Here is a 65,075-nt window from a genome sequence, read left to right as displayed (position 1 = left end):
TTTAATCTTCAGACGGGGGGGGGGGAGAGAATCTGTCTTGGTCATGCAAGTAAAGCTGTTTGAAAAAAAAGAAAAGAGCAGACCTGCAAGACCACACTTAAGGTGGTCAGCATTAAAATACACCAGTATAAAGAACTAAATATGTAAAATATACAGGTACATCCAGCCTCGCAAGAGCAGCATAACCCACATAGTACAAAAGATTTAAAACAATTTTAACACAATTTAAAAGCAGCAGCAATAGAAAGATACTAAAAATAAAACTGGCAATAAAATCAGTAAAAATAGCAGAAGTACAGTTTTTAAATATGCAATCTTCAAACTACCACTCCCAGCTAAAAGGTTATTTTAACTAAAAAGGTCATTTAGCCCCTGCTAGAAAAATGTTAGTGAGGGGGCAATTCTTAAATAACTAGAAAGGGAGTTCCACCATTGCTGTGTTACCACCAAGAAGGTTCTGTTTCTTTTGCTACCCCCTTGAGCTATGATACAAGCAGCATTTGTAAAAGAGCCCTTTCAGATGGTATTAGGGGGCAGGCTGCACTGTATGGAAGGAGGTAGTATCTTGGGCACTTTGGCCCCAACCCATAAAGGGCTTTATAGGTTATAGCACTTTGAATTGAACCTGAAGACTGACAGCCAGTGCAGTCGCCAGAGCAGCTACCCAATAGAGTCAAACTGCAGATCCCCAGCAACCACAAAGGTCACCACATTCTGCACTAACTGCAGTTTCCAGTCAGTCTTCAAGGGAAGTCCCACAAAGCAAGCATACAGTAATAACTACATTGGTGGTCACCAAGGCATTGACCACTGTGGCCAGGCATAGCTGCAATTGGCTTATCAAAACCTGTCTTGTGAAGTATTGCTCAGTGGATGATTGTGCAATTGAGTCTCTTGCATGCCTTTTGATGGTATTCTCTCATAATAATCAGCTAACCAGTTGACCATGTGTGGGACTGCACAGAAACTACAAAAGATAGTTTGCTTGCCCCTTAACTGTTCTTTGCATGGTCACCGGTGCAGTTGCATAATCTGCTTTCCATCTCTACTACAGGTATCTCCCTTGATCTTTCCATAAGATAACTTCAAAGTTGCTGGGCAATTTGTGAAGATTTCACAATACCCATGTAGTGATAGTTTATCACTAATCTCCCTTCAGAGGCGAGGTGGGCATGATCCAGTTCCCTGCCTTAGAGCTCTAGAATGGTCCCCTGAGTTGCTTTCTGCAGGAAGAGATTCTATAATTTTTGATTGCACAGGCAACCCACTCAAAAAATGCCACAGGTAAGCTGTGTGTGTGTGTATTCTTGAGCAGTGCACTTCTCCCTTAATTGCAAATTCTGTTTTGTTCCCAACTTATATAATGTTAGAATGTTGACAATATTTCTTTGGAACACCCTATTTCAATTTTCTTCCTTTTGGGGATAATGTTATATAGATGGCTTTGAATTTGTTGTAACATAAATATGTGTGTCATAATGTTCCTGAACCTATAGTCAGAAATTAGGTTCTGATTAGCAAGTGTATACCCAGAGGAGTCCCTCTTAGCTTGCTTTCTCTTTCCCCCACTTCCATATGTGATCTCCCCAAATATACAGGGTGATCCAACAGTAGGTGGAATAAATGTTATCATTTACTGTCCATCTACTTTTGGGTCACCCTGTATAATCTTCAAAAGGCTCAGATGCATGGCAAATGGTCCCTGCAAAAGAGATGGCTTTCGACAAGGAAGGTTAATCACATGCCATAGTGGAGAAAACAAACTTCCAGGATTCAATTAAGCCACAGCTTCTTCCCAGTCTTAAGTAGTTGAGTCCTGTAATACATAAAATTTATGTACAGAAATGTCAGAAGGCAGTTTTGGGGTGTGGCTTACAGATACCACAAATCTAGATCCTAGCTGGTTGTCCTTGATGCCCTGGTGCAGCAATTTTTCAACCTTTTTCATCTCACAGCACTGACAAGGTGCTAAAATTGTCAAGACACACCATCAGTTTTCTTTTTTAACAATTGACAAGGCTCACATTGCAAAGGAGCATGCATCTCCCAATGGCCCTACTGATAAATGATCCTACCCTAAACTCCTGTGGCACACCTGTGGGCCATTTGTGGCACACTAGTGTGCCACATCGCACTGGTTGAAAACCGCTGCTCTAGGGGCAGGTGCCCCAAGATAGAGGTCACAACAGAGACCACAGGGTAGGAGTTGCAAGATAAAGTAGGGTAAAATCTCTCATATCTGTTCCAGAGAATTGCTTCCAGAATGTATGTGCAATAGATAAGAATTTTCTCCTGACTTCCAGCCTAAATTTCTAGGATATTCTAATAGCCATCAATAATGGTACTACAATAACATTTAACCCAAGTTAATAGTGTTCTCGGTAGGTTGTCATCTTTGGTTGAAAATATAATGGCACCAGAAGGAAGTAATTTGGGTGGAAGTCTAAGTTCTTTAAGACGTGACACAGTTTGTATTGTGTGTGTTTGCAATAACAAATTGCCTATTAAGGTATATTATATGTATTGTAGATAGCTTAACACTTCTGTCATTGTAAAGTTTGCCTTGTATTTCTTAACTACTGCATATACTATAAAGTGATACTATAAGCATTTTAAAGCATTCTTTCTGTCTTGCTTCTGTGTATGTTATGAAGCAATTCAAAGTGGTTTTAAAAGGAGTGTTCCTTTTAAATCTTAATTTTTCATATTTCTGTTTTTATTGCTGTCATACACAGATGTTGATGGCCTTAAATAGTCTTTGTAAATTCATATACACTCTTACTTAGGAGTAAGCTCCATTAAATTTGGTGGGTCCCACTTCTGAACAGACATGCCTAGGACTGCATGCCAGTCAAATAGTTTATTCTTATTGTAATTTTATAGTTGAGATCATAGCCTGAATACTTAATATTTTCAGATGGTCGCTTAGTGTTGAGATACTAGAGGTATTCTTTATCTCTCACACTAGAAGTATTCTTTATCTCGCATTCTCTTACGTGTTTCACAATTTACAGTAATTATTAACAGTATTTATATATTTTCAATTTATAGTAATGACACAAATACCTAATACAGATTACAACATTTGTGAAACATAACATCCTATTTATAAAATCAAATTATAATTGTGGATACAAAAAAATTCAATAACCATATACATCTGATGTCTTCCCTGGCACATTCAGTCATTCAATGTCATCCAGACTATTTGTTGACTATAGCTGTTCCAATACTGTAAGAATAAGCTTAATAAGCTTAAGAAAACTCGAATTGCGTCTGGGGCTTGGAATTTGAAAGGCTTATAATATCAACAAACGGCTATCACTGTCTGTGTTGTACTTGAATTTGAGATGTGGTCCTTTTCATGTTTCCCTTGTGAATACAGTGGCTTGGTAGAGATGAGTGGGAAGCAGTGGTTTCCCACTACAAAAAAAACATTAGGGCCCAATCCTATCTAGCATAGGAGCAATGGCTCCAAATAGCCACCACTGCATCCTTTGCTGGATGTGAGCAGGCTGGTAGTCTCCTGGGGGGGGGGGAAGGGACATTTGTTCCCTTACCCCTGAGTAAAGCCCCAGCCTACTCAATGGGGCTTCTCGAGTCTGTGCCAGCTAAATCGCTAAATCGCTGGCACAGACTTGAGAAGCCCCATGTTGAATTTTCGAGCCTGACATGGGGGTTAGGGAGACCAGTCCCTCCCCTCTTTCAACTCTCCCCCTGCCCAGGAACTCCTTCCTCCACTCTCCACAAGACCCCGTGCCACTTGTCACTTACCTCCTCAACCCCAGTAGACAGGGGTTGTTCTGTAGCATTGACAGAACAGCACAGTCCTCCATGCCAGCGCTGCTTCCTTCCAGGGTGCCTTATGGTACATTTGTGACGCCCACCTCCAGCTCTGGAACTATTAGCTGTTGCTGGTAGCTTTGGATTGAGCTATTGGAGAGCCAAGGCTTTGTGCTACCTCCTGTGTTTTCTTTCATTCATGTTAAGAGATCCACAGCTTCTGTTTTTGGTTTGAGCTAAACAACAGTTTCTTGTTTACTTAGGAACTTGGGGAGAAGTGTGGCTTATGTGAACCGCTGAGGTAACCAACCAGTATATGAAACCACAGGCTGACCCTAGGTTATTTTACCTGATTGTGATTTGAGTAAACACATATTTTCTAAATACATATGAAAAAGTGATTTAGTTCAAACCAAAAGTGGAAGCTTTAAATCTCTTGTACATGAGATTATGAGGTCATGAGCCTATAATTCCCTTAGGTTCTCATTTATTTTTCAAAGCCATCTAATTGGACCACTGTCTATTGTTATTGACACACATTCTTTGATAGTGGAGTTCACACAGGAGCTTCTCTGAGAGGAAGCTTACATTGCCTGGAGCACTGTATCTCTCAGCTTTTAGTACATGCTCTTTGCTGTAATTTTTAAAAAATAAAGTACGTAGATTCATTACTGCTCTGTCTTATATAGCAAAATATAGGCATACCCCATTTTCTTACAATAATTATTGTGCTCTTATTGTTTTTTGCTTTAGTTAATATAGGATCATAGAACTTCAGGGGAACCTGAGTAACATCTTTTAGTACAACACCTCTGTCCTAGGAAAGAATCGGACATGCACTAACCCACAGTGTCTTAGTTAGAAACATCATACTGATTAAAACATGCCATGACCCAGGAACAGGGTTCAATAAACCATCATACTGCTTTCTCAGTGAATGGCACAGTATAGAAAAATGTTTAGACAAGCTTAAATGGGGACTACTACAATTTAGAACCCTTGCAGAAAGGGGCCATTCACTCCACTCAGTGCATCTTGAATGGTCAGAGCTGGAGTACTCCTGTTTGTATGTTATATTGAGGTATTTTTTAAAAACTTATGTCAGCTCATTAGCAAAATTAGTCTTGGATAATGTGCTATTCCCAAGAACATTAATTGTTCACTGTTCTAATTTTTCTAATATTATTGTACTGTACTCCAAAGTACATAGCAACTACCTTATAAGTGTTTTGCTCAAATTATGACCAGCTTAAATGTCTTGACAGTGTTTTGGGAGCTCTGTGTTTGTGTAATTCTCCCTGTGCAACTCTTTTCCCCCCCTGTAACCACTGGGGCTCCATAATGCACCTGGGTCACAACAAGGAATATTCAGTGTAGTTCTTGAGACCGTCTGTGTCCAAGTTCTGTTGGACTTGGTACTAGAGAACTGTATGTTTCCCAGCACTGCTTGTACTCGGGCCTCTCATGGCAGTGCATTCTGTTGCCACTGCCCTGCTGCCAGGTAAGTCTGGGAGAAGGGAAAGGGTAGTAGGGAAGTTTAGGAAGAATAGGGTGGTAGTGAGGTATAAGGCAAATAGAGTTCAGATCTTGAAGGATCTGGGCTCACCTCAAATGATACTTTTTAAACTGCAGGAGTTTATATAGTTTCCCTGCATTTGCAGGGTATACTGTCCTACTACTGCCACGGAAACAGCAGATAGCAGCAGCAAATCCTACATTTACTGTTGCTTTGCGCAAGCCCTCCAAACAACTTCCTCTGTTCACCTACTTGTTAGCGCTTACCCTCCAAGCTGCTTCATTTTTGTGCCTGCTTGGTAGCGCTAACAAGCAGATGCAAAGAGGAAACTGTTTAGAGGACTGCAAACAAAACAAAAACATGATATGAGCACAATGGGGGGATTTTTGAAACCGCAGAAGCAGAGTCCGCAGATACAGGGGGCGACTGTATTTTGATTCACCCCCCCCCCACACCAAATGTTGTAACTATCACTATCCTCCTATAGAACATTTCACATAAGAATTCAGTTTTATGACATTCTCCATATTGTGCTAAACTACACTTGGACACCCATAGGAGCAGTTGCAAGGTAATTTAACTACTGTATTTCTAGCCAGAGTTCACCATGTCAATAACGATTAAGTTGAATTGTTAATTGGAAGCAATGAACAATAAGGATTATAAAAGGCTTACTCACTTACTGTCATTTGTACCAGCATGAGTTCTCAATGAACTGGATCAGAATCATCTGGATGTCAAACAATTACAACAATTGCTCTACGCCAACTGGAATACATTGTTTTTCAAAAAGGACAAATTTGTTCTTGGACATGACAGTTGTATTGTATGGTTAGCTGACCTTTTGGGCCTCTTGGCTTCCTCCAGAGTACAGAAATGTGATTGGCTGGTAATTTTTCATTTCAGCTTTTATGGTTTTTGAGTGGGACTGGGAAAAAGTCAAACCTCTGACTTCGAGGAATCAAACATTCAGTTAAGGACTGGGAAGAGGCCTAGCTAGCTTTTAAACATACCTACCCATTCCAAGATTAATGAGCTTTTTAAATGTTTCATACATTGCATTTTTGTACTGTCTTTATACAAGTAGGGAAAGCAAACTACAAAACTAGGTATTTCTGTACATTAACAAACAAGCCCTTATTCCAGTTGTCAGTTTTGGGATAACTGTCCACTCAGATACATAGATCTTAACATGTTGAATTTTTCTTTCCAAATTGCATTTAATTTTTAAAAATAAGGTTTGAGAATTCTAACTCTAGAGAAGGGGGCAGGATTGGCTCATGCTGTTCCCTATCCCCCTTCCCAGGCCTGATTTCCCCCCCCCCCAATATTGGTCGATCACTGGCGCAGGTCTGAGTTGACCAATTGTGGTTGCTGGAGCAAATGTCCCCTTACCTCCAGCAGCCAAATCTGGAGTGCTAGTGTTGCTGAATCACTGCACAGGAATTTAGTTATATTTGGGCTGAAAGTCTCCAATATCTGTACAATTTTCTGCTATCGTACAGATGGATAGGAAGGCCACATCTGAAGTACTATGCCCAGATCTCGCATCTCAAGAAGAATATAGGGGAAAGGTGCAGAAAAGAGCAACCAAAATGATTAGTGGGTTGGGGTACCTCCCAAGAGGATAGGCTACAATGATTGGGGCTCTTCAGTCTAGAAAGAAGGTACCTGAGAGGGAACATGATTGCGACACATAAAATTATGCATGGGGTGGATAAAAGGAAGTTCTTTCTTCCCCCAGAATCCGCTGAAACAGTATTTCTCAAACTGTGGGTCGGGACCCACTAGGTGGGTTGCGAGCCAATTTCAGTTGGGTCCCCATTCATTTCAATATTTTATTTTTAATATGTTAGACTTGATGCTACCATGGTATGTGACTGCATTTGGGGAAATGTTTCAGATCTGTACTTGTAACAGGCACTTACAGATGTGCTTTTAACAATGACAGTCAGTGGGACTTCTTCCTGGTTAAGTGTGGGTAGGATTGCAGCCTAGGATGGTTAAAAAATATTCCTGCTTGATGATGTCACTTCTGGTCATGACATCACTTTCAGTAGGTCCCAACAGATTCGCATTCTAAAAAGTGGGTCCCAGTGCTATAAGTGTGAGAGCCACTACCCTGAAACAATGTATGGTCCATTGTGGGAGGTCAAAAATGCTGGTCTTAAGGAGGTGGCTTGCCAAGAGAGCTCTGCCTTTTGAAACTTGACATACAGTGTTTGTTTTTCAGAAAGAGACCCTGCAAGTCTATTACAGTTCAGGGAACCCTCTCCCATTACAGAAATGAAAAGGGAGTTTGGAATAGGGTTCATTTAGACTGTTCATCCTAAACACACATACTTGGAAGTAAGTCCCATTGAACTCAGTGGAATTTGTTTCTGAGTAGACATGCACAGGAGTGTGTAGAGTATGTGTGTGTTTCTTCATTGAAAAGCATTCTTTTTAGGGAGAACTGACAGGCATGTGTCATTTGGTTAATTAAAAGCTTCCTGGAATTAATTTTGTAAGAACAAGTGAGAAAATAAACTGCATTTTGTGTTTTCACTGCTTCCATAAACTAAACTCCACCAAGCTCTGTGTGAATCAGGTGACACATAGTACTTTCTGAAACGTGCTTCGTAATGAACAAAACATGAACCAACTGGCCCCCTGCAAGCAGTTCCCAGACTATGTGATCTGATTTTTGGTGGGCTGTGAAACTGACAAGCTGATAGCTTACAAGGAAAACATATTGAGCCCTATGGGAAGCAAAATTGAGCCACGTGTGTGTTTACTCCTGAGTAGGCAGAGGGGCCTCACCGCACATTGAAGGTCAAAGAGGAACACAAGGCCACCAGAATGGTCCTGACCCGATGAATATGGAGCTCAACAAACTCTCTAGAAGGTGCCCTCCATAGTAAAAAGTATAAAAACAGAGACATGAATGGCTAATAAAGTGGGGGGGGGGGAGCTTTTTTGTCTCATAAAGCTCGGTAGATCCCGAAAGAGTATCATTTTAAAAAGTCAAAGCGTTAAAAAGTTTGTGAACCGCTGCTGCCTTCTGTATAGTGTGGTTGTTTTTTCCCATTTTTTACAAATGAATGCACAAGTCGGACAGAACAGAGCTCTGAAAAGCTTGGCTGTCAATACTACAGTTGCGCTCCACACACAGCAGAATGAAGTAGTAGAAGTCCCGGGGCAGTAGAATACACTTTACCAAGAGAATTACAGTGAAGGACACCAGAATGTTTCCTAGTTCGCTCCCTATATGTACATCGGAAAGTGGGGGTTCTAGGCCAGCCATTTCCTTGTAGTATTGATTTTCTTCTGCCACAATTCACAGCAAATTCTTCTGTTTCCTACCATATTTCATTATCTAGCATCAATATAACAGGATTTCTCAAAACGATTTAAATTATACACATTTGTGGTAGTATTGAATCTTGTTTTCTGTGTTTTCTCCCTTTTAACAAAATTTGTATTTCAAACCCTCATTTGAAGAACCACAAACTGTTGCATTAAGATTAGCATTTTTGTTGTTCAGCTTCCTGTGAACTGGAAAGGGGAACATTTTTTGTGGCTGTCGTGAATGCTCCATCCTGTTGAATAGAATGGTTTAGTGGTTCTTGAGTTGGACACCCCCATCCCTATGAAGTGCTTCATTTACAACAGTAATCCCTACAGGGTGGACTGTAAGACTGGCCCATTTTGTTGTTTATTTATTACAATATTTATATATCACCTTCCTCAATCAACTCAAGGCATCAGAGAGCCAGGAAGATATAGTGGTTTGGGAGCTGAACCAAGACTTGGAAGATCCAGGTTCAAATCTCTGCTCAGCTACAAATTTTCCTGGGTGACCTTGGGTCAGTCACTATGGCCCAAATCCTGCCCAAGTTTCCAGCACTGGCATAGCTGTGCCAATGGGACGTGTGCTGCATCCTGCAGTTGGGTTGCACTCATGGAGGCCTCCGCAAAGTAAGGGAATGTTTCTTCGCTTACCTCAGAGCTGCATTGCCCTTATGTCAGTGCTGGAAAGTGGGTTAGCATTGCGCCCTATATCTCTCAGCCTAACCGATCTCACAGGGTTGTTGTGAGGGCCAAAGGAGGGGAGAAACCATGTACAAACTCTTTTGAGGGAAGGGTGGAATAAAAAGCTCCTTTGCTGAGATCCTTTGAGGGAAGGGTGGAATAAAAAGATATAAACTAGCAGACAAGTTAAAGTAGTAAACTCTGAAACAAACGTTGCCTACTTTTGATACTTTAACATGGGGATGAATTTTCATACATTTTTATATAAAAATGTATAAACACTAAGAAGTAAATATCTTCCGAACTCTTGTTTTTAAATTAGAAAAGAAATATGACACAAAGCAATCAAATATATGCTTTGAAAATTGGCATCATGACTGGTCCAAGACCTCTTGATACTTAAAACAGCATGCTAAATGCTGTCCTATCCCCTACTCCAGTGATGTGCTGGTCTCTGCTTCCTGCACTGTCCAATATTCTAGCTCAGAATTCTCCTCCCTCTCCCATTTACTCTTCCTCTCTGTCTCCCTTTTGCTTTTCCAATCCAGGGAGTGGAAGAAATTGGAGGAGCAATGGAGCAACTAGAAAGAAGAGAGATGGTTGCTCCCCACCAATCTGATACCTGATGCGACCACTTCAGTTGGCCTCAAGGATGGGCCGGCTCTGACTAGCATGCAGTAGTATAGATTACCAAGCTGCTACTAATAAAATGTGAATGGCTCAACATTCTTGCTACCAGGCCTGTTTTTGGTCTTCCTCAGTGAGTCAAACATCAAGGGAAGTGTTAATCTTGTTTCTCCACAGCATGGGATTGGAATTTTCATATGTACTTTATTATAAGCTGTCCTTGAGCAAAACAATAGCCTTTGCATTGTAATGACTGATCATCAGATAGGGCAGGGCTCATACTCTGAATCAACCCAAGATTCTGATTTACCCAGCAGTTCACCAAAGTATTTCTGAAAGTTCCATCTCCTCCAGTTCTTCTCATCACTGACATGGATGGACTGGTGTTAGGTATTGCAAATTAGGCTGCATGAAATGGCATGCCAGCCTATAGGTGAGTAAAATGCAAGTTGACAATGGGAGGGCACCAGGATGCAGGATGTACCTGTTGTCTTGTGTGCTCCCTGGGGCATTTGGTGGGCCACTGTGAGATACAGGAATCTGGACTAGATGGGCCTATGGCCTGATCCAGTGGGGCTTTTCTTATGTTCTTAAGGGTGCAATCCTAACCCCTTATGTCAGTGCTTTTCAGCACTGACATAAGGGCAATGCCGCTCTGAGGTAAGGGAACAAACATTCCCTGACTTTGCGGAGGCCTCTGTGAGTGACACCCAACTGCAGGATGCAGCACACGTCCCATTGGCGTGCAGCACACGTCCATTGGCTATGACGGTGCTGGAAAGCTCTGACATAAGGGGTTAGGATTGCGTCCTAAGTTGCTCAATTTATCTTAAAGTTTACATGTTATTCAACTGCAGGGCAAATGTCTCATTTCTTAATATTTACCCTAATTTATTTTAAAAAACAACCACCACTTTTCAAAGGCAATGGAATAACTGATCTGTTTCCCACATTCACCAGAGGTATTTTCTAGAGAGAGAAACTGCTGAGCACTCATCACCTTATCACCTGCAGTTCTGTGGAAGCTCTTCCTTCCTTTTTCCTCCAGAGCTGCAAAATTAGCTTAGGAAAGCAAAAACGAGAACTGTGAATTCCTGTTATTTCAAACTGCCCCTTGTGGCAGGGCATTTCCTTATCACTTGGCAACCAGAATTCACACCCTGAGCAATCAGTTCTCAGAACCGAGGAAGAGTTTGACACAGTCTGTAACAAAAAGGACTCCACTTCTGGTGGCGTGGAGGAAAGTAGTCACACACAGACCATGCTGCTTCCTTCGGTCCTATGTTTTCTTTTGGTTCTACGTGGTGCTTCTTCATTAGTGGGTAAGTCTTAATGAGCTCTCTGCTAAGAACGGGGATGCTACTATGACATTGCTTTGAATTATTGTCCCTTTTTAGGAAAGTTCATATTTTGAAAGAGATACTTTATGGTGGTGATTATCAGGTGTGAACTGGGAGTTGAATTAACAATCCATCTATTCTTTTCCACTGCTTTGTGTTGTTTGCTTCCCAGGTGCGGTTTTACCTGTCCATTGCAATATCCATCTATTTACCTGAATTCACATGTGCAATTTGGAAACAGCCAGAAATTATTCATTGTTGTTTGACAATGCAAAATGCTTGAAATGCCTATCCATGTTGTACAATAATACTCAGATGCAAACCCAAAATTATAACAGTTCAATGTTATCAAATTGTATGCAGTTCTGTTAGGACAGATACCCAGAATTTTGAGTATCAAAAGAAAAACATTCTCTTATATCTACGTCTCTATGACACTGAGCAGTTACTGTTTGCAGTATGGGGTCCCAAGTATATCACTAAATCTTCTGGAACTTCAGAAATCCAAGTCTTGCATACACAGCACTGACACAATAAAGTACATTCAGCTTGTTTGCACTTTCCCCCTTCTATTCCACATAGAAAACAATAGGCTAAATGTCAAGAGGAAATACCCCAAAGTGCTATATTTTTGATTGGTTCAACTACTTTTAATTGCATGTAGGAATATGCATTTGTAGTTTTTTTTAATTTGTGTGTGTGTGAAAATCAAAGAAATGTATTGCTTATTGCAACGCGGTTTGCATAAATAAGTAAATGGTCCCCTGTCCCAAAAGGGTTCACTGTCTAAAAAGATGCAGCAGAAGCACCAGCAACCCCCCACTAGAAAATGCAGTGTTCTGGGGAAAATTTGGACAGCTGATTTTCTGTATAAATGTAAGAAATCACCACTTTTAATGGTGTCTCTTTTAAAGGTAGGAGGGAGCTAATGTTCACCTTTAGGACTCTTCTGCTCTACTCTTCCCTTCCTGTGTCGTCGTGCTGGTGTTGACTGTAGATTTTGAGCTCTTTTGTGACAGGAAAAGGACCTCTCATTCTGTGTAAAGCACCGCACAAATAGAAGTGTCATAGAAATTATACAAATGCTGCCAAACTGAACTAAACACTCATGATTATTTACCTTCTTCCAATGGAATGGACACTGCTAGATTTTATTTCAGATTGTTTTCCAGCAAGAGCCTGGCTTGCTAAGAACACATTAATGCAATTGGGGAAGGGTTTAAATTGCTTCAAAAGTGTCAAGTCTTTCCCCCCCCCCCCCCTTGTATTATATATGCATACAAGTATTTAGGAAAATTTGCAAGCATTGCACATATTGGTTTACAGAGACCTGGCTGAATTGTTGGTACAACAATGCAGTAAAATACTTTATCACTACTGGTGATAATTGTACATTTCCTTGCATTGTTCATAAGTAAAGCTTACTGGCAAACATCAAGAATTTGTGTCTCTAGAACTCATCAGCTTTATGTTGCTTCCTAATGGGTTGGAAGCCAAGAAGGACAAGAGGAGGAAACCATAGCATGGATGAAATAAGTCTAGGTCAGCTTTTTCATTGATACAGAAGGATAGCCATTTCCAGGTTATCCTTTTGCAAGAGAGCTACCATTGCATTTCAACAAGAACTTTAAACTGCACAAAACTTTTTTTTAAATTGTGAAAACATATATATGCTGGCTATTCTATTTAAGTACATTATTTTCAAACCCAATGAAAGAAGTCACGGTGGCTCATATCAGTTAAAAACAACCAATAAAACAACGAAAATAACAACTTCAAGAAATAAAAACCAACTAGAGGCAAACACTGCCAAAAAATAGTCAGTAATGGCTTGGTGGAAGCAAAAAGGCCTTCACTTCCCATCAAAATGGAAACAAGGAGGGGCTATCCTTGATCTTAACTGCAGTAAATTTTAGAGGCTGGGGACCACAGCAAAAAAGGCCGCATTACAAGTCACTGCCAAGTGTGTATGTGATGGTGATAGTGCCAACAACAGAGCTATATGAGATGAAATGCTCAGTCTTGTGTGGAAAGAAATGGCCCTTCAAGCATCTAAGCCCCCAAACATTAAAGGCTTTATTAGTCATCACCATCACTTTGACTTGTGCTTGGAAATGTACAGACCAACTGATGGAGATGAAATAGCAGAGGAAGTAGTGTAGCGATGGGGCAGCACAGTAAGTACTGCAGGTGCCGTGATATCCTGTGTAAGGGGTCCCTCCCTCTCACCATCTGAGTCATTCCAGTGAAATGCAACACACTGGAGATCACAAATATTGCGGTGCCTGGATTGTTTACTGCTCCACCACCCTGAAGCTATGCTACTGAGCAGGGATGTGACAAGGTTATGACCTAACTCAAGCCACAGGCTGGTGGCTTCATTCTATTCAATTGTCATTTCTGAATAGTCTTCATAGGCAGCTCCAAGCAGAATGTATTACTATAATCCAACAGAGCATCAGTAGCCATAGCCAAGCCTACCTGAACTAAAAAAAAATGGCACACATGCTGCATCAGCCTAAGCTGCTTTAGCATTCTAGGCTAGGGGTGTCCAAACTTTTTGGCAGGAGGGCCACATCATCTCTCTGACACTGTGTCGGGGGGGGGGGCAGAAAAAAAAGCATTAATTTACATTTCAAATTTGAATAAATTTACATAAATGAATATATTAGAGATGGAACCTATGAATGAATGAAGGTCTATAAAAGGCCTTGTGCAAAGCAAGGCCGGTCTTTCCTTTGCTGCCACTGCTGCATCACAAATGTGAAACAGCAAGTGGTTGAGAGAGCCCTCATCCCACAGCTCACGTGAGAGGTTGAACAGTCACCCCCATGCTGAGAGCACTCTGGAGGGCCAGAGTCTCACTGGAGTCTGGGGACTCCCTGCAGGCCGCATTGGGAGTCTCTGAAGGCCGCAAGTGGTCCCCGGGCACCCCTTTTCTAGGCCAAAGTCATGAGTTGGCTATCTAGGTTCAAAGCTAGTTCCAAGACAACCCCCAAACTGCAAACCTGATATTTCTAGGGTTGTATGATCCAGTCCAGAACAGGTGAATGCTTCAATTCCTAGGTGAGAGATCTCACTGAAAGCAGCACATCTGGATTAAATTTCAGCTAGTCAGTCCCTCATCCAGCCCATTGCAGATTCTAGATGCCAGTTCAAGGCTTCTGCAGGCTGATGATGATGGAAAAGTGAGGTGTAGATGCCATTGTATATACTCGTATAAGTGACAATCAATCCCAAGTCCCCTCCCCCAGCTGTTTCATGTACAGTACATGTTTAAAAGCATGGAAGATGGAATGGAATCTTGAGTGACACCATAGGCCAATGGCCCAGGTGCCAAACAGAAGTCCTCCAGCACCACTTTCTAGGACCTTCCCTTCAAGGAGAACTGGAGCCACCATAAAACACTGTCTCCAAGCCAGTGAGATGGTCCACTGTCTCCAAGCTTGATGAGGTGGTCCACATAAGAACATAAGAACAGCCCCACTGGATCAGGCAATAGGCCCATCTAGTCCAGCTTCCTGTATCTCACAGCGGCCCACCAAATGCCCCAGGGAGCACACCAGATAACAAGAGACCTCATCCTGGTGCCCTCCCTTGCATCTGGCATTCTGACTTAACCCATTCCTAAAATCAGGAGGTTGCGCATACACATCATGGCTTGTACCCCATAATGGATTTTTCCTCCAGAAACTCGTCCAATCCCCTTTTAAAGGCGTCTAGGCTAAACGCCAGCACCACATCCTGTGGCAAGGAGTTCCACAGACCGACCACACGCTGAGTAAATAAATATTTTCTTTTGTCTGTCCTAACCCGCCCAACACTCAATTTTAGTGGATGTCCCCTGGTTCTGGTATTATGTGAGAGTGTAAAGAGCATCTCCCTATCCACTCTGCCCATCCCCTGCATAATTTTGTATGTCTCAATCATGTCCCCCCTCAAGCGTCTCTTTTCTAGGCTGAAGAGGCCCAAACGCCATAGCCTTTCCTCATAAGGAAGGTGCCCCAGCCCCGTAATCATCTTAGTCGCTCTCTTTTGCACCTTTTCCATTTCCACTATGTCTTTTTTGAGATGCGGTGACCAGAACTGGACACAATACTCCAGGTGTGGCCTTACCATCGATTTGTACAACGGCATTATAATACTAGCCGTTTTGTTCTCAATACCCTTCCTAATGATCCCAAGCATAGAATTGGCCTTCTTCACTGCCGCCGCACATTGGGTCGACACTTTCATCGACCTGTCCACCACCACCCCAAGATCTCTCTCCTGATCTGTCACAGACAGCTCAGAACCCATCAGCCTATATGTGAAGTTTTTATTTTTTGCCCCAATGTGCATGACTTTACACTTACTGACATTGAAGCGCATCTGCCATTTTGCTGCCCATTCTGCCAGTCTGGAGAGATCCACACGAAGACCATAGTTGATACTATTGAAAGTTCACTGATCTGCTTGCCCAATTGTCACCAGTCCCTATCATCACAAGCTACAGTGCGTACCAGCATCATGTTTGAATAGTCTCTGCCCTACATAGGCTGTTGAAACACTTTTAAACTGTTTTACAACTCATGCTTCATTCAGGGATACAAATGGTTCTGAATAGGCTCTTTGGTAATTTTTGTACTTTTTAATTTGCAGACACCGGCACATTTTTAATACATAATGAAAACCACAATCTTTGTGTTTTTGTGCAATCTGCAACGTACGTCACTACTGCCAACTGTGATGGTGCCAGTGAGGCGCAAAGATTCAGATGGATTTCCGGTCACCAGTTGATGAGTGTCTCTGAAAAGCTGTGCTGCGGAGTGTCTGCAAAGAAAAACTGGACACCAATTTATCTGTACCCGTGTGACTCTGAAAGTGACCTCCAGAAATGGGAATGCAAAAATGACACACTTTTTGCCATCCAAGGAGAAGAGATGTATTTCAACTATGGCAACAAAAATGAAAAACGTATTATGCTGTTTACAGGATCAGGCCTATGGAGTAGGTGGAGGGTCTATGGAACTAAAGATGATTTGTGCTCCAGGGGCTATGAAGGTACATCGTGCCATCTTTTTATTCTGAGTTAATGTACTTGGCTATTCATTTTTTTAGTTCCATGAACACATGAAGCTCTCTTAGAGCCCAATCCTACCCAATTTTCCAGCACCAACGCAGCTGCAGCGCAGACCCAAAATAAGGAAACAAATGTTCTCTTACCTTGAAGAGGCACCTGTGACTGCACCCTACCACAGGATGTAGCACATGCCACACTGTCATGGCTGCAGCAGTGTTGGAACGTTGGCTATGATTGGGTGCTTAGAGCCCAATCCTGCACTGCCGCAAACGTACTATAAGGAATGTTGGTGAGGCCTAATGCCGGGCCAGTGCCCGTGCTGGCCGGCGCTGGGCTAGCCCCAGGTGGGCGCCCGGCCTCTGCTGCTTGGCAGTCGCACAGACTGCCGAACCATGGTAAGGAAAGTGGGGGCGTGGGGGGAGGTGGGGAGGAGGAGTTCTGGGGAGGAGGGAGGTGGGTGGAGGGTGGGGAGGAGGCATGATGGGGAGGTGGGAGGTGGGGAGAAGGTGGGCGGAAGGCGTGCTGGGGGGAGGGAGGGAGGTGGAGCTGCACCAGATCCTGTCCATGTGGGGCTCAGCGCCCTACATGAACGCCTGTACCTCACCGCTGACCTTTTGGCCGGCAGTGAATTGAGTAGCCCCATTGCAAGGCTGCTTTCCTTACCTGGGAGAAGGGGACGAAAGGGTCAAACCACACAGTATGTTAAGTGCATGTTTAATACACAACTGCTTGCTACTGTTAAGCCAAATATCAGCCTCTTTACCACACTATGATGGAAAGAGGGGGCTTTAACCCTAGTATAATCTAGGTCAACACAGTGTCAACCCAGATTCTGCGTCCTCGTGGCTGGTTGCCGTGGGGGGGGGGGAAACCTGTATTGGCGCCAGTGAAGTCATGATCTCCCTGACCCCACAGATAGCTCAGCAAGGTCAGGAAAATCTCATGGCCACATAGATTGTGCTGCTTCATTTGTACTTGGATGGAGAAACCAGGAAAGAAGGGGAATGAAGAGACTTATTCCCAGGTAAAATCTCAGGGTTGTTTTTTTTCCCCCTCTAACCATTACAGCTTTCTTTGCTTTCTCTCTCTTTCTCTAGCTATGTTTACCTTAAAAGGCAATAGCAATGGGGCACCGTGTGTCTTTCCATTCCAGTATGATGGCAAATGGTATGGTGAGTGTACAATTGTTGGCAGGACAGATGGCCACCTGTGGTGTTCAACCACGCGGAACTATGATACGGATAAGAAATACGGATTTTGTCCACAGAAATGTAAGTTCTGCAACTTAAAACAAGTTTGCCAAATGAAATTCACCAGGTGTCATCTTCCAGTTTAAACTAAGGCTATCCATTAATTAAAACATTTTCATTGTAGTTGTTTGATCATTAACCTTTCACCTGATTCTTTAATCTGTTAAATGTAAATAAATATTCATATTATCAAACGGTCAACACAGGTGCCTTTTCTAATGAAGGAAGTGCAAGAACTTACCATAGGGTTATCCAAAGGCCTCTCAGTGCCTGAGGTGGTACACCAAATGTCACCCTCACCTTACCTGGCATGGTTATCAGTCATTTTCACCACTTTCCCTCCCCACTCCAGATTTGAAAAGGATAAGAATGAGAATATGTGGAGGACAGCAGAATGGTTAGAGTGGCAGGGGATTCTGAAAGTGTGTGTTGCGATGCCTTAGGGCAGTGTTTCTCAAGCAGTAGTATGGATACCACCAGTGGTACTTGCAGGACCCCTGGGCACCTGCCACCTGGCAGTGAGACCAGGAATGCAACACAACAAACAGCGGTAAGAGGCCCCAAAGCATGCTTTTCCATGCTTGAAAAAGCCCTCCCACCCACTCTGAGCCTCTTACTGGTGTTTGTCATGTCGTATCTGGCCTCCCCAACCCGGAGGTGACTTGGTTGGGGAGGCAACCTTTTGGTTGGTTGGCAACCTTCAGTCTCCAAAGACTATGGTATAAGCCTACAGCACCTGGTATTCCCAGGCGGTCTCCCATCCAAATACTAACCAGGCCTGACCCTGCTTAGCTTCTGAGATCAGACAAGATCAAGTACGTGCAGGGTAACAGTTGCTGCAATGATGAAATAACCAGTTCCTTCCAGTGATACTTCAAATAGATGGACCATATGAAGTGGTATGGCGGAGGGCAAACGTCAAGAAACACTGCCTTAGTGTATCACGGCACACTCATAGAGGTGCCGCAGGATGACTCCAATGGTTCATCCTACCTGTTCCCCAAGTAGAGGGATATTGCAAAATCCAAGATGGTGGTGCCTGACTGAGCCAGGAGGAAAAGGCTGTGTAAAAATGTGTTTTTACTGTAAATTGTGTGTTTCCTTTTATGCTCGTTAGTTGCCTTTAGGTTATCCAGTAAAAGGCAGGATGGCAATGAAAAATAAATGAAATAAATAAAAAACAATGTGGGACAGACTAGGCTACATCTTCAGAAAAATCATGCACACTGTACCATTTCCCAGGAAGTTGTACTTTGAATACCCTCTCAGCCACTCACATTTATTTATGTATGATCCCAAGCGAGAGTCCTTCTTATGAAAGTGCTAGTTTTCCATCTGTAATGAGATTTTCTTTTTAACATGGAGACCATTTATTCTGAAGAGTCCCAGAAGGGATTCACCACATGATTTGTTGGGAATGTAAATTACAGGGACATGCAGTGTTGGTTTTTGCTAGTGCTGCACAAACTGCCCCAGAGTCCTGTCACCCAGAAGTGACATCACTTCCGGACAGGGTGACCAAATGTAGTAACCACAAAAGGGGACACAGCACCCCAAAATGTAGGACATTCAAGAAAAATGTAGGACATGACAAAATGAAAGCTAAAAACACTCGTAGATTGATTTCATGTGGTCAATTTAAACACTATTATTACTTATTATTAAATTTAAAACTATATTACCTATAATTTATTAGTCACTAGAAGGCTATGTGCTGCTTGCAGGCAGGGTGACTAGACACAATGAAGGACAGAGTGCCTATAACCATTATATAGAAGAGAGAATTTTGGCAGGTGCAGCTCAACACAGAAGGGTTTAAAAAGCTGCCAAAATTAAACTCTTCTATATAATGGTTATAGGCACTCTGTCTTTCATTGTGTCTGGTCACCCTGCCTGCAGCAGCCTGCTCAAAGGAAATGGAGGACATTTAAGTTATATTTCAGGACACAAGAATAAAAAAGAGGACATGACCTGGAAAAAAAGTATGCCTGGTCGCCCTGCTTCCAGAAGTGATGTCACTTCTGGGTCACCTCCAGATGCTCTGGTCTGGTCACATGCAGAGGTATTCTAAGGGCCACGCATGGTTCTTCTGGAGTTGTTCTGAGGGTTGGAGATGCTACACGGCCACTCCAGCCTTCAGAAAGCCTTCTGAAGCCATTGGAAGGTCTTAGAAAGTTACTTCCAGTTTTTCCTGAAAAAAACAGAAATACCTGTTAATAACATGTCAATAACATAATAACATGTCATTGGCTGTCAGAACAATCAGACTCATAGGTCAGCTTAGAATTAAGTAAATCCACTTTTTGTTCCATAAGACAGTTGTGTTTTCATTTTCTGGTTAATTGGCCATAACGTTTGACAGAATACAGATATTCCAGTGTGGTTTGTTTTATTGCATTCTGCATTAAATTACCTTTCCATTGATATATAACACAATGGTATTATTCATACATACCAAGTTTTTCACAATTTTGGTCACTTGTGTCAAGCTCAGTATGTTGCCCCCCTAAAGCTTGATGCCCGGTGCAACTCCTACCCCCTGCATCCCCTTAGCTACGCCACTGGGTAAATCAGCTTGTAAAAGTGATAGGTAAGGTTCTCCAAGGAGTTGTTTTATGAAACACCCTTTCACAATATTTCCTGTGAGTTTTTTTGCATTTGTGGTGTTTGTTCAGATTTTTCTTACACTACAAATGAAGATAATTTTTAGGGAAACTGTGCGTCAGGAAAGACTTTAAGCTCAGTTCTAATACTGAAAACAAATTTCTGGGCTGATCAAGTAGTCCAAGACACCCTGGATTATAATTCAGTCCACCATTTGGCCCACTGTTTGGCATTTGGCTCTAACTAGTGGACCTCAGACCCTAGAAATAACCTTCCCCTAAAAACAGATCTCACAAGTCCCCAAGAAGTTTGCCCATTTCTGCTCTAAGTCATAAATATTTTTCTATACTGTTATACAAAACAATGTGAATTCAAGTCATGTTATTAACAGAAATTATTTCAATAATTATGATTAATAGGAACCATCATATAGATTTTAATCCTGTACTACTCCTTTGCTTCAAGAGTCACTGCCAATTTGCATTCTTGGGTCTCTGTTCACTTAGAGCCAATATGTTTTAAGCCTGTATTTGTAGAGGGTGGTTTTCATTTCTAACATTTGATTTTGTTTCTATAATATGGTTTTGATTGTCACTACTGAACATTAGAAATGTATCTTGGTTTTCCCTATAGCTACTGTAACAGACCGATGGTGGTATAACGATCCTGTGACTGGCAAACAATACCAGATCAATCAAAATGCTGCTCTATCATGGTACCAAGCAAGTAAAAGTTGCCAACAACAGAATGCTAACTTGTTATACATCACTGAGTTGCATGAGCAAACGTACCTGGCAGGTAAGTTAACAATGTGCGTGAATGTTTCCTAACTCTTGATCTGTATGTATGTTGGCAACCTTCAGTCTCAAAAGACTATGGTATCGCGCTCTGAATGGTGGTTCTGGAACAGCGTCTAGTGTGGCTGAAAAGGCCAATTCGGGAGTGACAATCCCTTCCACACTGGGAGCAAGTGCAGTCTGTCCCTGGTCTGACTCCCTGGCTATGGGCCTTCCTTCTTTGCCTCTTTGCCTCAGTCTGTTGGCCAAGTGTTTCTTCAAACTGGGAAAGGCCATGCTGCACAGCCTGCCTCCAAGCGGGCCGCTCAGAGGCCAGGGTTTCCCACTTGTTGAGGTCCACTCCTAAGGCCTTCAGATCCCTCTTGCAGATGTCCTTGTATTGCAGCTGTGGTCTACCTGTAGGGCGCTTTCCTTGCACAAGTTCTCCATAGAGGAGATCCTTTGGGATCCGGCCATCATCCATTCTCACGACATGACCGAGCCAATGCAGGCGTCTCTGTTTCAGCAGTGCATACATGCTAGGGATTCCAGCACGTTCCAGGACTGTGTTGTTTGGAACTTTGTCCTGCCAGGTGATGCCGAGAATGCATCGGAGGCAGCGCATGTGGAAAGCGTTCAGTTTCCTCTCCTGTTATGAGTGAAGAGTCCATGATTCAATTGGTGGGTGAGGACCCACATGGGTGGATCGTGACCCAATTTCTGGTGACTCCTGCAGAGACTCCAATGAAAATATGGGTGATGGAATGATCAGATAACTAATTGCCTCAAGCCCTGAGGCTATTAAAAACAATCAGCTGCTAATTGCCCTGCAAAGAGCTGGGCTTCTGCAGTTTGCAAAGAGCTGAGCTTCTGCAGTTTGCAAGATTGTGTAAATATAGGGAGGTAAAGGTTAGAGCATCTTTTTTTCTGGCATGTTTATTTCGAAGTCCATCAGTGACAGGTAGTGGGGGCAGATGGGTGCCATCTCACCCTCAAGCCTTGAGCCTCAAGCCTTGAGCCTCAAGCCTTGAGCCTTAAGCCCCTCAAGCCTTGAGGCTATTCATTAGGGCTGTCTCATTTCTAGAAGGGATCAAGTTTTTTGCAAGTAAATAAAACATTGCTTGTAAATAAATAAATGAAAATATTATTACTTTCTAGATCACCTTTCAAAAAAAAAGTTGTAAAACTAGGTGGGTCCCGATATTTTAAAAAGTTGGCCCCAATGCTAAATTGTTTGAGAACAACTGTGTTATTATAGTACAATTTAAATAACATGCTATCTGAAAGTACCTGAGTTGTGCTGTGTATCTCTCAATTGCATTAGTACCTTTCACACATTACATTGACCACAAGGAGAGGAAGTGGGCCATGCATGTCCTCATTCCTGCTTCTGACCTCCACATATTCAGCTTTCACTTGCACAGTAACCACTCCTTTTGTGTGATCAAGAAAAAGCAATGCTTCCAGCTGTGTGGGAAGATGATTGCATCACTGAAAGATGCGAATATAAGCTGAATGTGAATGTGTGGGATTCAGGAGCAGAAGTGGTGTGTGTGATTGCTTGTTCTGAGGGTTGACTCTAGGTTTCTGTGGGTCGACTTACCCCTTCAACATTAGGGCATTTGGAACTGTTTTGTTTAGAGAAGAGAAGAAGAAGAAAAAAAGAGAAGAGACAAGAAAGAAAGTTATAAAACTGAGTACAGTATGGAGAAACCAGACAGAGATATTTTTCTTTCCTCACATAGTATTAGAACTTGGGCTTATCCACAGGCTGGCCCAAGGACTCCTGCTATCGGAGACAGCATGCCAAATGCTACCCCTTCTTACCTGGTGTTGTGCCAACTCTGCCCCTTCCACTCATAAGAACGTAAGATGAACCTTGATGGATCAGGCCAAAAGTCCATCTGGTCCAGCTTCCTGTATCTCACAGTGGCCCACCAGATGTCTCAGGAGCACACAAGACAACAAGATATTTGTATCTGTATTCCCTTGCATCTGGTATTCAGAGATAGTCTACTTCTAGAACCAGGAGGCTGCATTTTTAGGAAAGACCAGAAAGAAAGTTATAAAACTGCAGGAGAAAAGAACGCTGGGTTAGTAAAAATGCAGATTAAACAGTACACTGTAAAAGAAGTGAAATCCTGTGACCCATGTCATGCTCTTAAATTTGGTCTTTCACTTCCCACATAATTTGCTCGTTGCCACACCACGTCACATACCTTCCCCATGCATTTAGTCTTTGTCCCATCAGCACTGCAGAGCAATTGTATGCTCTGCAATGGCTCCCCCTTGCCTGGAGTCGGAAAAGAGCTCTATGGTCCAGGAAGATGAGGGTTAGGGAGTGATCAGCAGCATGTCTGCCTTCACAAGCAGAAATAAATTCGCTCTCCTCACAGTAAGCATCAAGACAGGCAAAGACAGGACTAGAAGTTGACTTCCAAAACTCAGTAGAGTTCTTCTGTCCTCAGTCATTGCATGACAAAGAAAATGTTGGCAGAATTTGCTTCTCTCATCACTACAGTGGTGGGAGTTGTTAATCAGTGAAATTCTCTTTCACTCTGTGTCCCAGACCCACTCATCTCTGCCCACTCATCTCTGTTCCAGGCCCACTCAGGCCCACTCACTCTTTGTCGCAGGCCCCAGGTCACTAGCAGCAGCAGGATACCCCACTATGAGCTAGTGAAATGTTGAAGGGCTAGGAACTATATTCCCCCTTAGGCAGTATTTCTCAAACTGTGGGTCGGGACCCACTATGAGCTAGTGAAATGTTGAAGAGCTAGGAACTATATTCCCCCTTAGGCAGTATTTCTCAAACTGTGGGTCCGGACCCACTAGGTGGGTCGCGAGCCAATTTCAGGTGGGTCCCCATTCATGTCAATATTTTATTTTTAATATATTAGACTTGATGCTACCATGGTATGTGACTGCAGTTGGGGAAATGTTACGGACCTGTACTTTTTACAAGTTACTGTGTATATTATTTTAACAATGATAGTCAATGGGATGTACTCCTGGGTAAGTGTGGGTAGGATTGCAGCCTAGGATTGTTAAAAAATTTCCTGCTTGGTGATGTCACTTCTGGTCATGACATCACTTCTGGTGGGCCCTGACAGATTCTCATTCCAAAAAGTGGGTCCCGATGCCAAATGTGTGAGAACCGCTGCCCTAAGGGATGCATGCTACTACATGGACGCCTTCATTTGCTGTACAGCCGTGTGGCAACATCTTCTGGCATTAGGCTATGACATCATATGTAATTGTGACTTCCAGTTCAGCCAAGCTCCGATATGCATAACTGTGGGAACTAGGGGGGGGGGAATGGAGTAAATCCACTGCCACCCAGAAAGAGCCAGGTACCTGCTGTTGCATAGGGGCAAGTCAGGGCTTGCAGTGAACACTTCCCATTTGCAGTTGCCCTGATGATACTAAGCCCTGATATTAGCCCTAATGGTAGCCTTCCATTTTTGCTGCCTGTGGTGAAGTCTTTGTTTTTTGAGACTGATAACTTGCTGCGTTTTGTATGCTTTTCGAGGGTTAACATCCACTTCCAAAGCTGAATTCTGGTTTGGCCTTAATTGTCTGGACCCTGACAAAGGATGGCAGTGGAATGGTGGCCATCCTTTCAGATACTTAAACTGGGCACCAGGTAAGTACAAATTCACTTTTGTTTTTGCTTTGGTGTTATACTTAGCTCTGTGGCAGAGCACCTACTTTGCATGCAGGAGGTCTCAGATTGAAATCTCCAGGTAGGGCTGGGAAAGAGTCTTGTTTGAAATCCAGGAGAATCGCTGGAATGTGTAGACAAAACTGAGCTAGAAGCAATGGTCTGATTCAGAAGTTGGCTGTATACAGGTGTCTCCCCTATACCCACGGATCTGGTATTCATGGTTATCTGCAGATCCAGGGCCCTATGGCCCCCACATGCACCCATTACAGTACCTTAGTATTTGTGTAGTCATGCTAGAAGCACAGGTGTTTTTTACTTTAACAAAGCAATTTATTTGCTGAACTAAAGAAGGAAGTTCCTGTTAACACTCAGTCTCCTTCTAGCTGGTTGCATACAGTCTCAAGAAACACCCGCACTTCCGGTGCAACTACACAAAAACTAAGATACTGCAGTGGGTGCAGGGGATGGGGATAGCTATTTTCATAGGTTCCCCTGTATCCATTGCCATATCTGCAGCAAGGGCCGGAATGGAATGGATTATATTCATTACACAGTTTTGCTCATATATGTTTGCCATATTATATCTGCAACCTGTTCTTTCCCTACCAACAGTGTAAAAAAATATGTAAAGTTTTCATTTCCTTAATGTGTTTCCTTTCTCCTATTACTCTTGGAGTTTCAGTATTATGTTCTTATGTTCTTATGTTCTTATTCATATCTGTGCAGTGCAGAAATAGGTGTATGAATCAAGCATGTTGTTTCCTTTAAGGCAGACCTACATGACTCGTAGTGGACCGGTTTAAACACATCCTATATGTAATTTGATCTGTCAGGTACTTGATGACCCCATTTTCACTGCTTCAGAAGTAGGAACCGGCCGCTTGATCAACCATAAATGGATCACCATAAGTGGTCAGAGGGCTATGTTTGACTCAGTTGATCACATGTTGTGTAGCCTTGCTTTAAAATTACGGAAATACTTTACAGGTTCACATGTACAGGTGGGACCTCAGTATCCACTGATTTGGCATCCACTGATTTGACTTACCACTGATCCTGGGGTCCACCTTTAAATGCCTTGTATCAAGGGAAAAAAGAGACAAAATCCCATTTCCTACCTTTGCGCTGTTAAACCACTCTGGTTGCAAGCTTCTTGGGGTTGAAGCTTTAATAAAGACTCACTTTTGCGTTTCTTACTCCTTCATTGTTGCCCCAGAATGCGTTAGTATAGACCAGGAGTCTCCAAACTTTTCAACCAGAGGGCTGCATCAAATATCTGGCACGGTGTTGAGGGCCGGAAAAAAGTTTAAATATAAAATGTATATAAATAAATCAGAGATGGAACTTGGATGACTGAATCAATGAATGAATGGGCTCATTCATTCAACCTCTCTTTCCCTTCAGACCAGACGCAACCTTCCAGACGCAACCAGAGCCCAGTTCCAGTCATGTTTGGCCAAGTGGGCCAGAGGCTTTCAGGGGATAAGAGGCTGGCCGTGGGCCGAATAGAGGCTCACCACGGGCTGTATCTGGCCCCCGGGCCGGGGTTTGGAGACCCCTGGTATAGACAGTATACCACATTCAGTCACTAAATAATGGAATCTAATGGAATAATTTCATTCCATTAGATTCCATTATTCATCCCATCTAGTGGCTGAATGTGGAATAGCGACTATACCTTGTTACAAGGCATTTAAAGGTGGGCCCCAGTATCCACCTTTTGTTATTCACTGGGGGTTCCAGAACAGAATTCCAGTAGATACCAAGGTCCCACTGTATTTATTATTTTTGTTTATGCAACTGAATTACTGGCGAGAGGGTGCCTGGTGGGCTACTATGCTTGCCCCTGAAAACAGGCCTCCACAAGCACCTGAAATGCTTCTTGTGCTACCTGCTTCATAGGACCAGCCTTAGCGAACTGGCAGCGTTGGTCATTTCAACAAACTGCTGTAATTACTGAGCTAAAATGGTATAGGAGATACCTCTGACTTTGTCCATTGAGTAGAAAGTCTTCTGCAACAAAGGTTGTCTGTGAATGTGACTGTTCCTCTTGTCTGTACCTGTTCCTTGAAGGAAGTCCTTCTCCAGAGCCCGGAAAAACATGCGGAACTTTAAATCCAGTTAAAGGTGCCAAATGGGACAGCCGGTTATGCAACCAGAAGCTTGGTTATATTTGTAAAAGGGGAAATGCCACTTTGAGTGCCTTCGTTATTCCTAAGGGTAGGTTGGTGAATACAATCATGTGTAATTTAAGAAGTTGTCAGCTGAAGAATGAAAAGAATCTCTCCAAAACAGCTGTTTAATTGCATTTCAGTGACTTTAGGAAACTCTGTGCAAAGGAGTCCTTAAAGCAGGGATCTCTAAACTTTTTGGCCGAAGGGCCACATCAAATGTCTCCCGCAGTGTTGAGAGCCAGAAAAAAAAATTAAATATAAATAAATAAATAAATTAGAGATGGAACTTAGATGAATGAATAAATGAATGAATGGGCTCAAATGTCCAGGATTACTCCACATAACAACACAGCCCAAGAAATAAAGCATATACTTGAATGGACCCCCATTCTCCCACCCTTCAAACACAACTTCAGTTGTGTTTTGTCAGCTGGGCTAGAGGCTCTCAGGGGATCAGAGACTGGCCACGGGCTGGGTAGATGCTTGCCACGGTTCGCATCTGGCCCCCGGTTCGGGGTTTTGAGACACCTGCTTTAAAGTATCTCATTCTGGGAAAGGATAATATCTTCTTTTTAGTATCAGTTTCAGCTTCTGAAAGGAAATAGTCTGATTCCCAGAAATTACTTAAGCAAATTTCAAATCTGCAGTATAGACACCAAGGCTGACAGACAGGAAAGGACCACTATGCTTTCCAAGCAGACTCTCGCAAACATCTCTGCTTCCATGCCAGGGCATCGTTACAATTTCCTTCCATTCCTTCTCAACGTTTTCTGCAAAAATGCCCAGGTGTTTCCTAAAATCGTTTACAGATTGTTTTCATGCATTTTTTGGGTGGTCCAAGATACACATTATTGGAGATGAGCCATGTGTTCAGCAAAGTTCCCTGCTGACGGACCTAGAGTTTGTGCTGCAGGCAGCTATTGTCTACGATAGACGCAATCCTGCAGATAGTAAAATTCCACTAACTTAAAATGAGATATGGCAAGCCTAACTATGTGATGGTGTGGCATGCAACTATCCAATATGTTCTTGACCAATATGTTCTCCAACCAAAACTGTCTTATGATGGTGTCAAACTGTGAGGCTTAAGTGGGCTGTTTTTTAAAATTAGTATTATTATTGCAAAACCCTTTCTCTTTCATTGCATTTCAAATAAATTTGTTACACGTTTTCCAGGTTGTTCCTCTTATATTCCTGCTCTGTCTTTTAAAACTGCCCTGCAAACTTTGTATTGGTTGCCAGCCCACAGGACTGGGCACTTCTGGTCCTGCTAACAGGGTAGGCTCAGTTTATAGTAATTCAACTCGTTCAGTGTCACCATGGTATGCAGTGGCTTGATGGTGGCAGTGACTTTGTGCAACTGGTGCTAAAGGACTCTATCCTGTTTGAGACAAGTAAAATGAGATTGAAGTTAGGCAGAAACAGACAGTTCATAGTTCACCCAGTTTCCTTTCTGGCCTTTAGGATCCTACAATTCTGCTTCTTCCTATCCTCTGCTAAAGTGTTTATTCCATATTACCAATCGAGAGCCACTTATCCATGAGCAATAATGGCTGGGGAAAATTTATTTAATGATGCAGCCTCATGAACAGGGACTAATTGTGTAGGCAATCCCCTCTCCTGTAAAGGTGCTGATTCCAGGTGGAAGACTCACATGATTGCCCTTAATCCCTGTGGTGGGATATTTAAAAGTTACGCACTCCCTTAAGTGATGGAAGGGGGCCATAGTTCAGTGAAAGAGTCCAGCACTCAGAGCCCCTAGATTCAGTCCCTGACATCTTCAAGTGAGGCTGAGAAGCACATTGTATAAAGGGTGTTTCTTATGTTTTAAGGCAACATACCCCAACCATGGAGACTTTTTCATCTACCACTTTTATATTTTGTAAGTAGCATCTGCTTCTGTAGCATAGCTGTGATAAGTGCCATGTTCAGAGTATAGTTTGAAAGCACAAATCATAGTTCTAATGTTGAAAGCAAACCCAGCCTTAGATGCTGCCTGGATGAGAGGCCAACTAGAAACCGCAGATAATGAACTCTTTAAAGCAGTGTTTCTCAAACTGTGGGTCGGGACCCACTAGATGGGTCATGAGCCCATTTCAGGTGGGTCCCCATCCATTTCAATATTTTATTTTTAATATATTAGACTTGATGCTGCCCTGATATGTGATTACATTTGGGGAAATATTACAGAACTATACTTTTAACAAGCTATTATGTATACTCTTTTAACAATGATAGTAAATGGGACGTACTCCTGGGTAAGTGGAGGAGGTCTGGTCTAGAGGGTAAAGCCTCCGTTTGCCTGATGATAACATCTGCAGGTTGCCAGTTCGAGGCCACCGGCACCGTGCGACCTTGAAGCAGCTGACAAGCTGAGCAGAGTTATTCCATCTGCTCTGAGCATGGGAGGATGGAGGCCAGAATGCGATACCATATCAGAAAGAAACATCTGAATGTTGTGGTTCTTGAAAGACAGAACCTTCTTTCAATTGTAAAAATTCCTACAGGGATTTAAATAGCCTGCCTATGTAAACCGCGTTGAATAAAGTCTGAGGAGAAATCTGAGGACCAAGAAAGGCGGTATATAAATACCTGTATTATTATTATTATTATTATTATTATTATTATTATTATTATTATTATTATTATTATTATTATTATTATTATTAAAGTGTGGGTATGATTGCAGCCCAGGATTGCTAAAATTTTCCTGCTTGATGATGTCACTTCCAGTCATGACATCACTTCCAGTGGGTCCTGACAGATTCTCATTCTAAGAAAGTGGGTCCCAGTGGTTAATGTGTGAGAACCACTAAAGGAAAGGCAGTGTTGATGGGGTGAATAATAAAAACAAAGAGCAGCTGCTGAGAGCGTGTTGTGTATGTATGCCTATGAGATTGTATTATCAGTACCGTACAGCATTTAGCGTACCAGTGTAATCATTGTTTTCTTCCCAGTACTGAATGTGCCTATAAAATGTCCTGATGGATGGATATCGTATGCAGGCCAGTGTTATAAAATTCACAGGGAAGCCAACTTGTGGAAGGATGCCTCTGCACTGTGTAGAAAGGAAGGTGGAGATCTGGCAAGTATCCACAATGTTGAAGAGCACAGTTTCATTATGTCTCAACTTGGCTACAGTAAGTATTTGTACCGAGTTTTATTTAGATTGTTTTTGCTATTGGGAGCTTGTTGTTGGCAACCTTCAGTCTGAAAGGTGGTTCTGGAACAGCGTCTAGTGTGGCTGAAAAGGCCAATTCGGGAGTGACAATCCCTTCCACACTGGGAGCAAGTGCAATCTGTCCCTGGTCTGTCTCCCTGGCTATGGGCCTTCCTTCTTTGCCTCTTAGGCTCAGACTGTTGGCCAAGTGTCTCTTCAAACTGGGAAAGGTCATGCTGCACAGCCTGCCTCCAAGCGGGCTGCTCAGAGGCCAGGGTTTCCCACTTGGTGAGGTCCACTCCTAAGGCCTTCAGATCCCTCTTGCAGATGTCCTTGTATCGCAGCTGTGGTCTACCTGTATTGGGAGCAGTATTGGGAGTACCTGTATTGGGTACCTGTATTGGGAGTACCTGTACAATACAGTACCTGTATTGGGAGCAGTATAAGTATGTATTGGGAGCAGTAGCTTATATAAATGATGAATTTGGCAGCTTGATAAATCTACTGTTTCCAGAAGAGTAAGAGCCCAATCCTGTGGTCTGCGCTGGACCACAGGGTTGAAGGGCTGTAAGGCTGCAAGGGTTGCTAAAATTCTGAACAAGGCAAAAAAATTCATGGCATGTGATGCTGCTGGCCAAATTCAGCTTCTTGAAAATGTCAGGCCTAGTTCACAGATGTAGCAGAATGGGATGGTTGGCCTTGAGGTGGCAGTATGGCCATGCCGTTTCAGACTGGAGAGGGGGACGCTGCTTTTAATGCTCTCCCATGTAAATACACTATATAGATAAAAGAAAAAACAAACACTTATCAGGGACAATTGTTCTGTTTCAGCCTATTCCCCACTGTGCTAAGTTTCTACTTGTTTCAATGGCATTTGAAGCTTTGAGGGTTCTGCACCATATGGCTGAATTTGTAGTAGAGTTTACAGCTATGTTGATTTTCAGTTGTCAAAAAGAAATGGAATAAGATATTGCTGGGAGTACAGCTAGGAAATGTGGGAACTGAGTGTTGATGGAATGCAAGACCGGGAGCAATAGAAAAAAAACCCATTAAGAAGCCATATGTATGTCGCAAGCCAAGACTGCAACAACAACTTTGTGCTAGAAGCCAGGCAGTGTATGTTCTGACCGAACACTGAAGTAGTCAGGGGAAGTTCTGTGCATGCATCTTGGCAGCAGCATCTCATTCTTGGTGATCCAGGGCAGTGGAAACACCTGCTGTCTCTTGGCACAGGTTCAACAAATCTTAGCATCAGGGGCTGCTTTTCCAGGCTAGAGGAAGAAACACCGTGAACACACCCAAGCAATTGGAAGGCACACCAAACCTTCTATTCCCTGAATGACCCCTTATTTTCCTGTATGTTGATAGAGAGGGAACAAAGAGGCCAGTATTGAGCTTATGGGAACAGTCTGTGGATGGTGCTCCATTTCTGTCCACTCCTAGATACAGTTTGAAAATGATGACTTGGAAATGCCTCAAATGAATTCACCATGGCTTTCCTCCTCTTCCTTTGCTGCTGCTGAAGTTAAATATCTAGCATATACTATATGCTGTGGTGTAGTGGAAAATTTTTAAGTGCAATCTGCTCGTCATGATACCCCTGTAGTCACATCCTCATAAATAAGCCATTCCTTCAGTCCCTAAGGGCGCAATCCTAAGCCCTTATGTCAGTGTTTTCCAGCACTGGCATAGCTGTGCCAGTGGGGCATGTGCTGCATCCTGCTATTGGGTGTCACTCATGGAGGCCTCCTCAAAGTCAGGGAATGTTTGTTCCCTTACCTCAGAGCTGCGTTGCCCTTATGTCAGCGCTAGAAAGCCCTGGCATAAGGGGTTAGGATTGCACCCTAAGTGACGATCACTTCAGTTCCATCTAGGAAAATTCTGGTTAACCCTCTTTCTGCTTCCCTCCATCATTGTTACTATTTTGTAAATTGGTGCAGTGTAGTGGCTAAGGGGCTTGCTTGTAAATCAGAACTTGCCTGGTTCAAAGCTAGCCTCTGCCTTGAACTCACTAAGGGCCCAATTCTATCCAACTTTCCAGCACCGGTGCAACTGCAATGCAGCCCCAAGCTAAGGCAACAAATGTTCCCATACCTTGAGGAGGCCTCTATGACTGCCGCCCCACACAGGATGCAGCGCATGCCCCATTGGCACAGCTGCACTGGCACTGGAAAATTGGATAGGATTGGGCTCTAAGTAGTCTTAGCAATCCCTCACAGCCTTAATATTCACACAGGAGGATACTAGTACTTACAAGGTGGTAGTTGTTAGGGCATCCAAAGGTTTTCTTCTCCATTGGGCTGTATCCTAACTAATTGGGTTGTCATGACTAAGTCCAGCTGAAATTAACTTTCTTATACATGATTCAGGGCCCAATCCTATCCAATGTTCCAGCGCTGGTGCAGCTTTGCCAATGGGGTGTGCACTGCATCCTTTGGTGGGGAGGCAGTCACAGAGACCTCCTCAAGGTATGGGAACATTTGTTCCTTTAAGTCGGGGCTGCACTGGTGCTGGAAAGTTGGACAGGATTGGGCCCTCAGTAAACTTAGGATACAACTTACAGTGCACAAAACAATGAATTGTGAGCTATGGAATGTATTCCTCTGTATAAAAGAGTTAATCATTTTTGTCTTTGTGTGAGTTAGAACCAACTGATGAACTGTGGATTGGACTGAATGATCTCAAGGTTCAAATGCTATTTGAATGGACTGATGGGTCACAGGTGACATACACCAAATGGGTACCAGGAGAGCCAACTCATGACACCAACATGCAAGAAGACTGTGTTGTAATGAAAGGAAAGGTAAAGTGTGTTTCCATCCAAGTGTGCCTCGTGGAACAGAATATATGCTGCCATGTGGCAATGTGTAGGTAGCATTGAGAAATCAGCAAGGTAGAGAACTGGTCACAGGCCCACGTGCATTGGGGGTCTACTAGGCCAGGCCAGCCTCTAAACCAGTTATTTTCAACTTTTTCCGTCTCATGGCACACTGAGAAGGTGCTAAAATGGTCAAGGCACACCATCAGTTTTTTGATCATTGACAAGGCACACCATGCTGTTGGTGGGGGCTCACATCCCCATTGGCCCTACTAATAAATGATCCTCCCCCAAACTCCTGCGGCACACCTGCATACCATTCGTGGCACACCAGTGTGCCATAGTACAGTGGTGGAGAATGGCTGCTCTAAACTGTCAGCATCAAAGGCAGTGAGAATGCCCAGTGTGCCAAAGGGGCCCATTGGGGAGGTGCCATGGGACCCAGTACAGGACTTCACCCCAGGCCTCCATCAAGCTGGCACCAGCACTGTGGCAGTGATGCACCCCATGCGAATCCAAGCATATTGTATGGGCATTTTCTTGATTGAGGTACTTGCTTAGGATGAAAAAAAAATAGCATTCAAAGAAAGCAGGTCAGATTGGTAAGACAGAATCCAGACCACCAGTTCCAGAGACCAAATGCATGACCACACATCTCCTAGCCTTAACAGGACTATTTTTGTCTTTCCTAATGCAGTTCGGGTATTGGGCAGATCTGCCTTGTGATACACAGTTGGGATACATTTGCAAAAGGAAACCATTAAAAGAGGCTCCAGGGGAAAAGACGACAATTGAGGAAGGCTGCCAGACTGTAAGTAGACGATTGGCAATATGACACTTCCTGGACATTCTTTTACCAGGTTCTCTTTATGCTCCAAAAGCAGTTCTTGCTCTAATTTGATCAATAGCTTATATAAATTAATGGAATAAAAGGGTGCTGTCAGTACCTCCTCAAGTTGTTGACCTTTATGTGATTAGCTGCTGTTGCCAACAGTGTTTGTTGCTAGGCATTCTTGTGGGCACCCTGTAGTTGTAGTATACTGCAAGAACTATAGGACATGATGGGAGTGTTCTCAATGCAAAGATTCTCTGCTTTGTTTAAGGGACCATGAGAGGAAGGAGTAATGTGAAGAATAAGGAGCTGGAACTCTGCCTTCTTCACAGGTTTTTTTTGGGGGGGAGGGGTGGGGTGGCAAGTGGCTTTCCAGCCAAGCTCAGTCATTTCCATCAACCTGCTTGTGCTTATGGAAACCTACTTTGCTACCTACCTTTCGTCCCCATATTATTTAACTCCCTTCTGGTTTAAATGATTTCATTTAGACTTTTAATAAACTATTTACATTTAGATCCTTGATCTGCTTGGTCCACATTCATGGGTGGTTTGTCACCTCTCTTCACCCTGCGGACACTACGATGGGGTTGATTTGTAATAAGAACCCTTGGGGTTCTTTTCATTGCCCCAGATGAAAAGAATTTTCAAGGCCCCAATTGAAAATAAGTAAATCAAAAAGAACATTCTACATATGCGTTGTTCATAACATCAGGTTTGACCTTCATTGAAAAAGATGTCCCTACAGGAATGTGTTACTATGACCCCTACAATTCCAAAGAGACATCTTTGAAAGTGGTGGCTTTCCTATGCTGAGCAAGGAGAGAGTATCTGTCCGCAGTCATCCAGCATCATTCCATATCTATTTACTGCTAGTATCTCTGTTGTGCTGGGGCAGGGAACTGTCTTTTCATCTCTCTTGGGATGTGACCCACTTAGAGAACTTCACTGAAAAGCAGTGGATGGATGAATGAATCAAATATTCCCAATATCCTTTTTTCATTTAAGGATCTATTAGCTTAATTATTATGTGTCCCTTTCATGTCTCCTCCTCTAGCTTTAGCTGTGATTTCCCATATAGTTTTCAAAAGCGTGACCATTGAAATGCTCACTATCTATTATGTACCTGCTTCCTATACTTTTTTTCCCTTCCCCACCTTCCAACAGGGCTGGAAAAGATATGGTTTTTACTGTTACGAGATTGGAAATGACTTTGTATCATTTGCTGAAGCAAATCAAACATGCAAAAAACATGGTGCTAATTTGGTGACTGTCGAAGACAGGTAAGAAATCCCTTGCTTTTTATTTATTTTGCTTATACTAGAACCCAATATGTTTTGCCATAGGCTGATGCAAAGATGCAAGAAGCTCACAAGTCTTCCTTTCTTCAAAGTGCTTCTGCCTAGAGCAGGGGTGTCCAAACCTTTTGGCAGGAGGGCTGCACCATCTCTCTGACACTGTGTCAGGGGCTGGGGGAAAAAACGAATTAATTTACATTTCAAATTTGAATAAATTTACATAATGAATATATTAGAGATGGAACTTACATGAATGAATGAAGGTCTTGCCATAGCTCAAGGCCTATAAAAGGCCTTGCACAAAGCAAGGCCGCCCTTTCCTGGGGGCTCACTGCGGGCTGGATTGGGAGTCCCCAAGGGCCACAAATAGGGTTGGGCACCCCTGGCCTAGAGGATGGATATTGATAGCTTGGTTACCATTAACCTTGGTTAGGGGTGGTGGTTAAAACCTATATTGAAAGGGCATGTGAAATTCATGCCAGGGAAGGGTGCAGCAAGGGAAGCATGTGAAGTGGGCCCAGGGAGTAATCAACATATGGAGTTTGGGGAGTGTCTGTACATTGATTCTGCACTGTTTTAGAATGCACTGTACTTTTCTCCTTCCACTGGTGATTTTAGGGTGTTATAATAGTTTCCTATAAGAAACGAGGAGCACATTTCTTCCCATAAAAATGAATGTGTGGTCCTGGTGGAATCCATTCCCTTTTGTATAGTAGGTAGAGACACGTAATACTACTTTGTTAACAACAGCAACTGCTGCTGCTGCTGCTGCTGCTGCTGCTGCTACTACTACTACTACTACTACTACTACTACTTTGATAATTTTTCATAATTTTTTAACAAAATATTTAACAGCAATGACACAATTAACAGCAGTGATAATTCTTTTATTCTCTTTTCACAGATATGAACAAGCTTACCTGACCAGTCTTATTGGGTTCAGGCCTGAAACACATTTCTGGATTGGCCTCTCTGACACAGAAGAAAAAGGAACATTTAAATGGGTTGGTGGAGAAGCGATGGAATTCACTCACTGGAACTCAGAAATGCCAGGTACACAACCACATGGACCATAAACAGGAGCCATAGTTCAATGGTAGAACATGTATTTGCATGCGTAAGTCAATGCAATAGGTCCCAGATTCAGTCCCTGCCATTTCTACCACAGAGGTGGTTATTGAGTAAAATAACTGAAAATGATAGATAACATTCTCATAATATTCCCAACACATGTTGAGTTCTAAGGAGGTCACATTTCTTTTCTCTTGGATAGGAAAAAAAATTATTTGTTGACAGATTTGTTCTTTCATTAATATTTCCAAAAAAAACCTCATTGCAGGAACAAAGATTTTGGTAGCATCTTTGTTAAGGATGCCCAGAAAACTTTCTATAGTAAATGTGGGAGTTACGTTGATTAACAAAGGTAACCACTTTTTAATGCAGCAGAATGACATATTCCACTCCTAATTGACATGGAACTGTTTGTCTTTTAATATGTAATGAAGGACGGCAGCCAGGCTGTGTTGCCATGAAAACCGGAATTGCAGGTGGCTTATGGGATCTTCTGAAATGCGAGACAAAGGCAAAATTTATTTGCAAACGCTGGGCTCAAGGAGTGACTCCACCACCTAAACCAACCACAACTGTTGCCCCCCAATGCCCTGATGAGTGGAGTTCAAGTGATCAGAGGAACGTATGCTATAAAGTATGATGTTTAATTTCAGAATTTCAGCAACTCATAAAATAGAATGTTTTCGTTTACATATATTGGCATTTGTGATATTAAGTGCTATCAGAAAATGGTATTTTTCTGCCCCATCAGAAAAAGTTGAAAGGGATAACATACCATAGAAACATGTTTTAAAATTCCCTGTTAAACTGAGCAGAGCAAAGCCTCTCTATGTCAATGAAAGCAGGACTGGTGAGAGATTTGAACGGTGTGACCTCAAAATCACAAACCCCACCATTGTAAAAAAAAAATATGGGGTCCATTATGTGTCAATATAGGTCCATGTCTGGGGCAATCCTTGAAAATGGTAATCGTTGATGCTCACTTTTCATCCACTGATGGTTCTCCCCTCACCAGATTGCAAGGAAAAGAAACCTTTAATGTTGCAAAGGGTATAACTAGTGGCAGGATCAGGGCTGGCTTCAAAGACCAGGCACCCATGACCACCTGGGGCCCTACACCATTTTTTGGCCAGTGGCCCGATTTGCTCTCCAGCAGTGCTTTTGCTGCCAGGATGCATCGTATGGTCCAGCCATATTGGCCCCTAGTTGGAGGGGAGGGAAAATAAAATATTCAGGAAGACACTTCTTCTTAATTCCCCTCCCCCAGCAGCCAGTATGGCAGGTACATCAATGCTTCCCAGCAGCAAGACCGCAGCTACAAAGCAAGCCAAATGTGGGAGGATTTATCTCTACATACCACCACTGCCCTGGGCAGACCCTAGGCCTAGGATCCGGAAAAGGGAAAAAGTCAGGGGGCAGGGTTCCTAACTGGGCTGTGTCAGGGCCTAGCATATCATGATGACAACCAGGAGAAGGAGGAAGCTTGACCTACTACCAGGCAGGTCACCACTGGCTGGCTCCAGAACCTTAAATGACAGCTCTGAGCATGCTGTAGCCAAGTTCTGCAGCCAGCCAGTGGGGACCTTCCTGATAGTAGACCTACTATAATATCATGCTTATGTTGTTCTAGTGAGCTTTGTGGCATTCCTTTTCACGTAGTACAATTTCCCACCTTTTTATCTTGCGCTAACGTTATCAACCTCGTTATTAACACAATGTATTGTCATTAGGTCTTCACAAAACCAAATGAGAAGAAATCGTGGGCTGATGCTCAGAGTTTCTGTAGAGCGATTGGAGGTGATTTGGCTTCCATTACTAGTTTAAAAGAATCGCGTGGGCTGCAGAACTATATAACGTGAGTACATGCATCTATCTCTGTGTAACTGCCCTACGCCTTTCCCCTCATCCTAAGAGGGGAGACCTGCATCCAAGAGAGAGTAACAGACCCATTCTAGGAAGGAATTATTCAAATAACCAACGCTTGACGCAACTGAGAAATAGTAGTAGATTTATTGATCACATTCGTGGGGGGGGGGGGGGAGACAACAACAACCAAGGGTGACACACAGCTACAGTTTCTGGATTGCTTATTTCTTCAGCAGTCAGAACTTCACCCCCAGTTTCTTCTCTGCAAGAAGGGTGTATTTCTTCTTTAAACTGAGTCTCTGCGAGGTTTATCCCAACTATTATTAAGACTCCTTGATTGGCGCCAGTTAGGGTAGGCTCTTATCCTTTCTTAGATATTAGACTTTCCTGGCTGTCCTTCACTGGAGTTGTATCACCTCTCATAGCCTTCCTGCCCCCCTCTTTTGGGCTAGTTTTCCCCTTCCCTTGTTGCTCCTGACTTCCTCTCGCCTTTTCTTCTCCTCTCCCCCTTCTCCCAAGCCCCATTCAGTATCTGCTCTCCCTTCTTTTCCCTCTCTCCATCATGTTTTCTTCTCTTCCCCCCTCTTGTCATTTTCTTATCTCCTTTCCCATTTGCTCATCTCTCTTCCCCTTCCCCATTGACCCTGTTCTTTTGAGGACCAAAACACAGGATCAGAACTGAGCCAGGCCAGACCATTTTGGCCACATTTTGCCCTGTTCACCACAGTGGATACTAATATTTGAAAGTTGTTTTTTCCTCTGTAAAATTTCAAGCTTTCTGAGAGGCACTTATTCATGAAAACTGACTTCATACAACAACATACCTTTTAATGAACCTTTGGGTCTACTTATGTCTGTGTGATATCTTAGGAACTACGGATATACTGGTTCGCATTACTGGCTAGGCTTAAATTACCTAAACCCAGACGACGGCTTTGCATGGAGTGATGGTTCTCCAGTGAGTGAATTATATTCCCCCCCCCCCCAATTCTTTCTGCTTTTACTACTGGCATGCCTTGGTGGAGTGGGTGGGGGAGCCAAACTAAAGGATCAAAGCTCTGAAATTCTGCATTGGCATTACCTCATCTTTTGAACTGAATAGAATTGGCTATTGAGTAAGCAAGCAACGTTTCAGCATAAACATAGGAAAGCAAGGTGAATGTGTCTGTGTGACATCCCAAAGCCTCAAGTTTTCATGCTACTCCCTCCCCTTCATGTGCACGGCTTTCCTTTGAAGGTACTATTTTGGATCCTGGTTTCAAACAAGCCAATTTCACAGTGACTTCTGAGCCCAACACAGCCTGACTTTTCCTAACAGAGTTTGAAAGTAAACCAAGATGTAAAACTAGTCTCATAACGTAGTTTCAATCCATCTAACAAAATTGTTGTTTTAAAAAAAGCCATCCCTGTTGCCTACTCCTGTTAAAAATTCTGCCATATCCTGGTCTAGGGGAAGTTGTAATGACTCTAGTGTTTTGGAAGGGCAACCCCATGCACAGTGCATTGATGTGCTGTAATGGAGAGGTGACCAGAGCATGTGTAATGGAAGCAAGAGCCACAATTATCAGGCAGCTTGCACAAAGATGTAAAAAGGCACTCTTGACAGTGTCTGTCACCTGAGAATCAAACAGCAAAGGTAGGACATCCCCAGTCAGAGTAGGCCCATCTACTTATCCCTGTCACCTCTATCATATCTGGATGGCAACCTAAGCTTAACTTTCCCATCACTGTGGGCTATAGCAGTGCCAAAATGGCGGCTGCTGTATACTGAAGGACCAGGGAAGCCATTGGAGGTCTTTACCTTCCCTCAAGTAAAGCCCTAGCCTCCCCAATGAGACTCAATCACTGGCACACACTTGAAAAGCCCCATATTGGCCCCTTCTCCTGCCCTTCCCCTACCCTCCTCTCATCCTGGAATGCCTTCCTCTGCCCGCCCACCACCACCCTCACTCCCCCACACTGTCCAGTGCTCACGTTTTTGCCACCGGTGGCCGGGGCTTCTTCAGTGGTGCTGACAGTTTGGCACATGCCTCCCCACCAGCACAGCTTACTCCGAGGATGCCGTAAGCATGCTTTACGACACATTTGTGACACCTAGAGTCAGTGACACCTAGTGCCAAGGTGTGAGTATACTGCTGTGTACTGGCGCTGGTGATTGGCTCTGAGACTAAATTTATTAGCCTTCATCCAGCCCATTGAGGACAGTGGAATGAATGGATTTGCGCATAACTTTCAAGAGATAAATGTTGGTTGAGCTGATTGAGGTGCTGGTCAAGCTGATAGGCTTTGGTGCAAGATCCACAGCTTGAACCAGCAAGAACACAGGCAAAACAAAGCATGGAAGCCACTCAAGGACAACCTGACCAGCTTAATACTCGTGAGAGTAATTGACCTGTGGCTGTGGCAATGGGATATTAACAGTGCAATCCTATGCATGTTTCACTGTGTTCAGTGGTGCTTACTCCCAGGAAAGTGCATATAGGATTGCAGCCTAAATCTTGGGATTCCCTGATGCCAGCACTAGAAAATGTATCATTTCCTGCCTACTCAGTCCTTGCATGTTGAAAGAATATAAGGACCACATTGGTGGAATTCTTTTTTTGTATAATGTCATTCCTGTGCTTGCAACTGGTTTGGTACTGATCAGTCAGCACAAATGTGATGCTTTCCCTTCCAGAGAAGTAACAACCTTATTTCTGCATTAGTTAGGATATATAAACTGGGGATATGGAGAACCCAATAATTATAATGGAATAGAACACTGTGGAGAGCTAAATCCAAGTTACCGCATGAACTGGAACGATGTACACTGTGATGATTTATACTATTGGATTTGCCAAGTTACCAAAGGTAAAGTTTCTTGTCATGCTAAGCCATAATATAACAAGAAGGTTGCTTGTAAAGTGCATCATAAATCAAATGTACACATTTAAAAGACTTAACTGCACAATTAAATGCATGTCTACTCAGAAATAAGCCCCACTGATGTCAATGGGACTTACTCCCAAGTTAAGTGTGCATAGATTTAGGCTGCAATCCTATACATACCTAGCTGGGAGTAAGTTCATTAAAACAAATTGGACTTACTTTTGAGTAGACGTGCACATCTTTTGTCTGATTAATTCAGATGGCTTTTCAAGTATCAGTCATTTTATCATTTGATTTTATCACTTTATCTTATGATTTTTATTATTTTATCACTTTATCATTTGATTTTGTATCAAATGCTATTATTAAGTACATTTTTGGGTGATAATTTATAATCTTCAAATTAAAACCAGATCACCATAAAGTTTGCAAGGTGTAATTCCTAAATTCCATGTAACTCTTTAAAACAGGGGTGCTCAATAGGTGGATCGCGATCTACCAGTAGATCGTGAAGCAAAATGAGTAGATCGCAGAGTGCCGACCCCCCCCTTCAGGTGCCTCTGGGAGGAAACACTGGGAGTAAGGCCCATTGTACTCAATGGGGCTTACTCCCAGGTAAGTGTGGCTAGGATTGCAGCCTCACAGCATAATCCTAGGCATGTATAGTCAGGAGTAAGTCCTGTTATACTCAGTGGGGCTCATGGTACACCAACATACATTGTACACATAAATGTTATATGTTATGATGGCGCGAACATTGTAAAAAAAACTCTGGTAGATCTCTGGGCCTTGCTGGGTTTCAAAGTAGCTCTCAAGCCAAAAAAGTGTGAGCACCCCTGCTTTAAAATATTGATTCAAATTATGGAAATTTCAGTTGGCGTCTATTGTTAACATTTAACGCATTTATTGGTTTTTAATGGAATCATACATATGTAAGCTACATTTTATATATAAAATAATATAAAAATTTTTTTCCAGGAGTACAGCTCAAACCTGAACCAACAGAACTGCCTCTCCCAAGTAAGTTTGTATCACCTCTTTTGGAAAAACTTTATTGCTGAGATAATTACCTAACTAATTTCCTAACGAACAGAGGACTCCACTTAATTGTCAAGAGCTGCACTGCTGGGATAAGCTTTCCAACTACATCTTATCTTGTCCTGATCACTTGGGTCTGTGTTCATGGCACAGAAGTTAAAACAGGTGCATTAACTGGCAATTTCCATGCTTTTTGCTTCCTGAGTAAATTATTAGCATTTAAACTCTTTTCTTTAGCTAACATTTTTGTTTAAGAATATCTGTCTGCCTGATATCTCTTGCAGAACATCAGTTGACCAGTGATGGATGGCTTGTCAATGGAGACAAACAGTATTATGTCAGCACTGATACCCTTTCTATGGAACAAGCACGGCAATTTTGCAAGAAGAATTTTGGAGACCTAGCAGTCATCGAGGGAAACTCTGAAAGAAGGTTCCTTGCTAAATATGTAAGACATTTATTATCTCTGGCACAAGCAATTCAGAACGTGCATTTTCATAACATATAGCCTTTTGTCCTGGAGTCTCTCCATGTCAACTAATATTACTCCATTAACATCAGTGGGATTCCAGTTGAAGGGTAACTCTGGATGCTGGATGGTGAGGTTCCACAGTTATCATCAGTAGATAGATTGTTGGACTTACCAGGAAAATGGATTTTATTATTATTATTATTATTATTATTATTATTATTATTATTATTATTATTATTATTATTATTATTATTATTATTATTATTATATAATTGCTATGCATGGCACTAAAATAATGAGAAGACTGGGTCCTGTCCCAGTAGATTCAATGACACAATTTATTGTGTTAATCTAAAATGGACCCAAGAATGAAAGGAGAGAAGGGTCAGCTCAAGACCTCCAGTGGCAAACCAAATTAAGAATTCTGAGAACACTTCTCCAGCAATTGCCTGAAAAGAAGAGGAAAATAGAGTGGAAGAGGAAGTGTAGAGGGGTGATTCATTCTGTTCCCCTCTTCCTTTTGAAAGAGGAGCAGGAGGAGGAAGACTGGCAGTGGAGATACCTCCTGCCGGATTTGCTGCCCTAGGTGTGTCAGGCACCCTCACACAGGAGGTGAGGTGAAGTTGGACCTTGATGAAGTTGTCATCCCGAGACCTCCTTCCTCACCAATGTCAGCAGCTGCTCTTGCTGTTCCTAAAACTGTTTTCCAAGAATTTGCTCAGTGGAAGTTAGCCACTCTCTGAGTGTGGTCTTAATCATGAATTGGCACAAACACGGCCTAGAACAGAACAGAACTACACATTGTGCATGTTTCATGGGTAGTTCTTTTTGGGGGTGGATTTTAAGAGTAGGGGAGATGGTAGGTGGCCTTTTCCTTGCTAGCTGATTTTCTGCTCCAAGTCACAGCTGTCCAAGATACTATGGGAAACACATGTTTGGAGCCTAACCAGAAGGAAAAAATTCAGCAGGAAATAATTGATCATATATAGAACAATTAGGACAGATAAAAGAAAATATTTCTTTACTCAGCATGTGGTTGGTCTGTGGAACTCCTTACCACAGGATGTGTTGATGGCATCTGGCCTAGATGCCTTTAAAAGGGCAAATTTCTGGACAAAAAATCCATTACGGGTTACAAGCCATGATGTACATGTGCAACCTCCTGATTTTAGAAATGGGCTATGTCAGAATGCCAGATGCAAGGGAGGGCACCAGGATGCAGGTCTCTTGTTATCTGGTATGCAACCTGGGGCATTTGGTGGGTCACTGTGAGATACAGGAAGCTGGACTAGATGGGCCTATGGCCTGATCCAGTGGGGCTGTTCTTGTGTTCTTATAAGGCTGGAAAAGAAAGTGCTAAGAGGAGCTCAATCATCACATACCCCCACGGCTTTTCATAGGAAAAACAAGCATTGTGTTTTTGTAACAAACATTTACAGTGCTTGTAATGTGTACTTAGTCCATTAGGAAGGCCAACATTTGAGAACTTAAAGAAAGATGCTATTCTAATGAAAAAGATGCTCTACTTTCTGAAACTCAGAATGTTCATCAGTTTATAGAAAACCAAACTCATCCTTTAGCAGGAAAATACTTCAGTTACAGGAGTCAGAAGATTATGAGACTTGAAGGAAAAATTTTGGATTGGCTTACTGTTCAAAAATTTTATTTTAATGGCACATCCCATCTAATTACCGCCATTTCAATATTTTATAAATTAGCAAGATATGGAGAGAAGAAGCAGAACAAGTATATCTGTAGCTAATCTGCTCTGTTTTGGGGGATTTAAAAATAACTTACTGTCTCTTCTGAGGCCATATTTGATAGTTTTTTTTTAGTCTGGGGGAAAAATGATAATAGCAAAGGACACTTGTTCAAAATAGCTTCCTTAAGACATAATTTTCAGATCACAGAAGCATGTAAATACATTTTCATCTTCATGCTTTAGATCTCAAAAGATGACACTTTGAATGCTTACTTCATTGGTTTACAACTGAGCCTTGATAAGGAGGTTAGGTAAGTAAACAGAAAATATTATAGCTTATTATGCGATTGTTGGACCATTATGTAAATACTGTGCGGATATGATTCCCTTCCAACTAGTACAGCACAAAGTTCCAAGTAAAAATCACAGTCTGCATTTTTCCTACAGCACTCTAAACTTAATTTCAAGTTGAATTTGTGTTTCAGTGTGAGATGGAGAATTACGTCATAAACATACCTTCCAAGATTCACTGTGAGAACTCAGTGTTCCAGGGGAAAACGATATGATCACGTGTGTTACACCTTTCACAATCACCTTGAAAAAAAGTGCAGAGCTGCAAGCGAGGTTCAGTTTTGTAATGCACAAGTTTTTCCTAATGACATATTATCTGATATTTTTGCATTAATAGGAGAAATTGTGTTGCAATATATTTTGTGTTTTTATCCCCCCTTCTGTGAAAGCAGGATGTGCACTGTCATTCTAACTTGAAATGTAGAAATATGTCCTGAACCTGCTTACCAAATTGCATAAGGCCCAAATCCTAACCCACTTTCCGGCACTGGCATAGCTGTGCCAATGGGACATGTGCTGCATCTTGCAGTTGGGGGGCACTCATGGAGGCCTCCTCAAGGTAAGGGAGTGTTTGTTTCCTTATCTAGGGGCTGCACTGCCCTTATGTCAGTGCTGGAAGGTGGATTAGGATTGCGCCATAAGTTAGTGATCAAAGGAGGCATCTTCGACACTTGAGCCCACTACTCTCCTCTCTTCCACATTTATTCTTCTCCTCCATTCCCCTATTTCTTTTTGAGTCCAGGGAGTTGGAGGAGCAATTAGCAGCAGAGGCTGTAGCTGGTGTGCAACCAGGGGCAGTGGCATTTTGTGCACTGCCTCGAGTTCCAGAAGGCCTTGTCCGCAACCTTTGCACGTTCTGTAAATGGAAGTCTTGCCCTAATGAGGAGAATAAAAAGGAACATAAACTGTGGCAAAAGAAATGTAAGAAGGTGATACGGGAGGCCAAGAGAGACTATGAGGAACACATGGCCAGCAGGAATAAGGGGAATAATAAAAGCTTCTTCAAATATGTTAGAAGCAGGAAACCTGCCAGAGAAGCGGTTGGCCCTCTGGATGGTGAGGGAGGGAAAGGGGAGATAAAAGGAGACTTAGAGATGGCAGAGAAATTAAATGAGTTCTTTGCATCTGTCTTCATGGCAGAAGACCTCAGGCAGATACCGCTGCCTGAATGGCCGCTCCTGACCAAGGAATTAAGTCAGATAGAGATTAAAAGAGAAGATGTTTCAGACCTCATTGATAAATTAAAGATCAATAAGTCACCGGGCCCTGATGGCATCAACCCTAGAGTTATTAAGGAATTGAAGAATGAAGTTGCTGATCTCTTGACTAAAATATGCAACTTGTCCCTCAAAATGGCCACAGTGCCAGAGGATTGGAAGATAGCAAATGTCACGCTGATCTTTAACAAGGGGAAGAGGGGGGACCCGGGAAACTTTAGGCCAGTCAGCCTAACATCTATACCGGGTAAGATGGTGGAATGCCTCATCAGAGATAGAATCTCAAAACACATAGATGAACAAGCCTTGCTGAGGGAGAATCAGCATGGCTTCTGTTAGGGTAAGTCTTGCCTCACAAACCTTTTAGAATTCTTTGAAAAGGTCAACAGGCATGTGGATGTGGGAGAACCCATGGACATTATATATCTGGACTTTCAGAAGTCGTTTGACACGGTCCCTCACCAAAGGCTACTGAAAAACTCCACAATCAGGGAATTAGAGGACAGGTCCTCTCCTGGATTGAGAACTGGTTGAAGACCAGGAAACAGAGTGGGTGTCAATGGGCAATTTTCACAATAGAGAAAGGTGAAAAGCGGTGTGCCCCAAGGATCTGTCCTGGGACCAGTGCTTTTCAACCTCTTCATAAATGACCTGGAGACAGGGGTGAGCAGCGAGGTGGCAAAGTTTGCAGATGACACCAAACTTTTCTGAGTGGTGAAGACCAGAAGTGATTGTGAGGAGCTCCAGAAGGATCTCTCCAAACTGGCAGAATGGGCAGCAAAATGGCAGATGCGTTTCAATGTAATTGTAAAATCATGCACATTGGGGCAAAAAATCAAAACTTCACATATAGGCTAATGGGTTCTGAGCTGTCTGTGACAGATCAGGAGAGAGATCTTGGGGTGGTGGTGGATAGGTCGATGAAAGTGTCGACCCAATGTGTGGCAGCAGTAAAGAAGGCCAATTCTATGCTTGGGAATTAGAAAAGGTATTGAGAACAAAACACCTAATATTATAATGCCGTTGTACAAATCTATGGTAAGGCCACACCTGGTGTCCAGTTCTGGTCGCTGCATCTCAAAAAGGATATAGTGGAAATGGAAAAGGTGCAAAAGAGGGCAACTAAGATGATTGCTGGGTTGGGGCACCTTCCTTATGAGGAAAGGCTACGGCGTTTGGGCCTCTTCAGCCTAGAAAAGAGGCGCCTGAGGGAGGACATGATTGAGACATACAAAACTATGGGAAAGACATACAAAACCTGGGAAGGATAAAGTGGATAGAGAGATGCTCTTTACACTCTCACATAACACCAGAACCAGGGAACATTCACTAAAATTGAGTGTTGGGAGAGTTAGGACTGACAAAAGAAAATATTTCTTTACTCAGCATGCGGTCAGTCTGTGGAACTCCTTGCCACAGGATGTGGTGATGGCATCTGGCCTGGATGCCTTTAAAAGGGGATTGGACAAGTTTCTGGAGGAAAAATCCATTATGGGTTACAAGCCATGATGTGTATGTGCAACCTCCTGATTTTAGAAATGGGCTATGTCAGATGCAAGGGAGGGCACCAGGATGCAGGTCTCTTGTTATCAGGTGTGCCCTCTGGGGCATTTGGTGGGCTGCTGTGTGATACAGGAAGCTGGACTAGATGGGCCTATGGCCTGATCCAGTGGGGCTGTTCTTATGTTCTTGAACCAGCATGGCTTGTTATATCCTCAAGTCCTCAACGTGATGTCAAGAAATTAGTACAACAGTATGAGAACTGCAACTAGTTTTTGCCACTTTGAATGACTTTAGTCAAGCAGAATAAATAACATATGCAAATACTTTGCCTTTAAGCTGGATGGACGGAACTCCAGTGAGATATGTAGCTTGGGCACCCCATGAACCCAACTTTGCAAACAATGATGAAAACTGTGTGGTAATTTACAGAACATCAGGTGGGTAGGCTTGGCTATTGATTTCTTTTTGGAGTATGCTACAGTAAATACAGGGCCAGCGCATCTATGAGATGTGTCAAGATGGTCGCCTCTGAGATGGTTGCCTCAAGCAGCAGACTGGGGGGGGGGGTGAGCTTTTCTGCCCACCTTCTTGCCTCCACTCCTCCTCCTCCTCCAACTCCCTGGATTGTAAAAGGAAGAGGGGGACAGACAGCAAAAGGAAGTGTGGAGCGAGGAGAGTGCTGAGTTTAGAACATTGGAGAGTGAAAGGAGCAGAGGTTGGCATATCATAAGATAAGGATGGGCAGCATATGATATGCCATGTCAGGAGGTCATGAGCTGGCCCTGAGTAAAAATATATATGTACTACCATGTTTACCACCATTAGGTTGTGAGTATAAATGTGGTAATATGTAACTGATTCGTTCACATCTGTCTCACTGACTAGCGTTTGTTTTTATTGCTGATTGTGGTTTTGTTATGGCATTTTATTGCAAGTCACCTTGATAGCTTGTACAAGTGAAAAGGCAAAGCTTAAATACTATTGCTTAATTACTTACATACAATCAGCATTACCTCCCTTAGAGATGGGGGCAGCACTTTGTTAGGAAAGAGCCAAGGTGTCAGGTATATGATCCTGTGTGTGTGTTTATTTCCAAAACATGTACCTTTCTTGAGAGTTGCAGAAGTCTAAGGCTGCAATCCTAACCATACTTTCCTGAGAGTAAGCCCCATTGAACAAAATAGGGCTTACTTCTGAGTAGACCTGATTAGGATTGTTCTCTAATGCCCAGTTCTATTCAGATTGTTTTACTTCTAAGTAAAAAAGCTTTACTTCTAAGGCTGCAATCCTAACCACACTTTCCTGAGAGTAAGCCCCATTGAACAAAATAGGACTTACCGGTACTTCTGATTAGGATTGTTCTCTAATGCCCAGTTCAATTCAGATTGTTTTACTTCAGTAAAAGCTCTTTTCACACACCAGGCTCTTGTATTGTTTGCCAGCAACAATACAAGTTTGTCAGGTAGAATCCAGTCTATGGAAATCTCCAGGACAAAGAATATGGAAATTGTTCCTGTAGGGTGGATGGTGTTCTTCAGTCCAATGCATGGAAGACCTGTTTTTAACAGATATGTGTGTGATGTATTTTAATGACAAATGATTCTCGTTCAGTCACTTGTACTCTCATGTTCAGGACTCTGGAATGATGTGAACTGTGGTTACCCACATCCTTTCATCTGTGAAAGGCACAACAGTTCAATTAATGCAACTGGTGCTCCTACAACAGCCTCCATCCCAGGAGGATGTCCGGAATCATGGTTTTTGTTTGAAAATAAGGTACAGTGACCACTTCCTTGTTTCAAAGCAGCCCTGGGAAAGTGAAGAGTTCCTTCTTCATTAACCTGCTTATACTGTATTCCACACTGGAGTGCCACATCTTGTTGCCATTAAAGATTTGTTTGGCAGGGACATGGTTAGGGCCTTTTCAATTACACCTGCCTGTATTTTTTTTTCAATTTTTCAGTTAATCTAATTTCTATTTGTTTCAAAACTGTTGCAGTCACCTCAAAGAGTTGGAATGAATTGAGCTAGAGATCTTTAAATATCTTCACTTAAGTACTTGTTTGTATTGCTACTTTGAAATTTAGTATACTTGATTTCAAGTGCGCCTTCGTGTGTGTTTGTTCATTATGGTCTTCAAGAGTTTGGCTGTGGGTATGTCTTGATGAGCTCCTGCTTTTTAAAATTTACCAGTACAGTACTGGGTGGTGCTCCTGGGCACCTCCCTATTCTCACCATATCCATCAGCCTGCCAAAGTTGTGATGTTTGAAAAGGAACTGAAGCTAAATTGAACCCAGTAGAAGCAAAGCACCTAAGCTTCAGCCTTGGATAATGAGCACTCAGCTGGAGCCCCCTCCCTCCCAAAACCCTGTTAGCCCAAGACTAATCTCAGCTAGCATTAAAAACAACCATCCCTATACTGGAAATAGAGTGACCAGGCCAGAGCATTGGTACATGTTTGTGCAATAAAAAGATGATAGTTTAACATCAAACAAATTAACAACCCTATTGAACCATGAATTTAATTTTCTGATAATTCTGATAAAGAAAAGGTTTAATGAGGATTTTAAAAAAACTGAATTTTATGTTGAATTTGGGGTTGCTCTTCCCTCTCCTCATTACATTGTTCTAAAGATTTCCATACCTTTATATCATAGCCACAGCCTGTTCCTTGTCACAATTGCACAACCAGGACTCTTGCTTCATTGCTTGGGTATCAATGCCGTGCCAAGTCAACAACATGAGCGGAATGGGCCAAGACAGTACAGCTTTACAAAGTTTTATCCTAAGGCATAGGACTTCCATTGTGCTATGAGCAAGGTCAGCTCATCCATGAAGCAGATGATTAAATGAGAGTGTTGGAGTGTGTGGAAGGTTCAGAGGGTGCCCTTCATCCTGCATCTGCCACTGCTGCCTCTTTCATGCTTACTGCGGGTGTGACTCGCATTGACCTGCTTCCCGCTTACTAAAAGTGAGCAGGAATTGGGGTCATCTGCTTCCCCACCTTCCTCCTTCACCACATGGAGTCTAAATTTTAGAGAGATCATATCCCTTTACAGTTTAAATGGAATGGAAATGTAGCTACTTGGTCTCATGCTTCAGTGAAAGATTTAAAGGTCCATGTCCTCTGTCCTCATTGCAAATGGCAAACCTAACAGTAGATCGCCTTTACTCTCTCTGTCCATGTACCTGAAAGTACAGTATATCTCTTTTAAAAAATCATCTTCCTCTATTCCTTTTCAGTGCTACAAATTATTTGGGTTTAAAGAGGAAGAGCAAAAGAACTGGCATGAAGCTCGGACAGATTGCCAACGTGCAGGAGGAAACCTGGTTACTATTTCTAACCAAAGGGTTCAAGGTATGACATCTTCATGTAATAATTTTTTAAAAAAGAGACATATGGTACCTTAACGACCTGTTTTAGTATTAGCATTTGTGGGCTAGAGCCCTCTTCATCAGATGTATGATCTTTTCCTGGCAAGTCTGTGTATATCTTCCAGGTACATTGAGATGAGAAAGTGAAAACACATTGTAAAGAGTGGGGTGAAGGGAAGGGCTATGGAATGCAAGGAGTTACAGACTGGACGTTGCTAGTATTACATCAGCAGTGATAGTAGATAATGTATGCTCCCTGGCTATGCTAGAATAATTAATACATGTAAAGAGATAGGAACAGGGGTTTCTCACTAAAGCCTAAATGAGTGGTCTCAGACCTGTGAACAAATGAAACCTCTGTCTTTACTGAAAAATATCACTTTCCCTGTTTCGTGGCTGTATTTTCTGGGACTACTGTGCCATCTATTCACACACACACCTCCTCTAAATAGCCAGGATTTTAAATGGAAGGCACCCTTCAAGCAGAATATCAAATGTCCTCTTGTGGTTTTCTCGTATGGTCAAGTTCTTAATTTGATTTTTATTTCAATTATTATTTTTCAAGTGTGTTCCTTTCTTATCATTCATTGCAACATTTGGTGTTGCCAAGTGATTTGTTTTAGTGAATGCTGCCCCTGACTTTGAAGGTGTCTCCTTTTTCTCCCCCCCTTTTTTTTAGCCTTCCTCACTTACCAGTTAAATGATTTTCCAGTTGATGTGTGGATAGGATTAAATGATATCAATGAGGAGGGGAAGTTCCTCTGGACAGATGGGAGTACTGTCGACTACACAAATTGGGCCAAAGGCTTCCCATCGTACAGCTCAGATAATGTAGGTATTTGGTTGATGCCAAATATATTATTGGAATACTGTTTAGTCCTCCATTCACTTGCTTACCTGGCTGCCAAGTGGGCACACTGTTATCCCCCTCTCAGGTAGTGATTGGCTTGTAGGGAGGAGAAAGTGACTTCCCTCAACCAATCAGTGGGTTTGCTCCCCTTTTGTCAAGCCTATGATTGATCTGAGCTGCTATTTTTCCTCCACTCCCCTTGGCTTGTGAACATTGGCTTGAGAGAGCAAATTGTATTATTTTAATTTTTTTGTATCTGATTTTGTTTTTATCACCATGTTGATGTAAGATGCCTTGAGATCTTCTAAAGTGGAATGGTACAGTATATATCTTTAATAAATAAATATTATATGACTGGAAATCAGTGGGCTGCCTGGCTGGGGAAGTCATCCTGGAGTTGGAGAGAACATCTTAGCTCTGGGAAGTCTTCTGTTTACAGACATGACCTTGAGTGGTTCACTAAGAAGCAGCAGAGTACAGATCTGAAGGTTCCTGGCACTATCTCTGGTGCTTTCTTCCCGAAGATTGTTCTAGTACGGATAAAGAGGAAAATAACTCATACTCTTACAATTTTTGGCTCTTGTTGCTTTCAATTAGGGAGACTGTATTGCAATGAAAAACAAGCCTCTAAATGAAGCTGGGACATGGAGGTATATTTATTGTTCCAGGAAGAAAGGCTACATATGCCGAAGAAATTCAGGTGAGAACTTTTGCCAGTGCATTGACCCATGCTAAAATAAAGTCAAACCTTATGAAAAAAAAATTGGATCACATTTCCATGATTTCCTTTTTTCTCCCCTCTTCTCAAATGGGGCCAGATAGCTCTGTAGGCTTTTTGGCTTACAGAAAATAGACAGAACAGTCATTCTCCCATTTTGTCACAGTGAGTTGAAAGTTTTGAGTTGCCTAAAGTGTAAGTAAGGCATGTCGGTAGCAACTTTCTGCATTCCTGGTTTAATGGTGTGTTGGCAACCTTCAGTCTCGAAAGACTATGGTATCATGCTCTGAAAGGTGGTTCTGGAACAGCGTCTAGTGTGGCTGAAAAGGCCAATTCGGGAGTGACAATCCCTTCCACACTGGGAGCAACTGCAGTCTGTCCCTGACCTGTCTCCCTGGCTATGGGCCTTCCTTCTTTGCCTCTTAGCCTCAGACTGTTTAATGGTATTGTCTGTAATTAGAGAAAAATGCAGAAAATATGGTGGACACATTTTGCTCTGAACTGGGAGTTCAAAGCAGGCACTACCACTTAATCCTAGATCAGCATTCTTAAGGTCTCAGGCAGGAGTTTTTCCAGCTGTGTTCCCTGAGATCTTTTAGCTGTGAATTCCAGAAAATGAATTTGGATCCTTCTGCATTCAAAACATGAACTATGCTGTGCCCCTTCTCTCTATATATTCATATGATAGTCATTATAAGAGTGTTCTGAACTTATCAATGTACTTGATTAGGGACTATGTACATTAGGAACTAATGGAAAAATGCCTGATCCATCCTATGTCAAAATTGCCATTACAGTACTTGCCATTATCTGTCATAGACCCAGTTGTTCATACATCCAGTGCATCTGCATAAAGGTCACAATCCGTGGTGGCCCTTTTCTCCTTTTAGTTTATGAAATGGTCTTGTCTTTTTGTTTGTTTCAAAGTACTGCATTGGATTTAAATTCCACATTGCTTTCACAGATAGCAGATACCCTGTTTTGCCAACAAGCACTCCAGTACCTTTGATCCGTTACAGTAATAGTAGCTTCTTCTTCATTCAAACCAAAATGACATGGAAGGATGCCCAGAAACAGTGTGAACAAGAACAAGCAGATCTTGCCAGCATTTTAGATCCATTCATCCACTCATCTCTCTGGCTTCGGGTGTTAAAGTATAAAAACCCTGTGTGGATTGGCCTCAACAGCAATGTGGTAAGTATACCACATTCATAAATTCATTATAGCTGTTATGAACATAGCTGTTCATAAATTTATGGCTAGGGCTTTATAGTCTTTATCTCAGGTCATTCAAGGAAATGCAATTGACATGACATCCTAGGCCAAATCTTCCATCCAAATGAAGTACAGGTAAAGGAGAATTGTATACTAGCCACCACTCCTCCTTCTGCAACTTGGTTTGAAAAAGAAAATAGGAACAGAGCTGAAGAGGAAGGGTGATAGAGAATGGTGGGCTAGAGTACGCACAGATACTCTCCTACATACTTTCTCTGTTTCTCCATTCCTTTTTGAATCTATGGAGTGGGAGAAGGAGGAACAGCAGAGATGGACAGAGTTGTCTGCTGTCTGTTGCAGCTGCTCCTAACAGCCTCATTGAATAAGCCAACATTGTCGCACACTGAGACCTGGTGTGGCAGCCAACAGAAAAGATGCTTTCTAGACTTGCAGGTCTGTTTCTTAAATTGAATAATTCCACCAGTCTCCCCACCCCCCCCCAATCTGAAATCTGTTTTCATTTCAGTGACATCCCAAGTTGTACTGGGTTTCATACAGATCACACTGCATGATCGAGTACATTTTTTTGTTTCAGCAATGATGAAAGTTTGAAAAGCTGGTTTATCATGTGATAAATATAGACCCATGAATCAGGTTAAGCTTTCGTTGTGGTGAATATAAGTTTATGACAGTGAAAAGAAGATTACGCTTCTGAAGGGTTCGTTCATGCAATCCAACTTTCCTTGCTCATGTGTTTGCTGGGAGGCTTCAGGCTGAGATACGGACATCTTGAAATGCATATGTGAGTGCTTCCCCCCATGCTCAGTTAAACCTAACTCACATCATATATATCTTACCGTTATAAGTGCACCACAAATCGTCCAGTTGTGTCAGAAATTATGAACTGAGTTCTGAATCGGAGACACAGTGGAGTGATCCTCTGGTGTGCCGAACTGGAAAGAGTCATGCTAGTCCATCTCACATAATAAATGAATTGTACCTGAGAGTGTATCAGTCATCATTAGTACACACCTTACTCACAATTTGTTAATTTTTAGACTAATGGCCAATATACATGGATTGATAAGTTCAGAATAAAGTACACAAACTGGGCAGCAGGAGAACCAAAACAAAAATTTGGTTGTGTTTATGTGGACCTGGATGGAACATGGAAGACCGGAACATGTACAGAAAACTATTTTGCACTCTGCAAACGTTCTGATGGTAAGAATTTAAGGGTAATGCTTTTCACTAATTATTCATCCTTCTGATCAGAGTAGCACCCAAGAAGTTGAATCCTCTGGTCCTTATGTGCAAAAACATGGCTTTTGCATTTAACAGGACATTCAAGAAAGCAAAATAATTTTGAAAAGAGAGAAAAGGCCATTACTTTTGACACAATAAGAGTTAGGACCAAACTATGCATGATTTAGGACCTGTATTTACAGTCAGTCTAAATGTGAACGCAATCATGGAGGACCACAAAGTCAATAAGAACCATGATCCAGGGGGTTCCAGAGATATCCGCACTGGAAGAATGGTGGCTTAAAGGTATTGGATTTGGCAGAAATGGATAAACTTAACAATTCTTCTTAAAGACAAGTCAGCAGAAACTTTTACGGAAACCATTCATGGACTTCCTGCACTTTGAGGGTACAATGGGCCAAATAACCTATGGACTCCATGAGTAAGGGCACAGTCTTAACCCCTTATGTCAGTGCTTTCCAGCACTAACATAAGGGCAGTGCAGCTCCAAGGTAAGGGAACAAACATTCCCTTACTTTGAGGAGGCCTCCGTGAGTGCCACCCAACAGCAGAATGCAGCACATGTCCCACTGGCACCACTATGCCGGTGCTGGAAAGCACTGACATAAGGGGTTAGGATAGCACCCTAAGGGATTTAATTTTTCCCCATTTTTTTGTGTTGAAAATGTACTTTTTAATAAGTAGTCGATTGTTTAAGATATGATATCTAATGTTTTGTATGATTTTGTAGTAGAAGAAAGAAATTTAGTTTGAGATCTCTGAACTTGCCCCACAACTTGCAATATCTTTGCTTTTTAATTTTTCTTTTTATTTGTTTTTAATAAAATAATAATTAAAAAAAAGAACCATGATCCAGGGGGAAATGCTTTTTAATTGTCCCCCTTTGTAGATCATTTTTCTTTTCAAAATCATCTCCTAGCTACTGTCCCCACAATAGAGAAAAGACACTTGCATCTTCCTACCATACCTGTTAGATGTAAAAGTAGCTGGGAGATAGTGCTGGGAGATGACTAGATAGCATTGTCAGATTTGTTAAAATCCCTTGTGATAACATGTGTGCATCTAAAAAAAGAAAAAGAAGTGGAAATCTACTTGAATTACATTGCTTTTATTATAACAGTGAAGGCACCTACGGAGCCACCTCAACTTCCAGGGAAGTGCCCAGAATCCGAGGAGAACCCTTGGATCCCTTTCCGTGGCCACTGCTACCACTTTGAGTCTTCATCAAAAAAATCCTGGCCTAGAGCTTCTTTAGCGTGTCGTCAATTAGGCAAGTATCACCATTCCTTCAAAGCAAGGTGCAAAACAGTCATATGTGTACAGCTACAGGGGTTTGCCTTCTTAACTAAGGGTTAAGAAGTTGGCATTTAATAGTAAAATACTGTACATTAAAAAAAAAAATCAATACAATAATCTTAGAAGCAAACAATTCACTTATACATTATATCATAGGTTCCGAAACTGGGGCTCGTGACGTCCCAGTCATCTGGAGCTTCCCCATTAAGGGGTGGGACCACAGCAATGGTAGCAACATGATCAAGATGTTTGTTTGAGGAGGAAAGGGGTTTGTTTAGCTTCCCTGGAGGTTGCTAAGGCTCCCTGGAGGGTCTGAGGAGCCTGCGATCCCCTTCCTGCAGCTTCAAGTTCCTGATTTTAAAAAAAACAACCCACTTCAGGTTTCAGGACGACAACCAGTGAAAAAAAGTGACAAAAAGCCAACCTATACTGTTCTTGGAGCTCCTGTAAGGAAAAGGAAAGGTGGGTGGGGGCTCCTCTTTTCCCCTCCTCCCTAGCCCCTTGGATTGCCCACTTGCCCTGCTACTTACCAATGTAAAGCATGTAGCCCCTTTTCCTCCACGCTACTTCTGTTTGAAACAAACAGCAGAAGCACATGCTTCTTAGCGTACGCTGCTCTCTTACTTCAAACAGAAGCTGTTATGGATGAGGGAGAGAGGCATGGGCTTCCAGTAAGTCAAGGGAGGTGGGGGTGCCTCTCTCCCCACCCCCAGCCATGGGGGAGAGGGTGCCAGGTCAACCATTTACATAGCGGAGCTCTATGTGTAGCCTCTCGCCCTCCTCCGCACCGCTTCCTAGTATACACCGCTCATTTAAAACAGGAGTGGAGGAGGGAGAGAGGCTGCATGCAGACCTCTGGTAAGTAAAGGGAGGTGGGGTGGCAACTCCTCTCTTCCCTAGCCACAGGTACTCAGGCTCCATTGTAGAAAAGAAGCAAGAAGTTAGTAAGCCACATCAACAGTGACCACAGTGATACAGGTGTGCCCCCATATGCATAGGGATCTGTTCCACAGACCACCCCCCCCCCCCCGAGGTACACAAACTAGATACGGGGGACAGCTGTCTCTATGCCCCTACCCCCCAGGCTCCTGTGTGCCCATTAACATGTTTTTGAGACTTCTTCCGGTGAAAATGGACTTGCTTAACTGAATTGCTATAAGCATATAAGCTTATAGCAGTGTTTAGGCTGCCTTCCAGCACCCTGGATGCTTGAAAAAAACTAGATCAAGGTTAACAGGAAGACTTGGTTTACCTTGGTCCAGGGGGGGATCGCGGGGGGGGGGGCCAGGCGGGAGCCCAGGTCTACCCATCCAGCAAACCATGGAGGCCATAAAGTTCAAACCGGAGCCCAGGTTTACCTGCCTGGTTGACCAGGGGTCTGCAGTTGGTAGTGCTCATGGTGTCCCCAAACCCACCTGTACTTTTATATGGGAAAATGTTTAAAGTGAAAAAAGCTGTTTTCCTTTAAACAGCAAACTTCTGTCCTGTATATGGATACCTCATTTTGTACAGATAAGGGGCCCATGGCAACAGCTAGCCCAATTTGCTACTGAAGCAAGATACCGTAATTAGAAAATAAATACTCTAAAAACTGGGAAGGAAATGTGTTTGGTTTCAATCTCACTTAAATTATGTTCATTTTGTTTTCTAATGGATAATTTGCAGAAGCAAATCTGGTCTCAGTAATGGATGCAACTGAGGCAAACTTTCTAACTGAAAATACAGAACAACTTGAGGCTAAGGCACCAAAATTTTGGACAGGAATGTTCAAAAATGCAAAAGGTATATTGTTGTTGTGTTTTTTTTTAAATTTCACTGTTTATGCAATCAATAAATATATTACCTTATGAGTGATACAGTGATGTAAGTTCCTGCCATCTTTGGGCAAGTCCAAAAGATGGAGATTGACAGCACAATCCTATGCATGTCTACTCAGAAGTTACTCTCATTGTGTACAATGGGGCTTACTCCCAAGAAGGTGTGTATAGGATTGCTGCCAGACTCTCATTTATCATCTTGGAGTCTCTACTTTGCCCACATTGAAAAATAAAATCAAGCAATCCAGGTTTTTCAAGAACTTGGGTATTTGCATTCATTCTGGACATTGAACGTAACATAAGCTTAAAATAAAACATTTCAGCTGCTTCATTCTACTGTGTTCTGTGGCTAAACCAGTGGAAAAATTTGCATCTAGGTGTCTCCTGCTGAGCTAATTGGGAAATAAGCTAATTTGGAATTCATTAAAAAAAAAACCCAAGCATCTTAATGCTTGTGTTCTTAATTTAAGGATCTAATAGTCAATCTGTTGCTTTGCTTTGCTGCTCCACTAATTTCATGAGAATTGAGAGCCCACTGCATCTTCCTCACTGACAATCATGTTCATCAAGAACAAGCAGTGTCCTTGGATCAGAGTCAGATGCTAATTGCTTTTATGCTCTTCCTCGTCTGCTAGCAAACAAGAAAGACAAAAAAGTAGAATGAGCCTCAAAGATTTGGAAGAAACAGCTGAACAGATTAGGAAAACACCTGCACCCACTTTTTAGCATCCTGTTCTAAGATCATGCACATGTTTATTTCAATGTATTATGTCCTACGCTTGGAATAAAGTTATCAACGGTGCAGGGTGTGTTTGGCTGTTCAGAGACAAGTTTGGTTCAGCTGAAGGCAGGAGATCTGCTGCATTGAGGCAGACGGATGAAGCACAGATCTCCACCTCTGCAAGTTCACACTCTGAATCACTGCTTAGTCTGGGGATCATGACAGGAACTGCTGGCCTTGCTATCAAATGAGGTGGCTGAAAGAAAGCCGTCAAGGGAGGAGGAACCGGGTGGAGGTGAACCCCCTTCATCTCAAAGTTTGAAGCCGGGGAAATAAGGACACCAACTTCTAAACCCCCTCCCCCGCTGTTGATATTTAGAGAGAATTAGGGCGTAATCCTAACCAACTTTCCAACACTGACTTAGCTGCAATGCAGCCCCCAAGGTAAGGTAACAAGCATGTCCTTACCTTGAGGAGGCCCCCTTGACTGCCTCCCCACTGCAGGATGCAGTGCACACCACATTGGCACAGCTATGTCAGTGCTGGAAAGTTGGTTAGGATTGCACCCTCAATGGGATAGCACGGTGCTAATCCATTTCCCCCCCTTTTGTTGTCTATCTTATGGTATTTTAAATAAAGCCCTCAGGACAGCAACCTGTCCTTTCATAAATTATTCATACATTATTATTTCAATCATAAATTATTAATATTTATTAAATTTATATGCCACTTTTCCAAAAATGCTCAAAGGGGTATGCAACAATAAAACTAATACAATTTTGACCAAAAATTGTGAACTTGCAAGCATATCGGCAGCACAAAGCACTACAATTAAAATAGCAAAACCACCCAGTCAGCTGGCAAAAGCTTGTCTTAAATGAAAAGGTTTTCACAAGCTTGTGAAATCAGTGAAGGAGTAGTGCATGCCTCCAGGGGGAGTTTCACAGTCTAGAAAAGGTGTGTCAAACTCGTTACATATAGCAGGCTGAATAGCATTCATGATGATTGCTGAGGACCAGAAGTCAGTACCGGCGACCCTGGTCCCGGTATTGCCCAGGACCGGGCAGTATAATTGTGTGTCCTGACTGCAGTCTGCCACCCTGCCTCACCGGCAGAGATGCAGCCCCCCCCCCCCACTGGCAGGCTGCCATGCCCTCCCTCCCTTCTGGAGGTCCAGGGAGTCAGCGCACACCCTTCCCAACTCTCTGAATGATTGCTGAGGGCCTTGTAAAGATCTTGGATGGCTGAAAAGCATCACTTCCAGTTTCACAGAGGAAACCGGGAGTGACGTTTTAATGCCCTTAGAAGCTATTCTGAAGGCCGCAAAAGCCTCCCCAACCCTCGAAAGGCCTGAGGGTTCAGGCCTTCAACCCTTCTATGGGCTTGAAAATGTCACCTCCAATTTCTTCTGTGAAACTGGAAGTGATTTTTTTCAGCCCTCCAAGGCCTTTACAAGGCCTTTGGAGGGTCAGGGAGGTAGTACGCTGCTTCCCCAGTCTTCAGAACACCTCTGGGCATTTGCCCTGAGAGGTGTGGGGGGTGCCATGGGGAGTGGAAGCCCCCCCCCGCCTGGCACCCAGGACATTTGTTCCCCTTGCCTCCCTCAGGTATACCACTGCCAGAAGTGGTGTCATAAAGCAGGAAGTGATATCATTAAGCAGGTCATGACCTTTTTTTTTTTAAGGAACTCATTAGCTGCAATGACAGAAAATATGTAAATTTTGATCATATCTTCAATTATTATTATCATTTTTTATCATGCGTGCTGCCCTTTCAGCAACAGCAGCTCAGCAACAGCAGCTCAGCAAGAAAGACAGCTCAACAACAGCTGAGAACAGCTGATGATGGTGCTGGGAGAGCCCAAGGGCTGGATAAAGAGCTTCTGGGGCCCCATCTGGCCTGCAGGCCTTATGTTTGACACCCCAGGCCTAGAATGTGCCATGGAAAGAACTCTGTCTCGGGTCTCTATCAGGTGTACTTCTGATAAAAGGGGAACCTGGAGCAGTGGTCCATGCTCATGGATGGTGAAATATAGAGGTGTACATAGTTGTAGTTCTACATTCATGTTCAGCAAATGTCAGGGAAAACCAATCTGCCTTATAAATTGTGTGTCCTGATATCTTATGTTGACGAGGCACTTTAAACAAGATTTCATATATGACAAGATATAATTACTTATATTGCATCCAAGTTTTCAGGCAATTAGCCATTAACCAGCCCTGACAAACTAGAAATTTGGAGCTGTCCTCCTGGAACTCATTCCTCTCTTTATATTTTCTAATTTAATGTTAGGTGAATGGTTATGGCTGGACAACAGTGTTGTGGATTTTGTCAACTGGAATAAAGGAGAGCCCTCGCCTCAGCCTAATGAAGAGTGTGTGGAAATGTATTCCACATCTGGTACCTGGAATAATGGCTATTGCAATAACTACTTGGGATACATTTGCAAAAAACCAAAAGGCAAGTACAGAGGCATCACTAGGGTTTGCCTCACCTGGTGTGAGAGCTCATTGTGTCACCCACATGAAGGACCTCTTCCAGTTCCAGACCATACAGAATAAATTCCAAGACCAGATCAACAGCCTAAATGCAGTGGCATCACTAGGGTTGGTGTAAACCCCATTAACATTATTTATTTATGTATATTTATTTAACCGTACAGGTCACCCCAGCAATAAATAGTCAACAAAAAACAATTTTAACCAGGTCCACTCAGAAGTAAGTCCTATTTTGTTCAATGGGGCTTACTCTCAGGAAAGTGTGGTTAGGATTGCAGCCTTAATGACACACACACACAACTGAGTAAGAGTTCTAGTATTAGCTCTGATCCATGGAAATGAGAGCTGACTCATACTAGCAACTTATTGCAGTGGTTCTCAAACTGGGGCATTACGACGCCCCAGCAAGAAAGCCCTGGCCTCTGCCCCTTTAAGGGGCGGGAAGGGAGAATTGTATCGCTGTCGAGGGGTGTAGGGGCTTGCCTAGACTCACCACAGCCTGCAGCAGCCTCCCGGGGTTGCAGGGAGCCCTGCAGCAGCCTCCGCAAGGCTCCCCAACATGCAAAGACAGTGCCGATGACAATCGTGACCCACTTCTGATTTGCGATCATGAAACCGGAAGTAGGTCGCAATAGTTTTTTTCACTGCCTCCACATGATGGGGAACCCTGCAGAAGCTGGTGCGGGGCTCCCCACATCCATGGGAGGCTGCTGCAGGCCGTGGCGGTGAATCCAGGCAAGCCTCTGTGCCCTTCAACAGTGACGTGATTCTGGCGATTGCGACGCTGTCTCCCCCCTCCCCCGCAAGAACTTACTGCGGAGCTCAAACTCCCTGCAAATTTCAGAACCACTGCCTTATTGGTTCCCTGCTGTGTCATAATGATGCTCCTCATTATTATGCTCCTCATTGATGAGCCAGTGCTCCTCGTTGGCTCTGAGAACAATCAGTCTCACTGTTTAGTTTTGAGTTAAAGAAATCTACTTTTTGTTACATAAGGCAGTTTTCCTTTTCTGGTTATTTGGTTATAATGTTTGATAGAATACAGATATTTAAACGTGGTTTGTGTGATTGTATTCTGCATTAAATTACCTGTAGAGTAATATATAGCATTATGGTGGTATTCCGAAATACCAAGGTTTTCACAATTTTGGCCATTAGTGGTATCACCCCTTGAGGGTGTCACCCAGTGTGGTCTTCACCCTCCTAGTGATGCCACTGGGCAAATAATGTTTGTTGTTTCATTCTGCAGACTAATCCCTGGGTGATATTCATTTTGTTGTGATACAAACGTTTAATATAATTTTTACAAGGAAGTGCACATCAGAGTATTCAAACACTGCACCCAAACAAAACACTTAAAAGAATTTTTGAATCTGTGAAGGAGTGTGACAATTGGAAAATATGGATGTGTGAGAGCTATGATATAGGCTCTCACACACTTTTTCCTATTGTCCCACTACGATTTCCATGCTTTTCCATTACAGTTTCCATGCTTTTTAGTGCACGAATGAATTTGTCAGAGCCTTAAGTCTCCTCTTTAAACAGAAGGGGGAGCATGTGCAACAATATGTTAATTTCAATTTTATTATCTCAGTCTTACTTTCTTTTTTAATCTCTCATTTCTTCCAGAATGTACAATTAATCTCTTAACAGATTCTAATAATATACAAATTCTATTTTGTGCTTTGATTCCAAGTTCTTTCCAATAGCCCACTATTACATAAGGCAGTGGTTCTCAAACTGGGGCACTGTGATGCCCCAGCCTGAGGGCCCTGGACTCTGCCCCCTTAAGGAAAGGCAGCAGAGGAGCACAGGGCAAGGGAGCAAATGTCCTTAACCCAAGGAGATCTCCAGTAGCCAAAAAACTCCTGTAGGATACAGCATAGCCCATCTCAGCGCCGCTGCCTCACCGCTTGGGGGCTTGGCTAGGATTGGGCTGTTACTCCCAGCTAAGTTTGTATAGGATAGCAGACTTAATTATCTCAAACCTTCTGACTGATAAAATATTTCAGGATTTTATATTATGGAATCAATATAAAATAGTCTGATTTAAAATGTTATATTTAATTAAAATGTGCATGGTGCCAAAATTGTGTTTCTTATTTCAAAATTTACCAAAACTATTCAGACATTAGTTTTATGATATGGTGGATTAGTGTTTTGAAGAATACACTGAGTCAGTTTAGAGGTAATGTGGAACCATGGTTTATTTTTACTATGGTTTGTAAGTCAGAACTGACTCCACAGACAATAATAAATTCTGGTTTGTTACTGTTTGATTTTGATATCCTTGAGTTTTGTCCCCATTTCTTCAGTTAACTGGCCAGTGCAATGCCAAGTGTTTTAGCTCTCCTCAGTCGTCTCGTGTTCTACACTGTTCTCATTGGTCTAGAGATTAAAGTGAGCATGTAAACCAACATTCACGAACACAAGTTAACTGTTTTTTATCCATTTCCCATCCCTGGTTTAATATCAAAAAGTGATTGAAAGACCTTTATTTACAAGCTCTGACTTGAGGATGACATTTTTTAAAAAAATCTGTTTGCAGTTGTTTACAGAGATGAGTGGAGAGATTGCCTGTGTAGATAAAAGAAATGGGAAGTGTGTGAATGAAGCTGTTGCTAGGCAGACAAAAGGGACTGGAGCTGTTCAGAGATACTGCCAGCAAGAGAAGCTTGCACATATCTCTTTCCTTGCCGATCTAGGCTGGTGTCTCTTTGTAGACACCAATCCTGCAAGGGCAGGGCCACTAAGTCATGATTAAGGCAGAATTCTCAGTTTGAACATCATGTGAAACTACAGTCAATGTAGACTAATCAGTGTAAATTAATAATATAGTGGATAACTAACTTCAAACTATGGGTTCAGATTGTAGTTTAATCCTGGTTGATTTGCTCAAAATAAACCATGTTTAGTTGAATGTCCAGATGGTCAAATAAACCATAATAAGGCAAAATAAGCTATGGCTCTTTCTGACACCTGAACTCACCCAATGTTATTACTACAATGTAGTTTAATTGTCAATGTATCAAAGTATCATAAAAAGCACAATGTTTTGAACATGTTCTGATTAAATGTTTTTTCTATTTTTAAAGAGATTGAAATTGTCCCAACCAAGCGTCCTGAAAAGAAAGGTAAGACTTTTCAATACAGATAATTTAAGAAAAAAAAGTCAAATGAGAATTGAAAAATAATCAGTCATGAGTAACCTTTTACAAAGAATGACAAATTCATTTCCAAAATGATACAAACAATTCATTGCATCTTTTCTATTTACTGGTCAAAAACATTGTGATTTGTTCTATTTGCTGGTCAAAATAGAAAACATTCTATTTGCTGTTCAAAAACTTAAATATTATTTAGATCAGCGATACCCAAACTGGTGGGAGCTGCTGTTGTCACCAATCTTCCATAAATGTTACTACTATGTATGTTTATTTTTAACAGAACCAATCATGATGGAGGATTTCCCCAAACCAAGCCATAGCAAAGCTACCGTTTTGGTGGTTGTGGTGGTGATAATCATCGCAGGAGCTGCTTTAGCAAGTTACTATTTCTACAAGAAAAGGGGTCAACGGATGGTGCCCAATGACAGCTTTGAGAACTCTCTCTATTTTAATAGCAGCTCAGCTACTGGAACTAATGATACAAAGGACCTTGTGTCGAACATGGAGCACAATGAATTTGCTTCCATTTAGTCTGATAAAATATGTGATGTCGTATCTGAATAAACATAATGAACTCCTGTAGCTCTCTCTGAAAAATGTATTTTATCCTGTATGATATAGTTGCAATGAGTCCATCTATTTCAGCATTTTTATTGCGTGCTAACTATGCAATAAATTCACGCTGTACTCCAGCAGCTTTGTCATGTTCGAAATAAACCAAGTCCCAGCGATCCAGCTGGAAAACCGCACTATTGGATAAAAGGGGCTAGCTCAGCGGTTTTTAAACTCTCAGGAAGTTTGAAAACCGCTGTAAGTCCTTGCGGAGTCGGGGAAGGCAGCAGCGCGATCCCCAAGATTGCGTCACTCAGGGGACTGCAGGGGCTTCGGTACACTTACCAGAGCCTCCTGCAGCCTCCCAGGGGTGCGGAGTGCCCTGCGCGACTGTCTGCAGGGCTCCCCGAAGCAGCAAAAGTGAAAGTGGAGTGATCGCGCTTCACTTCCGGTTTAGCGGAAGTGGAGCGCAATCGCTCCACTTTCACTTCTAAAGCATTGGGGAGCCCTGGAGACACTAGCACAGGGCTTCCTGCACCCCCAGGAGGCTGCAGGAGGCTCTGGTAAGTGGACCCAAGCACCTGTAGCCCCCT

At 42.6% G+C, this 65,075-nt stretch overlaps 1 protein-coding gene and 1 pseudogene across 1 annotated transcript; one reads left to right on the top strand and one right to left on the bottom strand.

The window, feature by feature from the left end:
* The first annotated feature begins 11,201 nt into the window (after positions 1-11,201).
* On the top strand, positions 11,202-64,461 carry LOC136651092 (macrophage mannose receptor 1-like). Its single transcript, XM_066627214.1, has 30 exons — positions 11,202-11,262; positions 15,922-16,323; positions 17,440-17,613; positions 20,830-20,994; positions 24,505-24,618; positions 26,713-26,859; positions 29,771-29,953; positions 32,619-32,776; positions 33,489-33,602; positions 34,788-34,903; positions 35,823-35,971; positions 36,424-36,623; positions 37,720-37,844; positions 38,726-38,813; positions 40,561-40,705; positions 41,702-41,743; positions 42,046-42,209; positions 44,179-44,246; positions 47,343-47,443; positions 48,640-48,782; positions 50,251-50,365; positions 51,062-51,213; positions 51,830-51,932; positions 52,915-53,144; positions 54,224-54,389; positions 55,552-55,701; positions 57,393-57,509; positions 60,558-60,725; positions 63,859-63,897; positions 64,211-64,461. Exons 1-30 carry the CDS (start codon positions 11,202-11,204, stop codon positions 64,459-64,461), a joined length of 4,350 nt encoding a protein of 1,449 aa, XP_066483311.1.
* Positions 18,317-18,436, bottom strand: LOC136655005 (5S ribosomal RNA; annotated as a pseudogene).
* Positions 64,462-65,075: the final 614 nt, after the last annotated feature.

Source organism: Tiliqua scincoides, chromosome 5 (assembly GCF_035046505.1).
Source record: "Tiliqua scincoides isolate rTilSci1 chromosome 5, rTilSci1.hap2, whole genome shotgun sequence".
Taxonomy (NCBI): domain Eukaryota; kingdom Metazoa; phylum Chordata; class Lepidosauria; order Squamata; family Scincidae; genus Tiliqua; species Tiliqua scincoides.
This window is presented reverse-complemented; position numbering and strand designations above follow the sequence as displayed.

Coding starts and splice junctions, on each gene's coding strand:
- LOC136651092 (XM_066627214.1), top strand. CDS start 11,202: ATGCTGCTTCCTTCGGTCCTATGTTTTCTTTTGGTTCTACGTGGTGCT. Junction 26,860..29,770: donor TGCCTTCGTTATTCCTAAGG/GTAGGTTGGTGA, acceptor TTTTCTTCCCAG/TACTGAATGTGCCTATAAAA. Junction 51,214..51,829: donor CATCGTACAGCTCAGATAAT/GTAGGTATTTGG, acceptor GCTTTCAATTAG/GGAGACTGTATTGCAATGAA.